Source organism: Vigna umbellata, chromosome 11 (assembly GCF_029865625.1).
Source record: "Vigna umbellata cultivar VRB3 chromosome 11, Vumbellata_1.0, whole genome shotgun sequence".
Classification (NCBI taxonomy): domain Eukaryota; kingdom Viridiplantae; phylum Streptophyta; class Magnoliopsida; order Fabales; family Fabaceae; genus Vigna; species Vigna umbellata.
Window position 1 is genome coordinate 33,148,850 of NC_142175.1, and position 55,096 is coordinate 33,203,945.

General features: G+C 32.5%; 9 protein-coding genes and 1 pseudogene across 11 annotated transcripts; 8 read left to right on the top strand and 2 right to left on the bottom strand.

Annotated features, from left to right (window-relative positions):
• The first annotated feature begins 770 nt into the window (after window positions 1-770).
• On the top strand, window positions 771-3,468 carry PIFI (post-illumination chlorophyll fluorescence increase). The gene is made up of 8 exons (XM_088102007.1): window positions 771-932; window positions 1,399-1,525; window positions 1,728-1,812; window positions 1,898-1,976; window positions 2,199-2,312; window positions 2,396-2,508; window positions 2,944-3,054; window positions 3,157-3,468. Exons 1-8 carry the CDS (start codon window positions 851-853, stop codon window positions 3,280-3,282), a joined length of 837 nt encoding a protein of 278 aa, XP_087958133.1. The 5' UTR covers window positions 771-850; the 3' UTR covers window positions 3,283-3,468.
• A 1,821-nt stretch (window positions 3,469-5,289) lies between these two features.
• Window positions 5,290-7,284, bottom strand: LOC148191549 (phosphatidylcholine:diacylglycerol cholinephosphotransferase 1-like). Its single transcript, XM_088102182.1, has 3 exons — window positions 6,792-7,284; window positions 6,462-6,599; window positions 5,290-5,846 (listed from the first exon to the last, which is right to left on the bottom strand). Exons 1-3 carry the CDS (start codon window positions 7,143-7,145, stop codon window positions 5,538-5,540), a joined length of 801 nt encoding a protein of 266 aa, XP_087958308.1. The 5' UTR covers window positions 7,146-7,284; the 3' UTR covers window positions 5,290-5,537.
• A 5,719-nt stretch (window positions 7,285-13,003) lies between these two features.
• LOC148191550 (PTI1-like tyrosine-protein kinase At3g15890) lies at window positions 13,004-15,264 on the top strand. The gene is made up of 4 exons (XM_088102181.1): window positions 13,004-13,426; window positions 13,815-13,962; window positions 14,147-14,409; window positions 14,487-15,264. Exons 1-4 carry the CDS (start codon window positions 13,389-13,391, stop codon window positions 15,130-15,132), a joined length of 1,095 nt encoding a protein of 364 aa, XP_087958307.1. The 5' UTR covers window positions 13,004-13,388; the 3' UTR covers window positions 15,133-15,264.
• A 493-nt stretch (window positions 15,265-15,757) lies between these two features.
• Window positions 15,758-22,625, top strand: LOC124844621 (PTI1-like tyrosine-protein kinase At3g15890). Its single transcript, XM_088101550.1, has 4 exons — window positions 15,758-16,329; window positions 20,546-20,693; window positions 21,399-21,658; window positions 21,733-22,625. Exons 1-4 carry the CDS (start codon window positions 15,935-15,937, stop codon window positions 22,415-22,417), a joined length of 1,488 nt encoding a protein of 495 aa, XP_087957676.1. The 5' UTR covers window positions 15,758-15,934; the 3' UTR covers window positions 22,418-22,625.
• Window positions 22,626-23,878: 1,253 nt separating this feature from the next.
• LOC124844623 (uncharacterized) lies at window positions 23,879-27,808 on the top strand. Its single transcript, XM_047321592.2, has 5 exons — window positions 23,879-24,313; window positions 25,322-25,454; window positions 25,696-25,919; window positions 26,918-27,091; window positions 27,481-27,808. Exons 1-5 carry the CDS (start codon window positions 24,152-24,154, stop codon window positions 27,565-27,567), a joined length of 780 nt encoding a protein of 259 aa, XP_047177548.2. The 5' UTR covers window positions 23,879-24,151; the 3' UTR covers window positions 27,568-27,808.
• A 1,909-nt stretch (window positions 27,809-29,717) lies between these two features.
• On the bottom strand, window positions 29,718-34,317 carry LOC148191551 (mediator of RNA polymerase II transcription subunit 7a-like). The gene is made up of 7 exons (XM_088101171.1): window positions 34,299-34,317; window positions 34,051-34,105; window positions 33,707-33,875; window positions 32,936-33,005; window positions 32,081-32,247; window positions 31,892-31,965; window positions 29,718-30,094 (listed from the first exon to the last, which is right to left on the bottom strand). Exons 3-7 carry the CDS (start codon window positions 33,839-33,841, stop codon window positions 30,034-30,036), a joined length of 507 nt encoding a protein of 168 aa, XP_087957297.1. The 5' UTR covers window positions 33,842-33,875; window positions 34,051-34,105; window positions 34,299-34,317; the 3' UTR covers window positions 29,718-30,033.
• Window positions 34,318-35,067: 750 nt separating this feature from the next.
• LOC124844624 (signal recognition particle subunit SRP54 2) lies at window positions 35,068-38,437 on the top strand. Its single transcript, XM_047321593.2, has 8 exons — window positions 35,068-35,557; window positions 35,637-35,790; window positions 36,504-36,654; window positions 36,729-36,877; window positions 37,005-37,105; window positions 37,229-37,386; window positions 37,539-37,653; window positions 37,772-38,437. The coding sequence occupies exons 1-8, from the start codon at window positions 35,227-35,229 to the stop codon at window positions 38,098-38,100; spliced, it is 1,488 nt and encodes a 495-aa protein (XP_047177549.1). The 5' UTR covers window positions 35,068-35,226; the 3' UTR covers window positions 38,101-38,437.
• A 1,281-nt stretch (window positions 38,438-39,718) lies between these two features.
• Window positions 39,719-44,494, top strand: LOC124844627 (zinc finger BED domain-containing protein DAYSLEEPER pseudogene; annotated as a pseudogene). 2 transcript variants are annotated; one of them, XR_015782816.1, is made up of 2 exons: window positions 39,719-39,990; window positions 42,215-44,494. The product of XR_015782816.1 is annotated as a zinc finger BED domain-containing protein DAYSLEEPER pseudogene, transcript variant X1 (transcript). The 2 variants fall into 2 exon arrangements; XR_015782817.1 differs by having other exon boundaries at window positions 42,286-44,494.
• A 2,482-nt stretch (window positions 44,495-46,976) lies between these two features.
• On the top strand, window positions 46,977-49,499 carry LOC124844626 (Pentatricopeptide repeat (PPR) superfamily protein). The gene has a single exon (XM_047321596.2). It carries the CDS (start codon window positions 47,178-47,180, stop codon window positions 49,410-49,412), a length of 2,235 nt encoding a protein of 744 aa, XP_047177552.2. The 5' UTR covers window positions 46,977-47,177; the 3' UTR covers window positions 49,413-49,499.
• A 786-nt stretch (window positions 49,500-50,285) lies between these two features.
• LOC124844625 (alpha/beta-Hydrolases superfamily protein) lies at window positions 50,286-54,567 on the top strand. The gene is made up of 11 exons (XM_088102526.1): window positions 50,286-50,608; window positions 50,779-50,854; window positions 50,958-51,043; window positions 51,570-51,663; window positions 51,748-51,824; window positions 52,019-52,146; window positions 52,514-52,585; window positions 53,094-53,164; window positions 53,461-53,536; window positions 54,061-54,204; window positions 54,295-54,567. Exons 1-11 carry the CDS (start codon window positions 50,354-50,356, stop codon window positions 54,332-54,334), a joined length of 1,119 nt encoding a protein of 372 aa, XP_087958652.1. The 5' UTR covers window positions 50,286-50,353; the 3' UTR covers window positions 54,335-54,567.
• The last annotated feature ends 529 nt before the right edge of the window (window positions 54,568-55,096 follow it).

Sequence of the window (55,096 nt, forward strand, 5' to 3'; positions counted from 1 at the left end):
TTATTTTTTCTATTGAATTTGTCTAAATTCTTACCAACTTAATTCGTGAATACTCCTATATAACCCATGGTTAAATTAACAATTCTATAAAATTAAATTTTACTCCATAAACATACCAGATTCTTCATCCGGTTACAAAAAAAAGATTATATATTTTGGCTCGATTTAATTTTTTTTTACTTTATACTAATAAAAAAATTATTTCATTAACTTGCTATATAAAAAATATAAAATTTAAATTTATATATAAAAAAATTGATTGAACCAACTGATTATTTAGCCTTCTACACAAGAAAAGTTGGATTACAAAAAAAATGGTTTCATCAACAATGAACTAACCTTAATGTTTTTAAAAGAAAATTGCAAATGAATTGACATGACATTATTTTAAAAAGACATTATTTTAAAAAGAAAATTGCAAATGAATATAACTTGTACATTATAACTATATTACTAAATACTTTTGTTGGTATATAAAAAAAAGTAAGTATCTCATTAAGATAAAATTATCATAAGAAAAATAATTTTTTTTATTTTTAAAAAGAATAAAAAATAAGAAAAAAATAATGTGAAATAAATATAAAAAATATTACGTGTTGTATAAAAAATGTTTGATTTGAGAACATTTTGTTAAAAAGAAAATATCTACAAAATTTGACTAAAATGAAGCTCTATCAATTATCTTCTTATAAAAATCTTTATTTCTCTGTCATGCCGCTTACCACTGGCCACTTTCTACACGCACACTGGAAAATATCATTTATCTCTTGCTATCTCTTGGCTATTATAAATTTGGACATGTTCTATTCTTAGATTTCACTTCTCTTCTTCAATATTCTGTCATACATAAATGGCTGCAACCAATGCTTCTTTCTTTGCTTCTTCCACGCAGCCATGTTTGCCTGTGTCTCCAACCATTTCAAACACGCTATGTCAGTCTCTTTTATCTCATTTTATGCCATATTTTGTCAACTATAGAGTGTTTCATTTTGTATTAAAGTTTAGATTTTGCTGCAAATGGCCATGTGATTTGAATATGCATATTTTTTTATTATGGGTACTCTTATGTGTTTATATCTTCCTTGATTGCTGCTAAAAGTCCAAACCTTTGTAGGAATCAAAATTAGCAATCATTATCAGAACATTAATAAAGCTAAAACCTGTTGTGTTCTCACAGTAGCCTTAATATCTGCGCTGATCCTTTTCACAATTCCTTCCTTTAATTATTTCTCACTTTAGTGGTAGCTGTTGAGTTGTTAGAACCCTTTTAATTTCATGAGATGACTCATTAGTACTGAATTCTTTGATAAATTTATAGCCAAATCTTTTTGTTCAATTAGTTTTCTAATCCCTTTTTGTACAGTGAAAAGTTGTATGAACTAGTAATTTCTCATGCAGCTAGTCCTTTTCTCAATGTGTCATTACCAAAAAGTTACCCTGTGAAGAAAAATCATATGAAAATTAGCAAAAAGATCTGTGCTGCTGCTGTTGCAACACCAACAACAACTACTGAGGAAGTTAAAGAGTATGAATTCCCCTTTTTAATAATACCATTTACTACTTTTGCTTCTTTTTCACTTCACATTTTTGTATGAAACACAGTACACTTTTAAGCTTAACTCACTCTTACAATATCGGTCTGTAAATAAGGTTTATATGTTCTAAATATGAAAGTTAGTTTTGGATAAACTTATTATAATGGCATTATGTACTGTTAATGTTTACAGGTACAAGCTTCCTTCTTGGGCTCAGTTTGAGATTGGAAGAGCTCCTGTGTATTGGAAAACAATGAATGGCCTCCCTCCTACCTCAGTAAGTGTAACGTTTTGAGTTAACTAATTGAAAAATGCATCATAATCCATTAACTTATAGTAAATATTTTTACAAATTTTGGCAGGGAGAAAAGCTAAAGCTTTTGTATAATCCAGCAGCAGCTCAACTAGTCCCTAGTGAAGAATTTGGAATTGCTTTTAATGGTAATGTTTTGCAAGCAAAATATTTGGATTCTTTATGAACAAACATAGAAAGTGTCAAGAACAAGTGACAAACTACACACTGTTATTCTGAGTTAGAAATTTATCATATTTGAAGTTATTTCATAAAAGTTTCATATAGAATAGAAATAAAGTTAATTTATAATATATATCAGTCGATTTTGTAATTAAGTTAGACTGAATAGTAACATTTCATCCATCCAGGAGGTTTTAATCAGCCAATTATGTGCGGTGGTGAGCCAAGGGCTATGCTTAGAAAAAATAGAGGCAAAGCTGATGCTCCAATATATACCATTCAGATATGCATTCCAAAGCATGGTAATATGATGCTGTTGTTTCTGTGTGTACTTTGCAGACAAAACCATTCAATGTTATCTTGTTTACATCTCTTTTTTGTGCAGCTCTGAACTTGATCTTCTCATTTACTAATGGAGTAGACTGGGATGGTCCATACAGACTGCAATTTGAAGTTCCCAAGGCTTTAAAGAACAAGCCAATTGAGTTTTTTAATAGGGTAATTGACACAACTTTTCTCTCTTAATCAACTTCCTCTAATGCAATAGGGTAATGTACATAGAGATATCTAATGAAAGATTCATACATGTTTGATAATCTCAGATTTGATTTAAAATTACAAAATCTTTCATGCAAAAAAGAAGTTGGTGGCATTACTATAGTTATGTGACCTCAAAAGAAAACATTGGTGAAGTGGTAAGGGAATGAGTATTATCTATTATAAAAACTTAGGATTGGAAACAACTTTCCAATGGTCCTTTTTGAAATGTTGATCGGACGTTCAACGGGAGACCAGTCGATCATTAAGTACACTTAAGATGAAACTTTGATGAATATTCATTAAAGATCCATCACAACAAAATAACAACATAACATTATGTGAGAATTTAGTACTTTTATTTTCTGAACTGGGTGTGCTGTTGTTATGTGGCAGGGTTTGGCAGATGAACTGAGTCAAGAAGGAGCATGTGAGCAGGCAATATTTCCAGACACAAACATAGTTATAGCAAGATGTGCTATGATTGGTAATTTGTCAAAAGAAGGGGTGAGAATATTCTTCCTTTTTTCAGTGTCTTTACTCTTTAACATAGTTCTTTTTCCTTGAACACTTTCAGTTTCTTAATGATGAATGAAAACATTGATGCAGGGTGATCGCTGCGATCTGAATCTTGTTTTAGGATGCACAGATCCTGGTTCTCACCTGTACAACCCACTAGCTAATGTAGATGATGGAACATGTCCAATTGATTTGGATTCTGAGTCTGAGGATTAGCATTATACTTTTCATGAATATTCATTTGGATCATACTTTGTGTTGGTTTTAAGTACATAGATAGTGTATATTGTATATAAATTCACTCTTGAAATTGAACATTGTCATGTCTGGTATAGCTGTGGTCTTGAAAAAACTATGGTTTTGCTACATTATTTCTCTCTTTAATTTGTTACTGTTAAAACATGTTTTCTCTTTCTCTTAGTCTAGCTGAAAGTTTAATTTGTTTAAGTATACATAATATTAACAAACTACAATTTACATACTTGATAATAAAGATTCATTCAATTTCATAATCACTGTTTCGAGTTTGGAGTCGCGATCGTAATTAAAATACTCTTTTACATTTTTGTTGAAGTCTCCTAAGTCGCTTTTGGTCTCCGTAAAGTTTTTATAAATCCTTAATGTTCCAACTTCAGTATGGATGGATACTTATTAAAGACACTTCGATACTAAGTCATTAAAATGATCGATTCGTTAACAAAACAAAATCTTAAATTTACAATAAATACAATTACATACATCCTTACTTTATTTTAATATTTATAGATTTTGAAATTTTATTTTAATATTTATAGATTTTGAAATAGATTTTTAATCAGAATAGAGCATCAGTCCAATCTATAAAAGATAAACAGAAATAAAAACTTCGACCAGTCATTTAGTATTCATATAGAAATGTTAACTGTCCGATAAATAAAAAGATCAGTCATACGGTACAATCAGAGTTTTGAAGTTTGAATTTGTTGTTTGAATGATCAATCTTATACTGATGTGTGCATTGCTTTATCGTTTACTACTATCCTCTTGTCGTAATTTGAGTCACATCTGTTCATTTTAGGACCTTAGAAGAAAATTAAAATATAAATTTATGTTAATTTAGATTAATAATTTACTTCTCTAGCCTTTTGAGATTTAAATAATTTATTAGTTTTATAATTAAATAATTCTAACATCTCATACTCAATTTATCAGGAAAAATTGATTTCAGATATAATTTGATCAATTTTAATTTTGAAAAGTTTATTTTAGCAGTCACAAGTAAATGTTAAACAATATTCTATAAGCAATATATACATTTGAAAAATAACTTATTATCTGTATATTTTCATTTGTTATAATTCCTTTCACGACCTTTATTTTTTAAAACAAATTAAGACCTTCAATGTGAGAATGTTTATCAAAACTCAATATTTTCGAGACTAATAAAATAGTTTTTTAGTTCATGTTCTTCCGAAATTTCAAAGTTATTTGAATCAACCAAAACCCAAATATATTTTTCATATTATAAAAATATTGAAGTTTAAATTTATTGGAATGTGAAATTGATACGAATATTCAAATCAAGAAGAAATTAAAAATATCAATATGCACGCATCATTTTCCCACGTATTACTATAATATAATTGGAACGTGAAATTTGAATTTTTTGGAATATGACATTGATAGGACTAGTCAAATTAAAAGAAAAAATTATAATGATCAATATAGACGACCAATGCACCCATCATTTTATCATTTACTATTATATTATTATTAATATTATTGGAAAGTGAAGTTTAAAATTTTGTTATACACCGTCATATTACTATATTCAGAAGACCAAAGCAGAAATTAATTAAAAACACCAAAGACTTAGAATTTTTTTATAAAACTCACTAAATATTGAAAAATAAAATGATAGATATTGCAAGTAGCAACACCAATAAATAAGAAATTGACTTTGGAATTCAAGCTGCAGGAATGTAAAATTTGTACACATTCCAAAATGCTTCTTTTAATATTAAAAGTCGGAGTTTTTTAATTCCTTTCATGCTTCCATCACTCAGTGAATTATTCAAAAGCAGCCTTATATGATTATTCATCCATCTATCTCTGATCTCTCTGACTTTGCTGCCCAAACAGAAGAAACTTGCATATGCAGATAAACACAACATTCAAATCAAACTTTAACACATCCAAAGTTTAAAAAATCTTAACTTCATTTACTGTGCACAATCTTAAATCTGATGTAATGATAATCAAAACTTCATTCCTTTAATCAATCGGATCATGGCAAGGGAATTCCAACTTAGACAGCATTAAGAAAAACAGACTCAACTCAGAACACTGTAATTAAGACTACTTCTATTCTGATACTACCTTCTATAGCATCATTATCTGATCTTTTCTTTTCTTTTCTACAATAAAGAGTCTCACCCTTTTGTGTACTTTTTCCAATGATTAAATGATCTTTGGCATATTATGCACAATGTTCAGGAAAAATCGTGCTTTGTGGTGAGAGCAGCGCCTTTCCTTTTGCTATCTTCGTACTTGCCTGCTAAAGAATCAAAAAGAAGTCCAGCACCAACCCCTACGGCCAAATCAATAGTGTAATGGCCTCTGGTACCAAGCAACCTCACAGCTTGCAGAACATTAAGCACATCAAAAGTCCAAGCCAGTTCCTTCCTCTGCATCCTTCTCATGTCCAACGAAGCAATCACCGACCCTGCGACGTGCCCCGAAAAGAACAAGAAAAAAGACACGTTTCCGACAGGGAAGTCCGCACCAGAACCCAGAAATTCCTATTCACCATCAAAGTTAAATAAACCAACCAATCAAAAAAGTTTGAATAATCAAAAGCAAAACATTCTACATGGTTTGTTGAATCTCCTCTTGTTTCTATTACTGTATGGCTTTCTCAAACTAAAGAAATTTCTGAAATTACAACACCAGCTGTTATTTCAATCTTTGGGCATATACCCTTCAGTTAAATGTTATACAAAACGTTTAGACCTGCATAATTACCAGATTGCAGTTATTCTGAAAACCTTCTTTTTCTCTGGTTTCAAAGACTTAAATGAAAGGACAACGTCTAACACTTTTAGGACAAGATAGATAACAATAGTAATCAACCCTTTTGGTGATACCCTGCTAACTTTAGAATCAAGGTAAAATGTTGATTCTAAAGAAGAAAAAAACAACACAATTATTTGAATTGCATGTAAGTATTATCAAATGGAGAAAGCTTGATAAAACTCTTTTAGTGATGTTCTCTGATTAAGACTAGAATATAGTCATAGAAACATTCATTAATTAAGCAAATTAACAAGAAAAAACTGAAATTCGAAATCAGAGAAAACTACGACCAAGAAAATGTGTCTATGCTTTGGTTTTATAGAAACTGAACGAATAATCACCTGAGGCAACGGGAGCTGGGTAGAGTACCCCAAAATCCCACGACATGTGAACATGAACAGTGTTGAAATAGTGGCTCTGGGGCGACCTTCGATCAGCCACGTCCACAAGATATAAGTCGTTTGCATTCCGACAAACACCTACGCGTCTCAAAAGCCAATAATGCAAAAAATAAAAAAATTAAATAAAAAAAAACGCCGCGAGATCAGATTTTGAGACCAGCCCATTTTGCATTTCCTTCAAACAAGTCGATTCCGCAGTTACCCACAAGAAAAATCCGAACCAATAAAGAATCCCATCGATTCAGATCTGAGAAAGCGTAAACGAAGTACCGTATTGAGCGCGGCCAAGAGCGTGTTGAGGTCCGGCGACGACTCGAGGATAGCGTGGAGGTGGCGCGTGGCGATGAAGCCCAAGTCGAACGGCGGCGACGACGGCGGCACCATGAAGAGCGTGTACTCCACGCCCATGAAGAAAAGGAGCCCCAATGCGAACAAACACGGCATCCAATGGTGTGTGGCGACGTGGACAGCATCGGCAACGGTCCATTTCATGAAGGAGGCGTCGGAGAAGTGCGTAGAAGCGGTTTTGGCCATGGCGCCGTTTGCCACCTTAACGCCGTTGGCCGGAGCCGTATGGTTATTGCCCCTGCGCTTGACGGAGGAGGGCTTACCGGCGCCGTTCATGACCGTTGGAGATAGCTTTTTGAAGTGCGGAAGTCATAATGATGCGAATGGTATTAAAAGCACGGAATGCGGAGTGGTGACGGAGTTTCCTAAGTGAGGCTAAGGTTAGTTTTCATATACACCCTTTCTTTCTTTCACCGTCCACTTCGTGATTTTCTCTTTTCGTATTTTTCTATTTTAACAGTTAAAAAAATCCATACTTTGTTGTGATTGGTGTTGCATGTGACTTTTTATTATGCCTTTTGGGTTTCTGTGGTCACAAAGCATTCATATTGCATTTAGTAATCTTCTAATGTTATAAGGGTGGGTGGGAAGTTTGACATGCAGGGAAAATTAATTTATAATACATAAGGAAGTGTAAATCTATTTTATAGACCAATTTTATGAAATTGAGTTAAATTTAAAGTTTATTTTTTAATATAGTACAAGAGTCTGATTTATTTTGGTGATCGATTCAGATGAGTATAATGATCTCTGTATTGTAAGTCTTTTTGAGAAACATTTTTAAGTAAACATGTTATGTTAAAATGAACGGTGATAAAAAATGAGTATTCGAAAGTTTCTGCAGTTGTTTTATTATAAAACCGTTATCGTTTTATAAGTCAATTTTGTAAAACTGAGTTAAAGGCTTAAGCTTTAATAATTAATGTAGTGGATCACTAAACAATCCAGACTATGCATGAGTAAACATTCATACATATATTTCTTATTATTTTTTAATTAAAATATTTATGAGAAAAATGCATTGAATACATGGTATATGCACCAAAAGACAGATAGGTGTCAGATGTCAACTGCTGTAACTAACTCAATTTGTATTAATTTTTTTTAGAAGACGAAGGCAACAGGTCCAAACATGAAGACAAAGAAAATTGTGAAGCTCACGTGCGTGTGTCTCTGACCTTGTATTCTGTCTTTCGATTGGGTGAGGATTGGGCTGGAGCGCATCACTCACTTGGTTTCTCTTCGTTTGCATTTCAACACAACGATTTAGATAATCGGTTCAGTTTCGCAGTTTCATTGTCGCACAACTAACTAACTAACTTTTGTTGTTTAGGAAAGAAAAATATACTTTTTTACAACATTTTTTGATAATATTTTAACAATGTGTCATTCTGGGATTGGTTCATATTAGTGTTTATGAATATTTATTATTGATTGTAAAATAAATTTGGACTAATCACAGAATAACATGTAGATAATGTTAAAATGTTGTCAAAGTATCATTATTTAAAAATGAAGTTGTCTGTGTGTGCTTACTTATCATTGAAATCTATGAATATGTGATCAAGGTTTATTGATTCAATAAGTTATTGAGTCGATAAATAAAATAATGTTTTATAATTATGATATATAAAATGTTCTTGCAAGATCAGTGTGACTTTTATAATTTTTTATTGATTAATTTTGGTATTTGAAAGTCTTCAATTCATAATTAATTGTCCCAGTTTGAGAGTCTTTGTTTTTGGACTTTGGTTCTTTTAAGTTATTTGTTTTACAAAGAAATCTCATCTTTAATATTAAAATAGTATAGCAAACTTATAGATAATATTCGTACTATTTGTTCATACTTCTCGTATCATATTACATGAAATTAGAGATAGATCAAATCGTTAATTACAAATTACTTATTTATTATTGAACAATCACGAGACTGAATGAATCATGCGACAATATATTCAAATCGTTAAATTAAAGTATAATTATATTCAAATTGGACTGTAATTAGGTTAATGATTTATATCAAAATTTATAAATATAACTATGAAATAAGAAGATAAATAAAGGCCCAACAACCCGGTCTAATATTGTAAATTTCTGTAAGTATTTCCTGATACAAAAATAACCCTATAATACTAAAACATAATTAGTGGAAACACACGTACTTTACTATATCAAACATGTATCCATTTTTATGCTATGATTATAAAAAAATAAAAAAATAATTATTATAATTATTATTAAAATAAAAAATACTATTAAATTTATAAACAAATATATTCTTAAAAAAATGATAAAAAAGTAAATACAAAATTTAAAGGATAAAATAATTTATATTAATAAGAATAAAATAAATAATAAAATATAGGTTTAATGTCTCAATAGGTCCCTATTTTTGTTCAGAATTTGAAATAGGTCCCTTTATTTTTTGGCGTCTCAATTGGGTCCTTATTTTTGTTAATTTGATGCAAATAAATCATTTCCGTCAATTTCATCAAACGGCGTTAATGAATGTGTGACGTGGCCTTATTGAGACAAAAATAGGGTCTGTACCATAGGATACCCAATCCTCCAATGGTCGACCGATGACTCGGGCGACCTGGTGACAGTTGAACCAATACGAGGCCTTCTTAAATAGTGATGTCGCGACATAACGTTCGCACAGCGCACGACAAGTCGCCTATTCATGTCGACGCACAGGATGGTCGACATACAAGCGCTATATCGTAGCATGCAGTTACAGATAAGCAGTTACGCATAATCAGCTAACCAACGCCGCGAATCACGGAAGTAATTGACTCAGTATCAGCACACGATCTAGCACACGATCTAGCAGTTACAACTTCTACACGGTCAAACTTCAATAACTGACCGGATTGTCAGGTAATGGTTTATTTTACTGTTTTAAATACACAGAGCACACTAGGAAAAAGGTACGTTTTTTCCCTTAGAGAAATTATTCTTCTTCTTGATCACTTTGAACCAAAAAATTCAGGTGACTCCTTTTCTGACTTGAGCGTCGGAGTGCCTTTGCAGGTACCCAGCCCACCTTTTCCTAAGGAACAGAACATAAAGAGAGGAAGGAAGCATTGTGACAGAGAGCGTAAAGAGAAGCAGTTCAGTTTTGTTAGGTTTGTATCTCGGCCTCCACATCCCTACTGAAATATTTTGGCGCCCACCGTGGAGCCCGAGATTTAACATCCCAACTACGACCACCGGAGCTATGGAAGACTTAAACACTCATTGAGACAAAAATAGAGTCCTATTGAGACATTAAACCTAAAATATATAAAAAATGGTTACAAAATAATTATCAAAGATATGTATTTTCTTTATATATAGATATAGATATTTTGACAGGATTTTAAGTAACAACAAAATCAAGATAAAACGAAGAAAGTTAAATAGTTTTACTTCCAATTTTATTTGATACAAAAAAATAAATAAATATTTTATTTATCATCTGCATTAATTATACAAATTTAGCATAATTTTATTTTTTTAGTCAATACTTGAAACTCGTTATCTTACCAATATGAAGTGCAATTTCTTATTTTTATGACAACTATTTTTTATCATTTTTTTTATGAGAATTGATTCTAACATGATTTGAGAAGGTGCATAAGAGAGAAACGTGGGTTATTCAAGGGAAAGATGCACCAGATAAACCAACCAGTTGGTCCCACCATTTGTTAATTTAAATCATATTAAAATAAATATAGGAAAAAATTATAAATATCTTTCCAAGAATTAAAATTTTTTAATTGTACAAATTATTATAAAAAACTGAGTTTGGTTATGAATTAAAAATCAACATTGATATGATTTTAAGATAATTACTGTACAAATTATAATAAAGTTATATTATACAATCATAATTATTTATGATTAAAAAATAATATAAAGATATTTTAACCTGGTTGTATGTAGACTATTTATTTTAAAAAATAACTCCAGCAAAATATACATAAAAATAAATCTCATAAAACCAAGTCAAACTCTTTTGTTATTAACTTCTATTTGTCTTGAACTAACTACCCCTTTTTCTACCAACAGTAACTAAACAATTTAAGTGTTCTTCACCTATATTGAGTAATAAGATATAAATGCTATAATTTTTTTTTTGGCAATTTTTTTAAGTAAGATAAAGGATTATGCATGGGCGATTTCATATTCTATATATATATATATATATATATATATATATATATATATATATATATATATATATATATATATGCATGGATAATATTATATTGGGATACATTAGGTTCTAATTAGAAAGATTTTTGGAAACCAAAACAAAATTATTGAACAAAACTAAGTATATGTTAAAAAAGAATATAGGGTTAAATATGTTTTTGGTCCCTTAACTTTCAGTGAAAATTGGAATTAGTTTCTCTTCAAAACTTTGGTCTAATTTAGTCCCCAAACTTTCAGAATGTGTGAATTTAGTCCTTTTAACTAAATTTTGTTAGGTTTATTTGATGTTTCAAGTCCGTTTCATGATAGCATTTGAGTTGTTTACACCGTTTGACACATTTTTGCTTCAATGTTCACTAAGAAATACGTTTGAAACATCAAATAAAGTTAACAAAATTTGGTTAAAAGGACTAAATTCACACATTTCTAAAGTTTGGGGACTAAATTAGTCCAAAGTTTTGAAGAGGGACTAATTCCAATTTTTACTGAAAGTTAAGGGACCAAAAACATATTTAATCCAAGAATATATCATCAACTTGTAATGTGATAAGAATGATTTATTCCATAATGTTTTCGGTGGAAAGAATAGAATGTATTCTTCAAAGAATAAAAGAGTTTGATTTTCAAAAGATGTATGAGGAAATCATATTCTTTCTTTATATTATATATATTTTATGTTTGATGCCAAAATTATAAATAAAAAAAATATGTTGAAAGTTTATAATCAATTATAAATAAGGTGAGTTTAAAGTATATAAAAAAGAAATTTACAATGTTATGAGAATTTTGTCTACTATAATTAAAGTCATATTTTTTTGTTATGGGTATTTATTATATAATTTTATCACTATTATATTTTTATATTAATTTTTAAATAACTATTTTATATTATAACATAGAAGGAAAACGTGTCATCAAGCAATGTGAGCATATGACAGTGCATTAGATAATTCATAGCAATATTAAATATACAATATTTAATATTGTAAGAGAATTATGCAAAAATAATTAAAATAAATAAGTAAAAGATAGAAGAAATTTAGACTTTAATAATAATAAAAGGAATTTTGAAAACATAGGTATTTAGTACTCCAGACAAAAAAGTTATAAAAGGAAATTATAGAAGCACGCACAACTAAAATTTGAAAGAGGAAAAGAAACAAATATAGTCGTAAAATATGTTTCAAATAATCAATAATTTAATAATTTATAAACTAAGAATATTAAATAATTTCAAATCCACAAGCGAAGGAATTAAAATTTTTTTTAGTGAAATGAGTTTTGACTAAATAGTCAATAATACCATATTTGATAAAAATAATAATTTAATACATTAAATAAGCTTACAGCAGAAACCTGATATATTTATTTTGTTAAAAACAACAACATAGACAAGTTAAATTCTTTCACGAAAATAATTTCGAGCAAAAATTAGTTTTTTTTTTTCAAAAATATAATTTTATGAAAATGTTAATTTTCAAACACAAACTAGATAAATATCTGAAAAAAAAAAACTAGATAAGATAGCTAGCATTCTCAACTCCGAAATTATTATAATAAAATGAAAATGAAATTATTTATGTTAAAACGAAACTTTTAGTTAATGTAAAATCTTTTTATATCATTTTTATTTTTTCTTTTACATGTTAAAAGAAATTATTGAATGTAATTAATTTTTTTATCTATTTTTTTGGCATATAATTAATTTTATCTATTTAAGCAACAGACCTTCCTTATTTCGGTTTTTTATCCTAAGATTGACATTCATGTCTAAATTAAATTCTCCCAAATCACAATTAAAATTTAAAAAAAAAAATGGGCCCCACACATATTTTTGTTTTCTTTAATAATTAAAAAACATTAACATTTTGAACAGCTGGAGTTCAGTGTGACAAGGACCCAGAGGAGTAACGAGCCATAACTTCCATTAAACAGAAGCTCTTTTTCTTCTCTGTTGGCACTTTCTTTTGGGTTTCTCTTAACATCACCTTTCACATTGCATCATCATCTTCCTCCTCTTTTCTTCTCTTTGTTTCCATGCAACACATGTTCGTTTATCTGCATTCACGCTGAGAACCGAATATCCATCCTAAGAAACAAGTCCGAGGTTAAAGGAACAACAACGACGTCAACACCTGTTTTGGTTGGTGGGTCGGTTTCAAGTTCTGATTTTGTTCGCGTTTTCTGGGCTTCTCTTGCAAAACACAGAGAAGGGAGAAGGTGGGTCGGTTTCAAGTTTTGATTTTGCTCGCGTTTTCTGTGTTTGTTGTGCAAAGCACAGATAAGGGAGAAGGTGGGTCGGGCTCGTTGGTGAAAATTATGGCTTCATGGTTTTGCTGCGGAAAAGTTTCGAACCGGTACGACAGTAATTCATGAATCTTGTTCCACTGTTTTTCTTGCTCTGTTTTTCTTTGTTATCAAATTAGATGTTTTCAGTTGTGTGTATAATTTTAAAAACGTTAGATATTTTTGATTGTGCAATCTTGACTCTTCTTGAGTAAGAAGAATCAATCAAGGGTTAGTTGAGCTTGTTAGGAACAACTCCAGAGGCAAAACTAAGAGAGAAGATTTGAGCATTTAAGCATGATTAACTGTTCTGAGCATACCAAGGTGTATGTTTCATTGATCGTAAACTCGAACAGTTCTTAAAGTGCATCTTTTATCTTCAAAATTTGGTCTCAGTTATGCCTTTTGATTTTGTTTTTTGCCTATTAGATGTTTGATTTAAGAGTCTTATTCATGCAGCGCACGGAGAGGGAAAGAACAACCCACATGGCGGGTGTTTTCTTTGAAGGAATTACACTCTGCTACGAATAATTTCAACTATGACAACAAGCTTGGAGAAGGAAGCTTTGGCAGTGTGTACTGGGGCCAACTTTGGGACGGATCACAAGTAAGACTATGCTTTAAATTTTATTTACTTTTGCTCATTGTTTTACTGTCACTGATCTAAATAATATGATCAGATAATGCTATAAAAATCCTCTGTTCAAAAATCATATGTGATATGCTGATGATGAGAAGCAAATAACATGGATGTATAAGCACTTTATTGTTTAAAAAATCTTGAATTTCAGATTGCGGTGAAAAGATTGAAAGTTTGGAGCAACAGAGCCGAGACAGAATTCACAGTTGAGCTTGAAATCTTAGCAAGAATTCGACACAAGAATCTTCTCAGTCTTCGTGGCTACTGTGCAGAAGGACAGGAACGGTTAATTGTGTATGAATATATGCAAAATCTGAGTCTCCACTCTCATCTTCACGGACATCATTCATTCGAATGCTCTCTGGATTGGAATCGTCGGATGAATATCGCAATTGGTTCTGCTGAAGGAATTGTGTGAGTATTACTGACCTGACTTTTCTTATGAACTTCTTCTGCTATAGTTTCTTATCCATAAATCTCATTACTTTCAGGTACCTTCACCATCAAGCAAGACCACATATCATCCACAGGGATATCAAATCAAGCAACGTGTTGCTGGATTCTGATTTCAAGGCCAGGGTTGCTGATTTTGGGTTTGCCAAGTTGATCCCTGATTGGACCACCCATGTGAGTACAAGAGTTAAGGGAACTATTGGCTACCTTGCACCAGAATATGCTATGTTAGGTAAAGCAAACGAGAGTTGTGATGTGTACAGTTTTGGTGTTCTTCTTCTAGAACTCGCTAGTGGCAGAAGACCAACAGAAAAACTCAGTTCCACGGTGAGGCGATCGATAGTTGATTGGGCATTGCCATTGGTTTGTGAGAAGAAATTTGGTGAAATTGCTGATCCAAGACTAAATGGTAACTATGTGGAGGAAGAGCTTAAAAGAGTTGTTTTAGTTGCTCTTATGTCTGCTCAGGATCTGCCTGAGAAGAGACCAACCATGCTTGATGTGGTAGAGCTACTCAAGGGAGAGTGTAGGGATAGATTTTCTCATATAGAGAACAGTGACATGTTCAGAAACCCTTTAGCTGCAGAAAGCAATGATGGAACATCATTGGCTGATGACAGATTAGACTGTATCTCAGAAGAAAAAGAATTAGAACGTCCATTGAGAGAAAATGCTGAACTATGATCAGCTTCAGTTTTATGTTTGCTGCATGAGTGTGGTTGTATGAGTGCTGGGGGATTTTCAGTTTGTGTAGTGTTTTGTTTCCCTCTTCAATATTGTTTCTATATTTTTTTATGCTATGCCCTATTAGAAGTTTTCAATTTTTGTTGTTTGAAATTCATCAATAAAATAGTTTTTTATGAACTAAATAAATTTTCAAATTTTAAAAAGTAACGAGACCATCACAGATTTTTACGTTTATTTGATAGAGTATAAAAATAAAATAATCATAAAAGTATAAAAAAAATTTAACTTTTTTTAAGAAAAATTAAAGTAAAAAGCAGAAAATGATAGTCTCAAATCAATGTAAAAAGTTTAAATATGATAAATAAATGTAAAAAATTTAAGAATGTAAATTTAAGAAAAGTAAAATTGATACTTTGATATACATAATTTTTTTTAACATTGATACGAGACTGCTCTTTTCTATTTTTTTTTCAAAAAAACTACAAAAGTTTAATCTTTTAATATCATTTTATGGTTATTAGGCGTGTGAAATCAAATACAATCTATATCATATTACCTACTCAAAGTTTAAATGCACCTACCCGCGGGTTCCTCGTCATTTCCAAACCAATTGCTTCTCATTTCATCTTTCTCTCGCTCTCTCTTTCTGTTTAGGGTTTAACCAATAACTTCTCGCTCTTGTATTTGAAATCACCTCGCAACTTCTCAATTCATCTCTCTCTCACTCTCTCCATATATACATACGTGTGTGTTTGCGCTCTAAAAGCACACACACATTACATTTTTTTTCACTTGGTAAATGGACGGAAGAATCAACGCGGCTATTGAAAGTAGCGGTGGTTCAATTTCGAAAAATAGAAAATACAGCGTCGGTGGATTTGGTTCAGAAGTGGACAGTGCCATAAGGAGTGGGACTGCGCCAAATTCGGAAGTATCCTCCGTCCATGGATTCGATCGCGCAGTGGAGAATGACATCGAGAGTACCACTCCGTCAAATTTGGAAACACCGGTCAGTGTTGATAGTTTTGGTCGGACGGTGGAGAATGCAATGAGGAGCTTTGTGCCAAATCCCCCTCCTCTCTACGGTTTCGCTAAGGCAGTGGATCTTGGCATTAGCAGCCACGTCGGTTTCGAACAAGATCAGAATGAAACTAAAGAGTCGCCCAGCGGTACCGTCTACGAAGGCTTCCCGGAGTATGTATTCTCTCTCCTCACTTCCTTACCAAAATAAGTATAGCACAAAATTGAATTCATGATTTACAGATTCTATAACAAAATATCTACTAATCAATTTATGCCTCAAATAATAATAAAATGAAATAGATTTTTTTTTCTAGTTTTACTTTTTTAAATAAGTTTCTTACATGAAAAATTAGTAATAAATAATTATTTTATTTATTAGTTTTTTATAATGATGGAAAAAATTATACAAAAACTACTCTTATTGCGAAATTGTGAGAAAATATTACATACAATTTTTCTAGTTTCTCTTGGATAAAATTTTTATAAGAAAGATGACAAGGAAGTTGGGACAGAACTCATGAAGCAACTGAGCATTTGTGTGTAATTTCACAAAAAATAGAGAATAAGTAATATAAAAAGCTATTTTTCATTAATTATTGACCTGCTTGTATATAAACTATTTATTTAAAAATCGTGAGGAAAATATTACGTAAAAATAGATCTCACAAAACCAAGTCAAACTATATATTCTTATTAGCTTTTAGTTGTCTTTAACTAACTACCCCCACTCTACCCATAATAAACAATTTTAGTGTTCTTCATGATATTGAGTAATAGGATTTAAATGCTATATTTTTTTAGCAAAATAGTCAAAGGAATATGCAAAGTCGAAATCAAATCCAGAAAAAAAGATGCATGTATAATAATAATATATTGGGATGCATTGGGTTCTAATTAGAAAGATTTTTGGCAAACTAAAACAAAGTTTCTGTACAAAACTAAGTTTATGTTTAAAAAAATCACATGAGCATGTAATGTGATGAGAATAATTTATTGTATTCTGTATTCTTCAAAGCATCAAAGAGTTTGATTTTCGAAGAATGTGTGAGTAAAGTATAAATAACCAATCCTGATTCAATTAATTAATTTTTGTAATTAACTACTCTAATACAAATCTCTCCACGATAAATATTGATAATATTTCAGTGATTTTTAAGTATATTTTCGTAAATATATTTTTTTCAATTTTTATGAATCACTACCATGGTACCTCTACGTTGAGTGTTGTTCCCTTGATCACCAAATGATCCTTACATCTCTCATACCTCTTTTGCCCGTAAATTTTCACCCATATCCACCTACTTCATTAATGATATATTAATGGTCCCTTATAAGAATGCACCCCTATCCAAATTCTTTATATTTGATGTGTTTCTCCAAGTTGTCCCTAATTGCTGAACTTCTCTGAGCACCAAGAACAGACATTTTACGAACTGCTCCCTGACTTGAATCCAGAGTCAGAGGACGAGAAGCCTCAGTCTCGCTGCCAACAACTACATCACGAGATTCTCGGCTGCCTGAGACGGCACCTCGCCTTGCAGATCCACTTGGCCGGAAAAAATTAAAGCTTGACAACTGATAAACCATGCAGAAATATTCGTGAGCAACACGAAAATTAATTGCCATATAAACAGATAAACTAGTATAACCTCAACCTGTAAGAGATAAATTAGAATTTTGAAATAACAAGGCAATCACAAAAAGAAAGATTAGCAACACAAACAAGAAAGGGTCTATATTGTTTTAGTTTGCCAAGAATCACATACACTGGATAACGACATTCTCCCCACAAAACTCTAATACAAGTCTGAAGAATCTAAGTCCAGTGATATATAAATTGTCTAACATAAAGCTAAGTTTTGAATATTATATTACGTATTTATTTCGTGCTTCATCTGTAAATAAACGCAATACAGTCGATACAGTGTAGTCGGGTCATGACCAAAATAAAGATGTGCAACAAACAATAAGAATTAAACTCAATTGACATGGCATATTCGTAAATAGACATGGCATATATGTAAATAGATATCAACATCCGGACCAAACGGATATGCAACATCCGTTTATGGCCTGCGCGGTTATCTTCTTTCTCTGCACACATAGAGAAAACACACAACAGCACAACAACAACCAAACAACAAACACAATATATTCAATACATTAAAAAATATAAATCTATCATGCATACTATGAATGAAGCAAACAACAAACTTACCTCTCGTAAACCAATTACACAATAACCACGAACCAAAACCAAAATGAAGTGGAAACGGATACGAAGAAAGAGAGAAAGTGCGGGGGAGAGTGAAAAGGAGGTACGGATTTAGAGTTACAGAAAAAAGTAAATAAATATGGTTAAAGTAAAAAATTATACTTTTGTAATTAAAATTTTTTTGAAAAGATTTGAAGAAGTGCATAAAGAATTTGGTGGTGGTGGTGGAGATAACAACACTCCTCTATGTTTTATGAAATCCTCACTAATTACCAAAACAATTCCAAAAGGCCCGTTACTCAAGTCCAAATACTCATTCTACATGCAAGTTCACAGTTCACAATTCTCATTTTAACAAAAATCAAATTCTGTCTTATGGACCAATAGTAACTCACATTCGAATTCACATATTTATAGAGTTCAATCAAAATTATACATTCAAAATGCACTTCTCATTCAAAAGTAATCCCATTCATATATCAATAAATCAAAATTAAAGATTGAAATTATTACTATTTTTGTTACCTCTTCCGGGGCTTCTTAGTTTACAATTGCTCATAAGTTCTACATCTCATAGGACACTCTAAAAACACACAAAAAAAAAAGCTTAAATTAATAATCTAAACTAGAATCACAACAAAATTAGAATTCCTATAAATGCCATAGAATCATATGCAAAACGAAAAAGATCCACATACATTTAGATCAAACTTTGACTTAAGAACACAAATTAAACTTATTCTACTTAAAAAAACTAATCGGTTAGAATTGTTGCTCTTGTTGCGAGAAACATACTAAAATCTAGAAGGAGAAGAAATGCAGAGTTAAAAATTTAAAGAGAAGATATAAGAGATTCTGAAAAAAAGGTTTTTAGAGAGAGATTTTTATAAAATGAACTTATTTCTAATAAAATTATATTTATACATAATTTCAATTTTAATAATAAAATATCAATTGTTCATTTTATAAAACCTCTTTTCTATATTTAACCATTTTTAATCCTCACAAACTAAATAAAAGAACTAACATTCCGAACAAATTATTATAATAAAATCAAAATTAAATGCATTTATGTTAAAATGAATTTTTAACTATTATGAAATATTTTTATACCATTTTTATTTTCTCTTTTACATATTAAAAAATTATATAAATATATATTATTTTTTTTATCTATTTTTATATAAATAATTTATCTATTTAAACAACATACCTTTTTTTTTATTTCTATTTATATTTCTTTTACTTTTTTCTTCTATTTCTAAATTATATTCCCTCAAAGCACAATTAAAATTAAAAGGAAACGGCCCCACACATGTTTAGTTTTGTTTAATGATTAAATAACAATAACTTTTGCAACTGGGGGAGTTCATTGTGACAATGACTGAGGAGTAACGAACAAGCCTTTAACTTCCATTAAAAGATTAAAAGAAGCTCTCTTCTTCTCTGTTACCACTTTTTTTAGTTTTTTCTTATCATCCATCACCTTTTGCATTGCATTCTCCTTCTCCACCTCCTATTTTCTTGTCTTTATTTCTTTTCAACACATGTTCATTTATCTGCCTTTACTCTAAGAACTGAATATTCATCCTAAGAAAAAAGTCTGAGGTTAAAGGAACAACATCAACAGCTGTTTGGGTTGGTCGGTCGGTTTCAAGTTTTTATTTTGTTCGCATTTTCTGTTTTTTTTTTTTCAAAGCACAGAAGGAAGAAGGTGGGTGGGGCTCATTGGTCAAAGTTATGGCTTTTAGATTTTGCTTCGAAAAAGTTTTGAACGCGTATGACAATTCCTTTCTCTGTTATTTTTTGTTGTTGGATAAAAGTAGATGTTTGTTTATATGGTATGATTCAGTTTGTGTGTTTAATTTTGATAAAAATAATGAATGATAGATATTTTTAATTGTGTAATCTCGACTCTTCTAGAGTAAGAAGGATCAATTAAGGGTTAGTTAAGTTTGTCAGGTACAACTCTAGAGGAAAACTTAATAGAGAAGATTTGAGCATTTAAGCATGATTACTGCTCCGAGCATAACAAGGTGTATGTTTCATTGATCCTATACTCAGCACAGTTCTTAAAGTGCATATTTTATCTTCGAAATTTGGTCTCAATTACGCCTTTCCAATTTATTTTTTACTCAATAGATGTTTGATATCGGAATCTTATTCATGCAGCGTAAGGAGAGGGAAAGAACAACCCACATGGAGGGTGTTTTCTTTGGAGGAATTAAAGTCTGCTACGAATAATTTCAAACCTGGCAACATTCGAGGAGAAGGAGGCTTTGGCAGTGTGTACTGGGGCCAACTATGGGATGGATCGCAAGTATGAGTATGCTTTAAATTTTATTTATTTACTTATAGTTACTATTGTTGTTGAAATGTCGTATCAAATCTGCTGCATTTTGTGTCTTATATTCTATGGTTGTTCTTGCTTATTTTAGCCACAAATGGGGTGACGATAAGAAAGTCTCACATTATCTAAAAAGGACACATTGAGAAACATATAAGTCCGCAAACCCAATACCTCAAGGCTTTTTTAGAGTATGGTGTCAACAAATTCACACAGAGTTCATTAACCATTTCACATCATCGATTGTGTTGACAAATTCACATTCTTAACGGCTCTGTGGGGTCTGCTTTGATAGTTTGAAACATCTCAAGAAATTTCCTATATCTTTTTCAGTCGTACTTGACAACTGGTAATGATGAGTCTTCCAACCAATTAATATGATACCTTGATGTATGATAATAATTACAATATTCAATTATTCATTTTTATTCCTAGCAGTTCCATTGAACTAAAATGGCAAATGGTTGTATATTAATCAAGTGAGTGACGTTGATTTACCTTCCTTAATGGATTTTCATTTAGATTTCAAGGATTTTGATTTATCTAGTGACGTGATTTCTAAAGAATATGATCCAAAGTTTCTGGGGTTATTGGTGCAAAAACCTCTGTTCAAAACCTTTTACCTAGCCCTTGAGAATGAATCTACTGTAATATGTTTAAAAAATCTTGCCATTTCAGATTGCGGTGAAAAGTTTGAAGTTTCAGAGCAACATAACTGAAACATTTACGGTTGAACTTGAAATCTTGGCAAGAATACGACACCAGAATCTTCTCAGTCTTCGTGGCTACTGTGCAGAAGGACAGGAACGGTTAATTGTGTATGAATATATGCAAAATCTGTGTCTCCACTCTAATCTTCATGGACATAATTCATTGAAATGCCCTCTGGATTGGAATCGTCGGATGAATATCGCAATTGGTTCCGCTGAAGGAATTGCGTAAGTACTAACCTCACCTTTCTTATGAACTTCTTCCACTATCGTTTATTATCCATAAGTCTTATTACTTTCAGGTACCTTCACCACCAAGCAACACCACGTATCATCCACAGGGATATTAAATCAAGCAATGTGTTGCTAGATTCTCATTTCAAGGCCAGGGTTGCTGATTTTGGGTTTGCTAAGTTGATCCCTGATGGGGCAACACATGTGACTACAAAAGTTATGGGAACTCGTGGCTACCTTGCACCAGAATATGCCATGTTAGGTAAAGCAAAAGCGAGTTGTGATGTCTACAGTTTTGGTGTTCTGCTTCTAGAACTCGCTAGTGGCATAAGACCAACCGAAATGCTTGATTCCACTGTGAGGAGATCGATAGTTGATTGGGCATTGCCATTGGTTTGTGAGAAGAAATTTAATAAAATTGCTGATCCAAGACTAAATGGTAACTATGTGAAGGAAGAGCTTAAAAGAGTTGTTTTAGTTGCTCTTATTTGTGCTCAGGATCTACCTGAGAAGAGACCATCCATGCTTGATGTGGTAGAACTACTCAAGGGAGAGTCTAAGGATAAATTTTCTGATTTAGAGAACAGTGACATGTTCAGAAGTCGTCTTGCTGCTGCTGGAACTTCAGCGGCTAAAGATAGTTTAGACTACATCTCAGAAGAAAAAGAATTAGAACATCCGCTGAGAAAGAATGCTTCGTGTTTTTTTGCTATTGTTGCAATTTTCAAGTCAACACTCGAAGCCCTTTTTTAGATTGGCTTGGGTATGTTTGCTGCATGTGTAATTTGATAGAACTTTTCGGAATCAACAAGTTTGGAAAACGATTTTTAACAAATTTTAAACCATGACTATGTGCAACAGAACTTCTTCTAGTGTTGTTTCTTTCACCATCTAAACTTCTATATGTCCAAAATGTTTCAAAACCAAGCTCTTGGACAGGTTCATCAACAAGTGTTGCAACATGTCTTACAGCATTCTCTTTGTTCTACCAATCTTTTCTTGTTCCCGAGTAGCTTCTGCAACCATCTACTTTTACGTTGGTAAATGATGTTTGTTTTGGATATGAGATTGAGGTCTCTTACTCAAAGCATCTCAAACTCTCTTGAAGATAAGATGGACTCCCTAATGGTCCTTGTTAATTAAAGTTATGTTTTTCACTCTTCCTATTTTTTGTTTAAGCTCTGCGGGTGGGTACTTAGTAGTTCGGGTATAGGATTGAGATCCCTTACTTCAAATACTTCAAGTTATTTTGAAGGCCAAATAGATTCCCTAATGGTCCTCCTTAATCCAAATTATGTTATTCCCTCTTCCTGCTCCTTGTTCAAGTCGTGCGGGTCTATTACTATATGGGTAGAGAAATTCTACCTTTAAAGAGAACGACCTTGATGGACGATCTGAATAAACGGCTTGGTGGACAATTAGGATGGTCGATCTGGATGGATGAAAGGGTAGTATGAAGATGATCATCATAAAAAACATTGGCATTGGATTGAGCTTATAATCAAAGTAAAGATTATTCTTTTTTTCAAAACTTTCGAGGGAAATACAATTATATCAACATCATCTACGATAGGATACAAATCATTCTTTATTTTCTTCCTTATCATGATATAGTACATGTGATGATGTAAAGTGAAAGAATCGATTAAGAAAGAAAAGAATAATAATAAAATTAAAGAATAAAGTTAATTGGATAAAAAGATAAAAAGATATATATATATATATATATAATTAATAATTTTATTTATTATATTAATATTATTGTTTTTATTTAAATGAAATAATTCAATATTTAATCTTTTTAATTTTTATATGTTTATAGAATATTAAAAAAACTTCAAAATACTTTTAAAGAAGTTACCATGTTCATCATTTTTTCGGAAAAGGAAATTGAAGCTGATAAGGTAAACCTTTAATATTCATAAAATCACAACAATACGAACTGTTAGATAGATAGTACAAATTTTAAAAACAACATTGATGCTCCTAACTAACAAGATTTGTGATAATAATTAAAAAATGATTTAAATAATTAGTCCGAAACAAACTTACAAATATAATAAGACCGTTTTGGCTTGACTTAAAAGGTTAATAATTAAAAATATAATAATAAATAACATACATTTAAATTTAAATCATATATATTAATGAAATGATATCATCTTAATTTTTGAGGTTAGAACATATAGAATTTTAAAGGTTTTGGTTTTTCCAGGGAGAATTTCCGACAAAGGAAACGCTGGTACCCGACGCGCTGGCAAGCACGTGGAGAGTTCCGTTTTCCTTTGTGGCATAGCACTATAAATAATTCTCAAGTTTCCACACTTTTCCTCCTCCTGGAACAGCGCAGAACCTAACCCTCACGAAAACCCCTTCGATTCCGATAACTCTCGTTCTTCCGAAACCCTAACCCCAGTTCGTTGGGATTGAATTGGAGGAGATCGTGAAAGGATTGTTTGAAATTGGTGGTGTCAGCGTTGAAGAACGATGTCTGCTGCTGTGTGCGGAAGCAAGAGATCTTTCTTCGAAGAGCTTCCTCCTTCTCCACCACTCTCCAAGAGGCTCCGTTGTTCCTCTTCGCCGATTCGCTTCCCTCCCCTCTCTCTCATCGACCAACTTCGCCCGCTCTTTCCGCACATGGACGACCTGGTATCTATTCTTTTCTTTCTCAGTTTTACTTTTACGTGACTTTGAATCCACTTACGGTTACACTTTACGGTTTTACTAATCTTTTAAACTTGGTAGTTTATAGTTTAGTTGCAAGGTTAGAATTGTAGTTTATCATATTGTTGTTATCAGTTACCGTGTTTGGTTGTGCTTTCCCTTTTTCTTTTGTGCTGCAAAATAATTAGTGTGTAAATTTGGCTTGAATCGAGAGAGGGAGTTTCTGTCCTTGATTTCTTTTCATACTTGAGAATGAAGTCGGCAGGTAGTCCTGAAGTTCAGTATGTATGAACTCAAGAGGTCTACTATCTTGGATTGGTAATACGTATCTAACGAACATGTCAATCAATATCCGATTGACTGGTTTGAGGTTATCGACAAAAAGATTTGTCCAAACGTCCCTCATTTGAGCTACTTTGCTTCTTTTTGTGGAAATGCCCCTCATTTTTCTCTCTTGAGTTTTGGGAGTATCCTTACTCATTTACCATGTTTCCCCTTTTCTGGGGTGTCATCAATGTTGTCACGTGCGAGGAGAGGAAGAGGTAATACTAACTGTGCATCAAGTAGGTGCCATGGGCGGTCTAGAATATCAGTTTGGCCTGGAATACCGTGATTGGGGCTAGAAGTATTATAGTTGGGCCCTAGAGTGTAGTAATTGGGGCTAGAAGTATCATAGTTGGGCCTAGAATGTCGTAATTGGGGCTAGAAGGATCATAGTTGGGCCCTAGAATGCCATAATTGGACCTCAAGGCCCAACGCAGACTGACTATTTGAGGTCTTGGTGCCTCTCAATTGTTAATGTGACGGGGGAGTGGTCATAGTAAATAGTCGGTCGACGACGACGCGACGACGTAGGTTGTCAAGCCGGGATTTGACTTTTGGCTGACCGGTCCAATCTATGATGTGTTCGGTTGGTGTTTTCCGAAAATTGCATGATTGATATAGATGATTCTCTTCCTAATATATCTTATTGGTTGTTATTTTACCTTTCAGGTTCTTGAGAGGGCTCTTCAGGAATGTGGAAATGATATTGATGCTGCCATCAAGAGGCTGAACGAGCTTTGCTTGGGAAATACAGATGGAAATGAAAATTCGGAAGGATCGGATGTTGTTAATTTGGTTGCAGGTATGGTTGGTTGATGTTTGCGAATGAATGCTTAAAACCTTTATGAGAAAATTCTCCTTTTACATCGATAGGATTTTAAACTGTTAATTGATTGCTTTCTGTTAATTGTACTGGTGCACTGCTCTTCTATCCTAGCCCGGACAGGGGCTGTGGAAAAATAATGATATGAGTTGAATAAATTACGAAAAAGTTTTTGTAAAAAAACTAATTCAGAAATTGACCTTTTTGAGACACTCTTCAGGTAAATTGGAAGACAATGGAAATGCTTCTGTTCCTGAGGACCAGCCTACTTTGAACAACCACCTTCCTGCAGATGGAGCAGAATGGATTGACTTTTTTGTTAGGGAAATGATGGTTGCTACTAGTGTTGATGATGCAAGAGCCCGTGCTGCTAGAATGCTAGAAGTTCTAGAGAAATCAATCAGTGAAAGAGCAAGGGCTGAGGCAACTGATGCACTTCAAAAGGTACTCATTCTAAAACCATTCAAGATTCATGTTATCGACCAAACTCTGATGTTTTGCATGTCACTGAGTGAATGTCTATTTAGAGGAACAGATCAATTGTATGATGTATGCTGTTGCCCAGGTATTGCTGAACTGAAGTGGCAGTTGGGTGATATTGAGTGCTTTGAGATTGGTTTGTTTGTGGAGGAACTCTTTTGTTGACTTAAGCTGAGGATGGTTCATCCTAATTCTTTCATTGTAATATTTTTACTTTGTTGTTTTTGTGTAATGATTCTGTGTATGGTGTTTTAGTTTCACCAGCTTGTATTGAGGAACTAAGTGTGTGGTGGCAACAAGTCAACAAGAAAATAACCTCAAGCGTATCGTAGATGAGAGTGCTGTGTTAGATTTATGGACATACTTGACAAAATTAAAGAAAGCTGAGGGTATGTACCTGTAGTAGAAAAGGTAGTAGAATTTTGCTCCAATGGGGTTTGGGTGTATGTGGAGAAGATATGAAGAAGCTCCAGGAAGGATATTTAGATCAAATATAGGTTAGTCTTGTTGTTAATAGAGGTAGAGGGAGGTCAAGAAAAGTTATGGGCAAAACCATTAAGAAGGTTTTTAATGGTCAGTTTGTCTATATAATTGTTTATGATAGAGCAATATGACATTATTTGGTTCGTGTAGCAATACGTAGTAGGAAAAGGCTTGGTTTTCTGTTTGCTTGGATGTGAAGATAACACGGGAGAGACGCTGAGACTTACTGCAATGTAGTCTGTGGATCTTCTTTGAATAAACATCCAAAGTATATCGTGGCTGATTTTCTACAATACTCTGTAGTTTGGTTTCATATAAAAAGACTAATTTTTTTAGTAATGAACTTTGAGCTAGAATTATAATGCTAAGATTGCACTCTGATGTTCTTATATATTAGGACATGGTGATTTAGGAATAAATACATAGTGTTTCTTCCCGTTTCAGCTTGTATCTTAGTTGTATAATGTTTTCATTTTCAGGAAAATTTGATGCTGAAAGAGCAAATCGAAGCATTGATTAAGGAGAAAAATTCTTTCAAAAATGCTTTTAGAATCCAGCACGAACGATCTGCTGATTACGAGGTTAAGAACCAAGAGTTGCAGCATTTAAAGCAATTGGTGTCTCAATACCAGGAGCAGATTAGAACTCTAGAGGTTTGAATCAACTTTCCATCTTAATTGTTCGCAGTCACAGCTGTTCATTAGGCTAAGGATTTAATCGGTATCATCGCTCGTAGTTTGGTCTTAATTTTTAGACTCTCTTTATTGTTTAGGAGTCAATATAGCAATCTGCTATTTATATATAGGTTTATAAGTGAGAGTGCAACTTGGGCTTGTAAAGGGGAGAGGGCAAATACCTAAATATTGCATCCTACTATAAGAAATCAATTTACAAATTCAAACTGGTCCGTTATTAAATTCAGACAAACTGGATTAATGGGTAATGGTGGATGAAAAATCTAAAGTGTTACGCTAGCCTTTTTCCTATTAATAATTGCTTTTGAGCATACTGATGATTTCTATGACCATTGATTTGTTGACAGGTGAATAACTATGCTTTGGCAATGCATTTGAAGCAGGCTCAACAGAGCAACCCCTTTACTGGGCATTTCCCACCTGATATCTTCTAATGGGTTGAATGTGTAAAACGTAATAATAGAGGCAGCAAATAGCTGCTTCAGCTTGACTAATTATGTTTTGTTATTTGTTTTCTTTCATAAAAAGGTTAATGCTGCTGTAATTTTCTTTTTTATAGCTTCTGTTTGTGATAGCATGGTTTCTGCTTTTATAGTATCTTATCAACACAGTATAGAATCCAACAGTATATCAATGTTTTCAGTCAAATCCTATTAGTATCATCCGTTTATCTAATCCTGCTTATAATTTTTTTTTTAAAATAAGTTTAATTATACATGCTACAATCAAAATTCAAATCTATACACTGTCGAAACTGAAAACGAAACTGCTTGACTTATTCATAAAAATCGACTGTTGAATTGTATATTTATTGGCGTATTCGAGATTTTTTCTTTTTTTTTCTAGCGGATTCATGTCTCAAATATTTGAAAAAAAATGTTTTTCGTTTTAATTTCTGGTTAAATTTAAACAGCAATTATGCGATTTGAAACAGAAATACATATGCTAAAAGAATGTTTTATAATTAACAAATTAAATTACTTCAAATGACTGGAAGACAATGGAGTATTGTTTCTTAAACTAACTATAATACTTCAATTTTCATGAATTTATTAATGTTATTATCTATTTTCCGTTCTAAATTAAATTTCAGAAAATTTCGTAGCGAATCTTGAATTTCATTAGTTTTTAAACATTTATTTATCGACTGTTAAAGATATTAGCGTTTAATTCACTTAGTATTTTTAATTAATACACTTACAGCTTGTTTCATTAACAATATATAATTGTGTTTTAACAAAGTGATATCAACATTTTATAACTGAATTCAATGTCATAATTATACCACTTCTATTATATTTTAAATGTTTCTTGTTGCTAAAAAATAATAATAATTAAACTTTGGAATCTATCAAACTAAGACTAATAATCAAAATCAATCATAAAAACACAATCTCTCTATAGATTTTCTTAAAATGATCTAATAATATTCAACCAATTAGATCACAAAAATCTAAAAAAACACAAATAAAAGTGGGAATGAAATCCATTATTGAACAAATGATTGAATTAACAAAACAAAACATAAGAAATATAAGAGAATAATAGTAATATCATTAATAGTATTAACGATAGTAATAATAGTACACTGTATAATAAATTAGAATCAGAAAAGCAATAAAAAAATAAAAGAACTTATAGATCAAACTTTGTGAACTAAAATGGATATATATATATATATATATATATATATATATATATATATATATATATATATATATATATATATATATATATATAACTCTCAGCATTCTCAAGAACAAATCAAATAAAATAAATTGTAGAAAGAATTACAAATGACGACTACCATTTGAAGAATAAAAAATTGTCACTTGAATATCAAGATAAAATTAAAAAAAAATATATTAAAACCTTTCTATAAAGACTCTAGGTGAAAGGTGAGAAAAACATAACTCGTTTATATTTTTTCTTCAATAAATAAGTTCGCAATAGACATGATATCTAATAAAAAAATTAAAGTCAAAATTTAACTTCCTGAAAACAAACATTCTAATACTATTAATCATATAAAAAAACAACACAATTTTTAATTCCTAAAATTTCTAAAATAAAAAATTGTTTAATTTACTTATGCAAGACAGGATTTGTATGCAAATAAAGAAAACACCTAGTCTTGTTCTTTACTTCTTAGAGTCCCTCACTAGTCTTAGTTTCATTGAATTCCTTGAATGATCTCTTCTTTATCCTTGTCCTCCTCCTCATCTCTCCAGCTGCACGAGTAACAGAACATCACACCTAACTCGTGCACGAGTTAAAGGTAGCATCTCAAATACTATGCATAATAGCATGAGACAAGAAAATGCAAGTGTCTATGTTGATTCGTTGTAGAAATAAATACCAACTGCAAAACCCAAGAGAATCAGGGAACTAAATATAGTAGCATCTTGATCATGAAATCTGATAATGTGTTGTTCTGGCAGGCATGGTTTGACGTATTCTCTGTCCCCAACATATAAATCACCATTCTAGGTTAAATGGTGTTGCTGTTCATTTTTGTTAAAACTGGAGGAGATGCGCAAGAGTATTTAATGAATGGAATCTCACGGTCAGTTGCACTGAACAATTCAGGAAAACTCAGTGAAACTTTCCATAAAGATGGTACTATAATATTATTTAAATAATATTCAACAGAGGCAAATTCGTCCCACCACTATCCTACATTGACAGTTCAGACTTCCATACACTGAATATTTATAAGGGCAGTAGCAACACTCACACAATTCTTCTAATTCTAATATCTCTACACAAGCTGCAAAACAGCTTTCATCAAATTTCTTGTTTTAATCTTTTCATCATTTGCTAAAATCTAGAGGTCAAAATTCATTCTAAAATTAATTTCATCAGTTGATTCTTGCTGTGAATACAAGATTGAGAACGCTCTAATGACCATCAAGTGTTGCCAAGGACTCGTTAAGGAGCCGTCGTGCTTCCTCTCTCCTCCTGCAAATAGCGAGATTACCTTAGAAAAAAGGCCAATGACAAAATCAAATCAAACACCATTTTCGTCCCTAGAAGATTTGGATTCGATAACATTTGTTCCAATAAATTGCGAATCACCATTTTCATTTTTAAGGGCGGAATCAGTGTAAAAAAGATAACAATTAAACTTATAACTTTCTTCCATCCTTCACTCCTTAATATTCATGGTTTATACAGTAGATGAATTACTAAATCTGATAGGATATGTAATGTATTTGACAGTTTGTAGGCAATTGTTAGATAGTTTGGAAAAAATAAAACATAGAAGTTAGTATGAAGTGGTTAGGGGTAATTAGGAGGAGTTTAAACAGCAGTTAGGGGAAGTTTTAATTAGTAGTTAGGCAGTTTTTGTCTTTTAAGGAGGGGGGTGTTCTAGTTCTGTGGGTGGAGTGTATTTTGTCTCAGAACAGGGCTTGTCCTGTGTAGAAGGGAATTTCTTCCCTTGGAAGCTGTTGGATGTTTTCTTGTGTTATGTTTTTCAGAATTAGAGTGTTAAATACATTGTGCAGTAAGATTTGAGTGCTTATTTCTTTACTGAATCTGAAAATCTGGTTTCTTGTTCCCAAGAAACCTAACAAAATCACTGACAAAATAACATAACAGAACGTTTGTGTGGCAAGTCTCCATAACAAAATAAGGAATCTCAATGAAAATGGCTAAATTCGTCTCCTAACAAGTCATATTTCTCTCCTTGTCATACAACTGACTCGAATGTTTTGAAGGATCAAAATAGCGCTTTACTCTGACAAGATATAATAAAATTTTGTCCCAATCATGCATTAGTATTATATGAAAGAACAGTATCTGCTCAATTTTCACCAAAGCAAAATTAGATAAGCAAGGAAAAAGAAGGTAGAAAGATCTGCTAAACCATCTTCTAGCGACAAATAACAACAGAAAACACTACCTAATTAATGTTAGGAAATTATAGTTCACTCCCCCATTTAAGCATTTCCCTCCTATCAAGTTTATGTTCACTGCCTATAAAATCATACGTTTGAGACCAATCAAGTTTCAAAAGCATCACACCCTTTTGTTTATCTACAGCTCATCTAACTTAACCAAGATACATTGAGAATTGTCTTCTATGTTCGAAAATTTTAGAAGACGGTTGTAAAAAAAGAAAAATGTGACATGTCTCCATTGTCAGTTTCAATCACATTAACAATTCAAACTTTCTCATGGTCTTCCATGGGTTCAAGATCCATTCTAAGTATGCAATTTGTAAGTGTAATTTTAATGAGGTATAGTGTAGTTATGAAGGTAAGGAGGTATGGGTATATGAATCTAGGAGGGTTAACTCTATCACAAGTTATCGGTTATCTATAAAGATTCTGCTAGGAGTCCCACATTGAGTAGCCTTGATGCCTTACTACCACCACTAAGAACATTGTTGTTGTCAGCATTGTTACCATTATATAAACTTACCTATAAATTAATTTTAATATGATGGGAGTTTTTTTAAACTAATTTTCAAAACTAAAAATCACCCTCAAACAAAAACTAAACATTTAAAAACTGGTTGATTAAAATCTTGAAAGTCACAACTAAATCCTGAATGAGGCCTTACTACAAAAAAAAGAACGCGATCTGTTCCTTCCTTCTGAGGATTGTTTTCATTATGTGATAATATCTACATCCATTAATCTAAAAGATATCGCTGACGCTTTATTATCTATCCAAAATAATAGTTAATCCAACCCATTAAGTCCAGGTATACTTTCTTATGCACACACGCATATACATATATATTTATACCTTTTTATGTCCTCCACTGCCTGTTTACGGCGTTGTATCTGAAGTTCCAAAATGTGAATCAGAGTTGCTCTCGCCTATAAAGTAAATACAAAATATAATTAAAATCCCAGACAACGGAAACAGAACAGCAGCATGCCAGTCAAAGGCACGCGTATTTCCTTATACTTAATTGTATAGAACAAAATATACCTGATGAGGACGTAATGAATTTAAAAGGTGATGTAAGTTTTTGAATACAGTAGAAATTTCTTCAACTCTCCTTGCATACTGTGAAGGTCTCTCAATAAGAATATCAGCAAGCTCCAGGACATGTAGCTGCAACTCTCCATTGAGTGACCTCAGCTCCTTCTTGAAATCTATAGAAGATCGGAATCTTTTACTAAAGGATGGAAGGTAAAAGATTTAAAAAAAAAAAATCTTTTAACGGTTATGTTAAAGCAGCTTATTATGAACACTTGACCCTTTCTGAAATTACTCATTTTATGGCCATGGATGTCATCATTCTAGAGCAGTAAAACTTTATGAAAGTTACGATGAACAATTTCACAACAGTTGCTCAAAAATACACCATCCTATTAAGTAATTGAGTAAGGGAATAGATACCCAACTTAGTTAAAAATTCAGTGCATGTAAAGTTGAAATTGACACTGTATCTATTCTAGGTTTGTGCCTTAGTGATTCATCTTTCTCATATAGAAATTTCCAAAAGATGATGAAAGTGACATGGGAGTATTTTGCAACATAGTACCTATGGCAACAAAGTGTAGACAAACAACCTAAACGTGAGTTATCAACATTACGAAGCAAGGATTCGCAGAAGCATTCAAATGTTAAAGCAAGGTTCATAATGATACTACCAGCTCTTATGGAGGAAGAAAGAGAAGTCATATCATTTACTATTCTCTGGAACGATAGCTTCCAACTGGATAATATTGAGATAGAAAAGCATCATAATAGAAAACCAAAACTATTTGTAGCAACTTGTGGTCATTGCAAAACATTATCACATCAAATTGTGCATGAATAGGGGTAAAAATGGCCTACCAACATTAGGCCCCTTAGAATAGAGCTGGCGCACCCCTTGTTCTTCCAAGCTTGGCAGAACATCACTAGTCTACAAGAAAATAAACAAAGAACTATAATTTTAATACGTTATCATGACATAGAGATCCTACATAAAAGTACAAATAGATAAACAAAGACTTTGTGATCATAATAAAAATAAGTTTATATTTGGATAAGTTTGCAGAGAATATATTTCTAAATAATTAATTTTATTTCGACACATAAAATAAATCAGCTTTTACATTATAAATTAAAAAATAAAAGAGAGGATATGTATGAAGCTGAACGAGAGTAAAAAAAGTGAATGGAAAATTTGATTAGAGATAACATGATTGAGGGTGGGAAATTATCATAAACTACAGATGTCCAAAAAAATAAAGCCAGCTTAGTTTTTTTTTTTTTGTTTACAAAAAGCTTTTATTTTCTAGATTTCAGCGAATGATCCCAAACACAACAATAATTGTCTAACAACTGAAATCAATAAGTTTAAGCTATTTTACCAATCTCTGAGAATTCAATAGACAAACCAACTGACTCCCACATAAGCTGTTTCAGGTTTCTTTTCACAAGCCAAAAATCGATGCTAGTGAAAACAAGCATGCACAAAAGCTTTCAACTAATCTGAATACATGTTTAAAACCTCGATGTATAGTTAAAATTTCACCAAGAAAGTGCTTATTATACCAACGACACTGCAATTGCAACAACAGAGGTTCATTTTAATATTATATCCTGAAAAGAAATGGTTACCGTATAATTGCCTCCAAAACAAACGTAAGTCCCTTCAATAGGCGGCGGAGGCTCGGGAGCAGACTTAGGGTCTTGCAAGTAATCTTTGTAAAGCCTGTAAAAAGGTGGCGGTGGAGGGTATGTCGCCGTTGCCATGATTAAAACCTTTTAAACTTCTCAATTTCACGATCTGCACCATCATTGTATGATACAACACAAAATTAGGGTATGGAAGACACATATGCTTACTCTCTCTCAGTTTTTCAGTTGCGAACTTAATATCGCGAGAGTGAGTGAGTGACAACTTTGCTGAGACACAGGCAAATGAAATAGAGAAATTGATTAACAGAGAAAGGGGAACTCACGAAAACCGGCGACCAGCGACCAGCGACCAGCGACCAGCGACCAGCGACCGGCGAGCTACGGCGGCGCGCGAGAAGGAGACAAAGAAATTAGATTTAGAAAGGGGAAAAGTGAAGTGTAAATGCGAGACAGAGACGTTGAAAATAAAAAATCAAAGGAAAACAACAAATAAAAATAAGAAAAACAAAACCAACCGTTAGATCAAAATTAAAAGAATCTAACGATTTAAATTATCTCTCTTCCCATTTACCCTTTTATCCCTCTCCTTTCTCCGTCGAAGAGAACCGGTTTCCTATACCGCCGGCAGTCGCCCCGCCGCAACCCCTGCGGTGTAAAGCGAATAAAAACAGGTCCTTGTTATATATTATTTATAACTATCTCTAAAACTTATATCACATTTACACTTTTCAAGAATACTTTTTTATCTTTATTTATTTTATAACTACAGCAATACAGTTAAAAATAAAATTAAGCAATATTTAATTTTAGGTTAAATATTTTTTTTCTTCTCAATGTAGTAGTATTCCATTTTATCTTTTATTTTTTTTATCAATTAAGTTTAACTTTTTGTTATATATTTTAGTTTTTTCTATTAAATTTGCATAAACGGTTTTTACGTATCATGTGTCAATATTATTTTTGAATTATCTTTTAATTTTTAAATTTTTGTAAACAGATATTTTATATATTGACATATATAACATCAAACCATTTTTGTTTAGTAAATTTGTATTGCCGTTACAACTTTTAAATTTGTTATATTAATTTTTCAATATAACATCAAACCATATATAACATCAAACCATTTTTCATCATTAGCTGTTTTACATAATTAACGACCTGATTATTCAATGGAAACCTATATTTTTTATAAAAAAAATTACAAAGTCGTTTTAAAAAAAAAAGTAGTAAAGGGATAAATTAAGTAGTTTAACCTATTTTTTAATTTACAATTTATAAATTATAAATTAAAATAAAGAGTATATTTTTATTTTTAAATTCTACTGGACTTTAGAAAAATCAAAATCCAGCTATAGCTAGGGTGTGCGTGTATACGAGAAGCGCCGTGCGGATATTTGGATTTGCTTTTTTCGTTTCACCGGCGGCGAACGTGGTGCAAACCCTAATTCAACAAAACCCAATTGGTGATCGGAGGAAGAATCTGACGGTGGGCGAAGATGGTTCTCGCGGAGTTAGGTGGGAGCATTTCGCGTGCTCTTCAGCAGATGAGCAACGCGACCATCATCGACGAGAAAGTCCTCAACGATTGCCTCAACGACATCACGCGCGCACTTCTCCAATCCGATGTGCAATTCAAGCTCGTCCGCGAAATGCAGGCTAACATCAAGAGCATCGTTAACCTCGACGACCTCGCCGCTGGCCACAACAAGCGTCGGATCATCCAGCAGGCCGTGTTCAATGAGCTCTGCAAAATCCTCGATCCCGGGAAACCCTCGTTCACTCCCAAAAAGGGCAAACCCAGCGTCGTCATGTTCGTCGGTTTGCAAGGTTTGTTTGTTTCTTTTGAATAGCGTTATGCTTTGCGTTTTGCACGATTAGAATGATTGTGGATGTTTTCGTGATTCAGGATCTGGTAAGACGACGACGTGTACGAAATACGCGTACTATCATCAGAAGAAAGGATGGAAGCCCGCGCTGGTATGCGCGGATACGTTCAGAGCTGGTGCTTTTGATCAGTTGAAGCAAAACGCTACTAAGGCTAAGATCCCTTTCTATGGAAGGTACGTGTTGGTAGTTGTTATTCAAATTGGCTCCTGAAATGCAGAGATGATCGGATTTAGCTGTAGTTGGCATATTGTTCTGTTGTTAGACATGCTGCACTTATGCCTGTTGACTGTTGATAGTAAAGCTAAGGTTGTGTACTTGTAGTTTTATATGTTGATGAGTTACATTGGCAGTTATATTTCTATATAGATCATGCCTTGGATGGCGTTAAATTTTATTTTGGGATATTATTCGTCTACAAGTGTGTATTAAGTAACAAAGTAAGATTGGGGATGATTATCGCTGACTATTTCGGAAACTGGGTCTTAGATTTGTTTGTTCTCAATTTATTTTTTCATATGTTATGGATTTTACACTCTTGGCTCTTCAATCACATGCTCAGAATTTGTCGCTAAGATTCCCATGCTCACAAATGGGCGTACTCTTTTTCATTTTTTATCTTATTTCTTCTAAAGAAGACTTAATACAAATTTACAATGTTTCTCAGGCATGCCATACAAATTCACGAACATAAAAAATGCATGAAACCAATAATTAAAAGAATTCCTTTTTTTTTTCTCCCAGTGATCTATTTGGATTCATCTTACAATTTCTTTCGTTTTCGTTTTATTTTTCTCATTTGTCATTCATGACAGCTGCTTGCTTCTATTTTGTTAATTGCATTTCATTTCCAACGGTGACCGTGCTCAAGTAATTTCTTTTTCTTCAGCTATATGGAATCAGATCCTGTGAAAATTGCTGTGGAAGGAGTTGAAAGATTCAAGAACGAAAACTGTGACCTTATAATCGTTGACACTAGTGGGAGGCATAAACAAGAAGCTGCACTTTTTGAAGAAATGCGGCAAGTTTCAGAAGCAACGGTATTTCCTGTGGATACTCTGTTAATTTCTGTTTTCAATGGTCAACATCTAATATTTTTCATTGCATTGATCAGAAACCAGATCTTGTTATATTCGTCATGGATAGCAGTATTGGTCAGGCTGCTTTTGATCAGGCTCAAGCATTTAAACAGAGTGTTGCAGTTGGAGCTGTCATTGTGACTAAAATGGATGGCCACGCAAAGGGTGGTGGTGCTCTTAGTGCGTAAGTATTGCAAAGATAATTATATTGTATTTATACGATTTAATACCAACTTATGCAAATAGGGTGTCTGTTGCTTGTGTATGTTTGTTGTGGTTTGAATTGTAATCTAATTAATCTTGTATGTCAGTGTCGCAGCAACAAAGAGTCCTGTCATATTCATTGGAACTGGAGAACACATGGATGAATTTGAAGTTTTTGATGTTAAACCATTTGTCAGTCGGCTATTAGGTGTGTGTTTTCTGCTTTTTTTCTTTACCTGAGTATTGGGTTATGCCACACCCTTTTGAAGTATATTATTTTGTCAGTTAGCTTAAATTAATTCTTAGTCTTGTTCAATGACTTTTGATTCAGGCATGGGAGACTGGTCTGGGTTCATGGACAAAATTCATGAAGTTGTTCCTATGGATCAACAGCCTGAACTGCTACAAAAGCTATCAGAGGGAAACTTCACCTTGAGGATTATGTATGAACAGTTTCAGAACATACTTAAAATGGGTCCCATTGGCCAGGTTACCTCCTTTTTATGTTTGATTGAATTTATTATACCCACAAAATTTTATATTTGATGCTCTAAACACATACTGGTAATGGCTGATTGGTTACCGTGTGATGAGATGCTGCACATTTGCTTTATTGACGTTTGCTAGGTTGATTTATGCAGGTCTTTTCTATGCTACCAGGATTTAGTGCTGAATTAATGCCAAAAGGCCGTGAGAAGGAAAGCCAGGCAAAAATTAAACGTTACATGACAATGATGGACTCAATGACAAATGAAGGCATGTGCTGGGCATTTTTTCTCCTCTTTGAGAGGATAAAATCTTTTGTATATTGAATCCATTATTTTCAAACAGTGTACCTTCATCAGCTGACTTTTAATGGTTACAATGTTTACAGAGTTGGATAGCTCAAACCCTAAGCTCATGAATGAGTCCCGCATGATGCGAATAGCTCGAGGTTCTGGTCGTCCAGTTAGGGAAGTAATGGAAATGTTGGAAGAGTACAAACGGCTTGCAAAGATATGGAGCAAAATGAAAGGGCTTAAAATACCCAAGAAGGGTGAAATGAGCGCCTTATCCCGAAATATGAATGCTCAGCACATGAGCAAAGTCCTCCCTCCTCAGATGCTAAAACAAATCGGAGGCATGGGTGGGTTACAAAGCTTGATGAAGCAGATGGGATCTGCTAAAGATATGATGGGAATGTTTGGCGGTGGTGATAAGTAGAATGTTGTTGCATAGAAGCTGAGGATTGTTTCTGATCACTACCCAAACCTCTCTGATACATACTTCACAAGAGCTAGCTAGATTCATGAAATTATGCAGTTCACATTGAATTTCGGATGAATTGTTCTGTTAATCAATCTGCAGCAATCTCGATGGGTGGAATAGTTCATTTCAAAATTTTCGTTAACAGTCCCTTTGTAGAACTAAACCCCTTGTCTGTATATTTTTTAGTCTTTAGGAACGCAAAGCAATTTTATTGTGAACTGGAAATTTTCTTGTAGCTGTAACATATTGCTCCTCTCTCAATTTATTAAAAAAGGTGAAGTTAATTCTGACAGTTGGTTTTGGATTTGCATTTCATGGGGTAAAATGTGATAATCATATTAGCCCGAACTAGACATTAATTGGCTCAAATATGATATCACCGCGACTTGGTTTGCTTCGATCGATGTTCTTCTTGTTTCATATAGTATGTTTTAATATATATATATATATATATATATATATATATATATATATATATATATATATATATATATATATATTACTAGATATTTTTTTATCTTATTTTCTAATTGTTGGATCTGTTCTACGTCTACAAAAATCAAATTATGTATTATCAATTTCAATTAATTAAATAATTTTTAGACATTATGCTTGATTATTTATAATTTTTTTTTCACATTAAAATATTTGACTATGTTAATTTTAAGTGTTTAATCACATAAATAACTTAAAAGAATTTTGTTTTGTTAAAATAATTTTTATTTTCTTTCAACTATTCATAGGCTTAATTATTCATGTTTTTCTTTTGTACATTTTATTCTATGTATATCAAATAGTTTTTAGACATTGATCATTTTTACCTTTTTTAAATATTTTAATTTATTATTTTTATCATGTAAAATATTATTTTAATGATTTTTGTAATTATTTTTATATTTTAATTCATTATTTTACTACAACAATTATATGAGTATAATATATAAAGAAATTAAAAAAAATTATATTCAAATTTGAATTATTATTAATTTAATATTCCATGTTCCATGTAAATAGTATATTGTAACCTTTATTAATGTATAAAATATATTTCATTATAATCTATAGAAAGAAATTAAACACTTAAAATATTTTTAAACTTAGAATACTTTGTTCTATAATTTTTTTAAATATTTTTTAACCTTTTAAAATTTGTTTTCTTAACACTTTAAAAATTGAAAGATATTTTAGTCGTTATAAAATATTATTTTATATGTAATTACACAATACTTGTATCCTCAATTCACCATTGACTTCAAGAGTAAATTTTTAGGATAAAAAAGTAAAAAAATATTTTAATTTGAATTAAGTTTTTCTTTATGCAATTTCTATTTTATTTTTTTTATCTTTCACTTTATTGTATTTTTTTTCTAGACATTTTGTTATCTTGATAAAGAAAAAACATTAGAATTCCCAACATCATAATCTCCATTTTTTCCCTTTTTATTTTTTTAAATTGAGTTACTACATTACTATATATCTATATAATATTATTATTTGATATTATTATATTAAATCTATGATGAACCCTATTAATAAGTATGAAGGGTTTAGAAGTGCAAATCGGGAAGCAGTTCAAAAGTTGCATAGTTTGAACCCCTCATTGCCTCCTTTCCTTCTTTCGGCCGCGCGCGTACACATTCTCTCCGCCTTCCAACCATAATCGTTTTCCTTGCTTCTCTCTCTATATATATTCATCTATATATACGCACATACTCACACGTGTGAGTGAGCGTATAAGCACTCCTATCTCATTCGTTTTTTCTTTCCATTCACTTCACAACGCCGTTTCACTCTTCCGCCGCCGTGGCAGTGGCGCGAGCTCGTGCAACTTTCCCTTTTCTCAAGGTTCTCTCTCTCTCTCTCTCTCTCTCTCTATATATATATATATATATATATATATATATATATATATATATATATCTCTTCACTATTTGAATTGAATGTGATGCTACTCTGTAATGGATTAGAGTTTCTCTCTGTTTTTGTTTTACTCACTGTTGTGTATTGTTTAAGTTCGATCCCTAAACTGAAGAACGGAAACACGAGGAAACAACGGTATTTATATTATTTGAATTGATATTTTTGTTTTAATCGTGACACGCATTGTCATTGGGATGTTAAATGAGTTAGTCGGCTATTGTGTTCAAGTTAAATGTTGTGCTGAGGCTTGTGTACTGTTCATGCTATTTTGTTTTTTTTTATTCTCTTGAAGAAATAGAGAATCGGGTTTTTGTTTTAATTTTTGTTTAAATTTTGTTTTGTTTGCTCTGTTGATGATGCGGGCGGATATGCGATTATGGTGTCTTATTTGTCAATCCACCCCTTTCAGAGTTTTAACTGTATAACTAGATTGGATTGTTTGTGGATGTTATGGAGAAAGAAATGTGAATGCTACCTTTAATTTTGAGTGTTAGTATGACTGTTGAGATAACTGGGATAAATGAGCACAAGTTATTTGTAGGCTTTGACTTAAGCAGTGTTGTTTAAGTAGTGACTATAGCTCTGTTGCATGGCACAATACCCAGGATCTGCGTTCACTTCATGATGTGGTTTTGAGATGGATATGGGACTACACATGTTTTTTTCCAACTCAGTCCTTGTTTTCTACTCCCCCTACTCACTTAAACCTATTAATCTTCTCTTATACAAAATCCTCTGTTCAGGGCTTCACCTAAGAACGAGCCCCCACTCCTCCATCCGTGTTTGTTCACCTCCTTCTTCACCCTCTTGTCATCACTGACAAGTCTCCGGCCAGTTGAACTTTGTCAGTTAGTATTATGAAAAGCTTTATGCATTTTAATTTTATTTACGTGCAACTTAATTTTTTTATGCATATATGATATAGCAGATTATCAGCTTTCTGACATTTTCTGCCATTCTCAATTTAACACTGGTTTTAAGTGTGTGTATCTTTCAAGGGAAAGTTACTTTCATCAAGATACATGTTGAATGAAGCTGACATAGATAGTTATAGCACGGATGGACATTAAATCATAAACTGCCATGCAACTTTAGAGTTATGACTTTCAAATCAAAGAAGTGAATGTAAGATTTGGAGACAAAACAAAATTCTTTTGTTCTGCCATGGGCTTTTCTACGTTCACTTTGCTAGAGACTAATCCCCGCTCACAATATTATAACTGTTGTTGGTCCGACGAGTTTTCACAATGGCGAGGACAGAACTTGGCCGGCTACTGTTCATGTATATCATATAAATGATGATAGTACATCGTGCAATCATTTTAAACTAGAAATAACTAAAGAGGTTGTACATAAGTCTCACAAAACAAAAGTACAGGCCGTAATCGAGCATGTAATTTTTTGAAAAAAAATCAAAACAAAGCAATGGAGTAACCAAATAGAGTGTGATGAATAAAGTAGTGGAATATTAGGATAAAATATGTTTCTTAGCTTCTATAAGTTTTCGAATTTTTATATTAGTGAGAAAAGGTAGAAGAAAAAGTAAAGAATTAATAGAACGTTGATTTGTTTTGGTGATACAAAATTCTGTTGATTCATCTATGTATCATAAGATTCAAGTCATTGGAGACTGATTACGAGATTCAAAACACTGGTCAAGTTGAATTACATTGAATGATATGATTCAAATCGAAAGAATCTAATAACTATGATGGATGTTTAGTTTTTTAATATTGTTGTTGTGGTGTGCTAACTCAATTTTTGACAGAATCCGTGCAGCTAACCCAATGGAAAAAGGATTTTGTTTGGACAAATTTGTAGTAGCCAATAGCTTGCTATAGCAGAGTAGTGTAGTGATTTTCGACTGCTATATGATTCAACCTTCCTCCAAAACTCAAGATTGTCAACAAAATTAAGAGTCCTGGTTTCTTTGTTTTGCAATATAATTTCCTTTTTATTTATATATATCGTTTATCATAGTTTGCCCTTAGCAGCTGAACTTCCGGGGGCCTTTTAAATTCTTATTTTTTGTAGTTTTTTATTTATGTTTTGTATAAAAAATAATATAACTTTTAGCCTGCCTTTATTATTTCTGGAGGTAAGCCACTCATTGATGCCCTTCTGGCGTTCCAATTTTTTGGTTTTCCAGGGTTAATTTTGCTATCATGGAGCTTGATGCTCATGTTACCCCCGATAATAATGATGTGATACCTTATTCAGGAACGCAACCCAATAAGCGGATGAGAAAAAAGTCTATGGTGTGGGAATACTTCACAGTAGAAGCTGTTGGAGCTGGATGTACCAGGGCTTACTGTAACCAGTGCAAAAAGTCATTTTCTTATATAACTGATTCAAAACTAGCTGGTACAAGCCATCTGAAACGACACATTTCGATGGGAATCTGTCAAGTACTTCGGGAGAAAAACCAACAAATCTCATATCCCAAAACAGATGGTTCTCAATATAATGCCAATCCTCCCAAGAAACGGCCAAGAGAGAATTCTAGGTTTACTAATGGTATCTCATTTGATCAGGAGCGTTGCAACCATGATGTTGCCAAAATGATAATTTTACATGATTATCCTCTTCATATTGTGAAGCAACAGGGTTTCATTGATTTTTTGCGGATTCTTCAACCCCAGTTCAATCCATCATGTCTAAATTCTATTGAAAGGGATTGTATTGCTATTTACCTCAGGAAAAAGCAAAATATGTTGAATGTCATTAATGTGATTCCTGGACAAGTCAACCTGACATTGGAATTGTGGACTTCCAACCAGGCAATGGGCTATGTTTTTGTTCGAGGACACTTCATTGATAGTGATTGGAACTTGCATCGTCCTATTCTCAATGTCGTTACAGTACCATTTCCTGGTTCTGAAGATTCTTTAAATCAAACTTTAGTGACATGCTTATCCGATTGGCATTTGGAGGGTCGGCTGTTTACTCTTGCGCTTGATAAATCCTTTTCCAGTGAGAATGTGATAGAAAATCTGAGAGGCCTGCTCTCTGTTAAGAACCCTGCCACACTCAATGGTCAGTTGTTAAACCAGAATTGCTATGCTCGTGTGCTTAGTCGCCTTGCAGCTGATGCACTATGGGCAATGAGAGAAACTATTAGCAAGGTTCGCGATAGTGTGAAGCATGTGAAGTCTTCAGAAACCCATAAAGAGAAGTTTATTGACTTGAAGCAACATTTACAAGTACCTAGTATGGTGAATCTTTCAATTGATGACCCGTGTAAATGGGACACAACTTATCATATGCTTGTAGCTGCCTGTGAATTAAAGGAAATCTTCATCTGCCTTGATACCACTGATTCTGATTACAGAATGACTCTAACAATGGATGACTGGAAGCAGGTTGAAACTCTCTGCACATATTTGAAGTATTTGTATGATGCAGCCAAAATTCTGACACAGCAACCGTACCCAACTTCAAATTTATTTTTTGCTGAAGTGTCAAAAATTCAGGTGCAGCTGACACAAGCAGTCTTCATCCAGGATCCTTTCATAAGAAGTTTAATTTTTCCTTTGCACGAGAACTTTGACCAATATTGGAGAGAAAGCTGCATCATCTTGGCAATTGCTGTAACTATGGACCCAAGGCATAAAATGAAACTTGTGGAATTTACCTTTGCCAAGACATTTGGTGAGAATGCTGGGGCCTGGATAAAGATAGTTGAGGATGGTCTTCGTGATCTATTCATTGAATATAGCACCCAAATGTTTCTTAAAGCAACAAATGATGATGATGGGGATGACATTATGATAAAAGAAACATGTCAAGAAGATTCTATTGACTGCTCTCTTTTTGTTGATGGTGATGGTCTTTCGGATTATGAATTTTATATATCTGATTTTACTGGTAACCCTCAATTTAAATCAGAATTGGAAGAGTATCTGGAAGAGCCTCTGCTGACCAGTGTAGAGGAATTTGATATTCTGAACTGGTGGAGAGTAAACGGATTGAAATACCCGACATTGTCTAGAATAGCATCTGATATTTTGTCTTTACCAGTTTCCACATTGTCTGCAGATTCTGTTTTTGACACCCAGATTAGAAAAATGGATAGCTACCGTAGTTCTTTAAGCTCTCTCACTCTTGAAGCCCTTATTTGTGCCAAGGACTGGTTCCAGTCAGAATGACTATAGATATTTCAGTTGTACATGGGAAAATGGAATTTCAGGTATACATTTTTTATGAAGTGGCATATTACAGAGTAGATTTTAATTCGTGTTATTGTCAGGATTTTCATTACATGTTTATAGTATAAAGGTTAATTCTATTCAAATTTAATCTTCTTGCCCAAAATAAACCTTTTGTAACAAGAAATGATTTTATTCATACTTTCATTGTTTCAATGAAAAACATGAAAGATTCATAGTTTCAAGATTTGAATGAAGGACGTGGAAGGATTGCTTTTCTAGGTTGGTACAGTGGCAGTTTTTATCCCGTATGTATAGACATTGGCCTAATTACTAATTTGATGTATAATATGCTTGATAGGAGAGAATATGAATGCCAGTGGTCAGGTTGGAAGTCAAATCGACCAAACATATGAATCATACTCATGTGATGTTTTAACCATATATAGTACCTGTTTGGTTTGATCCATATTGTGATTTCAGGATTTATATTTTATGATAAAAATGATCGGTTCTACTTAACATGTAACAATATTTTAAGAAGTTAACTTGCATATGATGTTTTGATTTTAATGATATGCTTTAAACTTAGACAGAAATATCTAAATCATATGGAAATGTCCAAACCTTTTGGAAATGGTTTTAGTCTATTTGACAATTTTGTTTTTTCTTTTAAATATGATGTAGAATGAGTCTTATAAAAAAAACAGGAGAAATGTTACCGGTAGTTGTAATTAATGAATTGGATTTATCAATTTTCATTTTTGATTTATTTAGTTTTATAGATTCTTATTAAATCTATAATGATGAAGAAAGATGCTACATTAATGAGCAATGAAATTGGTTGAATGAGTGACAAGGTGGACAAATTATCTTTTCATTAGTTGGGCCGCAATTGAGTGGAAAAGAGGACATTAATTAGGGTTTTTTACAGTTAATTTTCGCAAAATTTTTAAAGAAATAAAAAAAGTAATTATGTTTTTTTAGAAGAATGATTTGTGTACATATTTTTTAAGACAAAAACAATTAAATTAAGTGAGTAGATTGATTTTATTAGCATTTTTTTTCTGTTACTGGATTAAAACAATTATTTTTTATGAATGAATAATACACTGCATTTTGCCTTATTAAATTTTTTAATGAAATATAATATTCCTTCTCATTTATAATAGGTTAGCGAAGTGATAAACCACAAGAAAATGAAGTATCTTGTAAATCAAACATAAATATTTTATATATATATAAAATTATCCATTAATTATAATTATGTTAGAGTTGGCGAATGAAGAAAGGTTTAAGACCTCTACTTTTCTTTTAAAATGACATTTTTGGGTTTTATATATCTTGAGATGATTCTAATATTTAATTTTTTAATAGATATTTTTATTTATATATTATTAATAAATTTGATTCATATAATAGATTTTTAAACCGGTATACTTTTTATGCGTTTAGTAAATGATATTAATCTTTTTTTACATCTTTAATAAAATAATAATATTTTTTATTAAAATTAAATAAAAGATTATAAAAATTTAAAAAGAAAATTAAATACATGTTAAAAAATACTTTCATAAGTAAAGTAGGTGATATTTTCTTACAAATATAAAGGAAGTGACTTCAATTTATCAAAAAGATGAGGAAGATGGATGTTTATTTAATAATTTAAATAAAAAAACGTGTGTCTTTATTGAAAGTATTAAAAACAAAGGAGAGCTAAATATTTCTTTTGAAGATAAAGTATATTGGTATATTATTAAATAAAAATTAAAAGTGTTACGCCTCTCAATAATTTTAATTAATTCAATTCTTGAAGAGTAAATATATATATTCCCTTTATTTTGTGTACCAAAATTTATAAGAACAGTAAATAAAAAAATTAAATAATTTATTTGAAAAAAAAACTTTTAATCCAAGTTTTTGAGATTAAATTTTTTAATTAAGTAATTTTTAGTTTCTAGTAAATTTTTAGATTTTGGTTATGATTTTTTATAATTTCTTTTCCTATTCTAGCTTTTTTATTTTTTTTCTATGTTTGTAATTTAGTAATATTTCTTAAATGATTGGCTGTTTATTAGGTGACATGTTAGCAATAAAATAGGAGTCAGACGTGTATTTTTTTTTCTTTTAGTATCCAATAAAATCATAGATTTTTTTTAGTCCTAAATTATTTTTCCCCATTTTTATTTTCTGTAAAAAAAACCCATTTTCTTCTCTATTGCATATTGAGATATTTTAAGTAATTAGCTAGAATTAGCACATGTATATTTATCTTAGGTTTGTGTCCCTTTTTTTTTCATGCTTCTCTATTTAAGGGTGAAATCGAGAAGACGAGGATTTTAAAAACCCTATATAATTATTCAAGGGTGTTAGATATATAACTTTTTTTAGTTTTATCATCAAATAAGTATTGAATTTTTAGGAAAAAAGCATATATAAATCAAGAAAATAAAGTTATTTACATGATATTAATTTATTTTCTTCCTTCAAAATAAAATAATTAAAAAACACATCTTAATTCTACTATTATCTATATGATCACTTACCAAATTGCACATTATTTAAATAATATCGATACTCAAGATAAAAATAAAACATTTACAAAGAACTAATAATCAATTAAGATAAAAAAATACAAATAAAACTTTTATGAGAGACTAAAATAAAAGAAATTATATTAAGAGAAGTACAGAACAATAATACACTATTATTCTTAATGAATCACTTACACATCACATGACCATGAGTAATAACTATTTCCAGTATTACTATTTCCAATTCAAGATCATGAGTTTATTGATCTTATTTCTTATATCTTTTTTCATTTTTTTCTCTTGTTAAAGGTTGAAATTCATACTTAGATTGTAAACCAGTAGAATAGTGGAGCACAAAACATGAATAGATAGTTGTCACATTGATATTAGACACACTTAAATTAACGTTGCATGTTGTGAGTAAGATGACATGTTGTCCATGTTATCTTTGTCAACTCCCTTGTTCTTTTCACTTGCAACCTTCCCCAATAGAGTGATTTATAACACTCTTGCTACTGCTGTTGTGTGTTCTTCAAACTGCTTTGGAGAATCTCCAATCTCTCTGCTTGAGAGGTGCAAGTCCATGTACCACCTAAAGCAAATTCACTCCCACACTGTCAAAATTGGTCTCTCTTCAGACCCTTTATTTCAAAATCAAGTCATAGTCTTCTGTTGTGCTCATCAATCAGGGGATATGGACTATGCCCGTCAGGTGTTTGACACAATCCCGCACCCAACTGCTTTCATTTGGAATACCATGATCAAGGGGTATTCTAGGATCAACCGTCCTGAGAATGGAGTTTCCATGTATCTATTTATGCTGGCTAATAGCATCAAGCCTGACCGTTATACATTTCCGTTCTTGTTGAAGGGATTTAACAGTGATATGGCTTTGCAGCATGGGAAAGTGTTACTTAACCATGCAGTGAAGCATGGATTTGATTCTAATTTGTTTGTTCAAAAGGCTTTCATACATATGTTTTCCTTGTGTGGGCTTGTGGATTTGGCTTACAAGGTTTTTTATATGGGTGATGCGTGGGAAGTAGTTACCTGGAATATAATGCTATCCGGGTATAACAGAGTTCAGCAATTTAAGAAATCAAAGAAGCTTTTTAATGAGATGGAGAAGAGAGGAGTGTCGCCCAATTCAGTTACACTAGTATTGATGCTTTCCGCATTCTCCAAACTGAAGGATTTAGATGGGGGCAAGAACATTTTTAAGTATATTAAGGAAGGTATTGTTGAACCTAATCTCATACTGGAAAATGCTTTGATCGATATGTTTGCATCTTGTGGAGAAATGGATGCTGCACAAGGTGTTTTTGACAATATGAAGGCTCGAGATGTTATTTCTTGGACTTGTATTGTTACTGGGTTTGCCAATGTCGGTCAAATTGATTTAGCTCGGAAGTATTTTGATCAAATGCCTGAGAGAGATTATGTTTCGTGGACTGCTATGATTGATGGCTACCTCAGAATGAACCGTTTCATAGAGGTTTTAGCACTCTTCCGTGAGATGCAAATGTCAAATGTGAAACCTGACGAGTTCACCATGGTTAGCATTCTAACTGCTTGTGCGCATCTGGGAGCACTTGAGCTAGGGGAATGGGTAAAGACTTACATTGACAAAAACAGTATTAAAAATGATACTTTTGTCGGGAATGCTCTGATAGACATGTACTTTAAATGTGGGAATGTTGGAAGAGCAAACACAGTATTTAAGGAAATGCGTCAGAAAGACAAATTTACCTGGACAGCGATGATAGTTGGCCTTGCCATTAATGGCCATGGTGAAGAAGCTCTTGCCATGTTTTCAAGTATGATAGAGGCTTCAGTTACACCAGACGAGATAACCTATATTGGTGTCCTGTGTGCATGCACACATGCAGGCATGGTAGAGAGAGGAAAAAGTTTTTTCACTTCCATGACCATGCAACATGGAATTAAGCCTAATGTGACACATTATGGATGCATGGTTGATCTCCTTGGTCGTGCTGGGCATTTAGAAGAAGCCATTGAAGTCATAGTGAATATGCCTGTAAAACCAAATTCAATTGTTTGGGGATCACTTCTCGGCGCTTGTAGAGTCCACAAAAATGTGCATCTAGCAGAAATGGCAGCTAAACAAATTCTTGAGTTAGAGCCTGAAAATGGGGCTGTTTATGTCTTGTTATGTAATATATATGCTGCCTGCAAGAGATGGGAAAACTTGCGTCAGGTCAGGAAAATGATGATGGAGAGGGGAATCAAGAAAACACCAGGTTGCAGTTTGATGGAGTTGAATGGCAATGTTTATGAATTTGTTGCTGGGGATCAGTCACATCCTCAATCTAAAAATATATATGCAAAGTTAGAAAACATGATGCAGGACTTGATAAAAGCAGGATACTCACCTGATACATCAGAGGTTTTCCTTGATCTAGGGGAGGAGGATAAGGAGACCGCACTTTACCGGCATAGTGAGAAGTTGGCTATTGCCTATGCCCTTATTAGTTCAGGCCCTGGAGTTACTATAAGAATAGTTAAGAACCTTAGAATGTGTGTAGATTGTCACCAGATGGCAAAGCTGGTGTCAAAAGCTTACAAAAGGGAACTAATAATTAGAGATAAAACCAGATTCCATCATTTCAGGCATGGTTCATGTTCATGTAATGATTTCTGGTGAACATTTTAACAAGATGATCCAGAAGAGTAGCTACAAGCCTACTAAGTAGTGCAGTTCGCACGTTTACAGAGAAATACATATTCTATACTTTTGTGCTTAAGTCATGTCAATTTTGATCTCCATTATATCATTTTAGAAACTTGACACCACCGCACATTGTGTGGGGAAATATATTTATTGTCACAATTAAATTAATTTTTAAATATGTATATCAAACTTATATTGTCAATTTCACAGTATACAGCAGAAAAAGGGCAAGGAAAAATCCAAATCGAAGTTGATCATGGTTGCAAATATCAATTCTCAGCTCGTGTCAGTTTCTTTTTGTCCAGTAACAAGTATTTTGAACTCGTTAAGCCAGAAACTGACCCACTTAATGTTGTGACTCTCAATAAGTTAACTTAAACATATTAATTACTTTGCTGTTGTCGGTTGACACAAGATGTCACAAAATTTGAATTATTATGAGTCTGCTAATTATTTCTGTTACCATTAACATGTTAATTGCTTCGTTACAAATTTGCATCAAATAATTTTATTAACCATTATGTACACAAGTGCTTATTGTCTTTATTACCATTGACATGCTACTTGCTTTGTTACGGATGACTTATATATACAACGTTACACATTTTGTGTACATATTTTATACAATTTTGTCCTTATTCTTACAACTTTTTAATACATTTTTTTTCATGAAAGTAGTTGTGTTTATTTTGATAACTATAAAAAAAAAATGCTAGCACACGTGGTGTGTTCTTACCAGTTCTCACTATATGCCACATCTTAGGTGGAAATATATGAGGACTACGTTTAAGTGGGGACATCAACCGCAATTTATGAAGCAACCAAGAAAAGATAAATATCAAACAGCAAAAGTTTGGCTAGAATCGTTGGTTATGAACCGTTAGTCACCTCTGCCACTGATCACAAACCCAACAATGGTTTTTTCTGCCATGTTTTCTCCCACTCTCAATCTTGCCATTTCTTCCACCACATACTGCTGTAAAAGAAGACTATCACCCACAAGAAGTGTTACAGTGAGAGCTAGCTCTACAGAGAAGGGTGAATCCAAGGACAAAGAAGCCTCAGAATTCAACCCTTTCGGGTTTGTCACTGACAACCCTTCAAGCCGCAGTGCTATTCAATTGCCTGAGAACCCTGCTGAGGATGGCAACGTTGGCCAAATGCTTTATGTACCAATCTTTCTTTTCTCCTTCTACTTCCTTTGATTCCTGATATATAACATCGAAGACTTTGTGTTGTTTGTGCATGACATGATGCTTCTTCAACTATTAATGTCTGATTGATCAGTGATGATGGTTTTCATTGAGTGGGAATGTAGTAATAGTTTTTGTGTTGGTAGAGGACAGAAGACAAGGGCAAGGAATACGGGTCATACGTTAAATCTGGCAAGTTAAGATGGTTTGTGAGAGAAACTGGTATTGCTTATTTCTTAGCTGAGGAATTGGTTTCTAATAAGTTTAAGAAACGTATGGAAAATGCTCGCTTTTGGTTATTTTTTTCCCTTGTCCTATTTTGCAGGGTCAGCAAGTAGCAGAAGAGGAACAATTGTCTTCCTTCATGGTGCTCCTACGCAATCTTTTAGCTACCGAGTTGTTATGTCTCAGGTTTTCATGCTACTTCTATTTTGTATGCAATCAAGCTCATCAGAATAAATAATTTTGAGCCTCTCATTTATAAGCCAATTCTCAAGGACAAAATTTAAAAATTGTTTAAATGTTTTCTGGAGTTTTTCCCGTCAGAATTAGAGTTTCATCACTGTAATTCGCGTAATAACGAGGCAAAACTTAATTTTTGATTGGAGAATAGAACAACACAAGCAATTGCATCTTTTGATCTTTTCAAAATCCTTGAACTTTTCAACCCGAGTAGCCAATAATGAACTGTGTTCTGTTAGTGTCAGCTGTTACCATGTAAGTAATGCAATAATTTGAAGTACTTATTGTTCCCTTCTTTCTCCAGATCAAGAGTGCCTTAAAATATGTTTCTCTAATAGATTTTGAGCATTACTTGTTCTTGATTTTACACTGTCACTTTACCTTGATTTCATGTTTTTCAGCATCTTATGATTAAATCTATTTAAATTTTCTCCGGTTATCTCTTTTTTTGTTAATTTTCTTCCTCTTAAAACAGTTGTCAGATTCAGGGTTCCATTGCTTTGCACCAGACTGGATAGGATTTGGTTTCAGTGACAAACCACAGCCAGGATATGGTTTTGATTACACAGGTTTTATGATGAAAACATCTTATATAACATGAAGCAGTTTTTCCAGCAGAAACCTCATTAATGCATTTCTTTCATTTCTCATAGAAAAGGAGTTCCACGATGCATTGGATAAACTGCTTGAGGTGTTAGAGGTCAAATCCCCCTTTTTCCTAGTTGTTCAGGTACCTAAAGAATGAATAAATCAGTAGTTGGTAGCATCTTTTGCATTCAAAATTTAGTAAAACGATGTGATACATTTACATATTAAACGATGGAATTCATCTCTTAAAAATAAATGTATGTTCAAGTTGCATTTAACTTTTGTGAAGTCCTTACGAAATACTGTGTCTAACATATGATCGCAATTCCCCTTAAGGGATTTCTTGTAGGTTCGTATGGACTAACTTGGGCCCTGAAGAACTCAAGCAAGATATCGAAGCTAGCAATACTGAACAGTCCATTAACAGATTCATCTTCCGTTCCTGGACTTTTTCAGAAGCTAAGGTTTACTTCTTACTGTACCAGTGAATGCATAACTAAACTTCTCGGCTAAATCTATGCAATAGTTCTGTAGACTTATCTCTCCGATTTCAATCACTTTAAGGCTATGGAGCACTGTCTTCACTTTCAAAACATATTGTAAAGGACAAACTACTAGAAAATCTTAACATGGCTTTAGTAACTGAATATTTCTTCAACTATAGAACAACCTTATTCCTATTCTTATCAATGAATACTAACCATAAAAATGTTCTACATGTTACACAGCACAGCTGATCTTAATGCTGCTATGTCTTTTGTGAAATGGTGGCTGTTTGATCTTGATTCATATACTTTTTAACTTCGTTGATGTCTTTTCTTTTGTTTCTAGAATTCCTCTGTATGGTGAATTTACAAGCCAGAATGCTATCATTGCTGAGCGGTTTATTGAAGGAGGTAGCCCGTATGTATCCAAAAATTGTACATGACTATTGGCTGGTAATTTTATAAGTTGAAGCTGTAAACTGCAACTTGTTATGCCATTTCCAAAGTGCTGAAACTATCTTGTATAGTTTTTCACAGATTGAAGTAAACGAATTAGCTTTTAGCTTAATTAGCAATATAACCAACAAATTTGCACATCTATTAACCCTTTCTGTGACTTGCTTTATAAACATGTTACTCCTGCACTGTAAACCAAGGAATTTTCATACTAGGCTTTAGCACCTCCTTAAGTAGTAAGTGTTACACTTCTGCAAACCTGCTTGTCCTTCATTCAATGCATTATTCAAAGACTGTAGTACTGTAATTTTAGTGCACGGAGCAGCATTCAGCGTACTCATTGTTTTCAATAACCCACTGGAGCAAACATCTTTTCTTGTTAAAGCATTAAAATGTGAACTGAGGACATAACACTTCCTCAAACTATAATTTTTTAAGGATCTTGTTCTTATAGATGATCTATTTTGCAGTTACGTTCTGAAAAATGAAAAGGCTGACGTGTACAGGCTACCTTATTTGTCAAGCAGTGGACCTGGATTTGGTTAGTGACAGACAGGACATCATCACTTTGGTGGCCTCAAATTTTCTGCTTGTGATTCAATTTTAAGGAAATTGTTTATAAAACCGATAGATATGTTACATGGAGGAAGTGAAGAAAAATTACTTTGTGCTAAGTTCAGAGTGATGTCCATGAAAAATTATTATACCTGATATATTCAGCTCAGTCACTAGAAAATCCATGGTTTATTAACGATAAATTTATGTAATGAACATATGTAAAACTAATTTTGCTGACTTAGTGTTAGTAACACCGAAGTTTCTGATGTTGGGTTTCAGCTCTACTTGAAGCTGCAAGAAAAGCTAACTTCAAAGGTACTTTCAGTCAAATAGCAGAAGGATTTGCAACTGAGAGGTATATTAATTTCATGCTTTATTATTATCATTATTTTGGAATTGATAAGCTGTTCTTGATGAAGAAGGCTGGGGAACTAAACATCTGGGTGGAAACAGTAACTCTCAGACAAGAACAAAGTTTACTTTTTGGCTGTTACATGTTGGGAGATTGGAACATCTTTAATCTGACAAATATATTATGTATAATATACACAATTAATTTGAATCCTCTAAAACTACCAAAGATAAAACAAGTAGTTTTATTCCTCAATAAGAAAATCACCAGTTGATTTTTCAACATATTCATTGTTTGTTATGCATGTGTATGGAATGACAATTCTAATTTGTGAGATGGATTTTAGAAGTCTTACATACATCAAGTCAATTTATAATATATCAATGAGTGTGCAAACCTATTTTACAAATCGGTTTTGTGAAATTGAGTTACACTGAATCAAAATCCTACCCTAAACTTGCATTGATGAAAATCAAAATCTTACCCTGAACTTGCATTGATAACTAGGTTTTGTTATTTGATTTCAGATGGGATAAACCAATACTTGTTGCTTGGGGATTATCAGACAAATACTTGCCTCAATCTGTAGCAGAGCAGTTTAAGAATGGAAATCCAGCACAAATTAAGCTGAAATTGATAGAAGGAGCAGGTCATATGCCACAAGAGGACTGGTAAACAACTTTGACATAGCATTGAATAGAGGGAAATATTTTATTCAACCTACTAAGAATATACCCTTTGTACCTTTGTATTTTTTACAGGCCTGAGAAAGTTGTTGATGCTTTCAGAATGTTCTTCTGATTTCAACAGCTACCTGATCCTGCAGCCTGCAGGCATCAAAATGCTTATTTGATTGGAAGATAATTCCTCAGTTTTTCCACAAATTGTAAATTTAGCTTGATTTCTTTTTTATCTTTTAATGTTGGACTACTAACAAAATTTTATCTTTCTTGAACTTGTCCTCCATCTTTCTTGAACTTGTCTTCCATCTTTCTTGAACTTGTCCTTAGAGAATAAACACTGCTATTGTCTTTGATTATTCCCTCAAATAATGAGAGAATGTGGCGAGAAATACAAGTTTTGGGTAAGATTTTTATGATTTAAAATATATTTACGAAGTGTAAGAATAATTTAATTTTGTAAAATCATCTTCTAAAAAAAATTGATAAATAAATTGTAAATTAGTCTTATTTTTATTTTATCTTGGATTTCTAACATATGTCTATCGTTCGCAAAGATTATTCTAAGTATAAAATTAAACATTAATTAATTATTTAAACGAGTAAAATAATATATTTAATAAACAATAAATTTTGTTAAGGTAATTTTTAATATATGATTATAATATTAAAAAATAAATTTTAAATTTAATTTAAAATTATAAAACTGATTTATAAGATTAAATTTATATATATTTATTATTATAAATTAATTTTATTTTCATTTGACAAATAATATTTGAACGAATTTATTCACTTACTATTTCAAAGAGAGGAAAAAAAAGCTTTTTACTCTTTTATTATTTAAACACAAGAAATTTATTTTACAGGTAGTTACAGAAAT

Coding starts and splice junctions, on each gene's coding strand:
- LOC124844623 (XM_047321592.2), top strand. CDS start 24,152: ATGTCTGCTGCTGTGTGCGGAAGCAAGAGATCTTTCTTCGAAGAGCTT. Junction 25,455..25,695: donor TGTTGTTAATTTGGTTGCAG/GTATGGTTGGTT, acceptor GACACTCTTCAG/GTAAATTGGAAGACAATGGA. Junction 27,092..27,480: donor AGCAGATTAGAACTCTAGAG/GTTTGAATCAAC, acceptor ATTTGTTGACAG/GTGAATAACTATGCTTTGGC.
- LOC124844626 (XM_047321596.2), top strand. CDS start 47,178: ATGTTGTCCATGTTATCTTTGTCAACTCCCTTGTTCTTTTCACTTGCA.
- LOC124844624 (XM_047321593.2), top strand. CDS start 35,227: ATGGTTCTCGCGGAGTTAGGTGGGAGCATTTCGCGTGCTCTTCAGCAG. Junction 35,791..36,503: donor AAGATCCCTTTCTATGGAAG/GTACGTGTTGGT, acceptor CTTTTTCTTCAG/CTATATGGAATCAGATCCTG. Junction 37,106..37,228: donor ATTTGTCAGTCGGCTATTAG/GTGTGTGTTTTC, acceptor CTTTTGATTCAG/GCATGGGAGACTGGTCTGGG.
- LOC124844625 (XM_088102526.1), top strand. CDS start 50,354: ATGGTTTTTTCTGCCATGTTTTCTCCCACTCTCAATCTTGCCATTTCT. Junction 52,147..52,513: donor GGACTTTTTCAGAAGCTAAG/GTTTACTTCTTA, acceptor TTTTGTTTCTAG/AATTCCTCTGTATGGTGAAT. Junction 53,537..54,060: donor GAAGGATTTGCAACTGAGAG/GTATATTAATTT, acceptor ATTTGATTTCAG/ATGGGATAAACCAATACTTG.
- LOC148191550 (XM_088102181.1), top strand. CDS start 13,389: ATGGCTTCATGGTTTTGCTGCGGAAAAGTTTCGAACCG. Junction 13,963..14,146: donor AACTTTGGGACGGATCACAA/GTAAGACTATGC, acceptor CTTGAATTTCAG/ATTGCGGTGAAAAGATTGAA. Junction 14,410..14,486: donor GGTTCTGCTGAAGGAATTGT/GTGAGTATTACT, acceptor CATTACTTTCAG/GTACCTTCACCATCAAGCAA.
- LOC148191549 (XM_088102182.1), bottom strand. CDS start 7,145: ATGAACGGCGCCGGTAAGCCCTCCTCCGTCAAGCGCAGGGGCAATAAC. Junction 6,600..6,791: donor TCTTGGCCGCGCTCAATACG/GTACTTCGTTTA, acceptor TGAGACGCGTAG/GTGTTTGTCGGAATGCAAAC. Junction 5,847..6,461: donor CCCAGCTCCCGTTGCCTCAG/GTGATTATTCGT, acceptor GATGGTGAATAG/GAATTTCTGGGTTCTGGTGC.
- LOC124844621 (XM_088101550.1), top strand. CDS start 15,935: ATGGACGGAAGAATCAACGCGGCTATTGAAAGTAGCGGTGGTTCAATT. Junction 20,694..21,398: donor AACTATGGGATGGATCGCAA/GTATGAGTATGC, acceptor TTGCCATTTCAG/ATTGCGGTGAAAAGTTTGAA. Junction 21,659..21,732: donor GGTTCCGCTGAAGGAATTGC/GTAAGTACTAAC, acceptor TATTACTTTCAG/GTACCTTCACCACCAAGCAA.
- PIFI (XM_088102007.1), top strand. CDS start 851: ATGGCTGCAACCAATGCTTCTTTCTTTGCTTCTTCCACGCAGCCATGT. Junction 1,526..1,727: donor ACTACTGAGGAAGTTAAAGA/GTATGAATTCCC, acceptor TAATGTTTACAG/GTACAAGCTTCCTTCTTGGG. Junction 3,055..3,156: donor GTAATTTGTCAAAAGAAGGG/GTGAGAATATTC, acceptor ACATTGATGCAG/GGTGATCGCTGCGATCTGAA.
- LOC148191551 (XM_088101171.1), bottom strand. CDS start 33,841: ATGGCAACGGCGACATACCCTCCACCGCCACCTTTTTACAGGCTTTAC. Junction 33,006..33,706: donor GTTTTGGAGGCAATTATACG/GTAACCATTTCT, acceptor ATTTTCTTGTAG/ACTAGTGATGTTCTGCCAAG. Junction 32,248..32,935: donor TTCTAAGGGGCCTAATGTTG/GTAGGCCATTTT, acceptor GATCTTCTATAG/ATTTCAAGAAGGAGCTGAGG.